Below are 72,089 nucleotides of genomic sequence, written 5' to 3' on the forward strand. Positions count from 1 at the left end.
GGATGGGTGGCACTGGGTAATTTCTCCCCTAACACACGGGATAGCTGGGCTGCCAGGGAACAGGGAACAGCTGGCAGCTCTGCTCGCGGTGGGGTTGACCGCTAAGTCGCCTTCTTCTTCCGCCTGGCCTGCTGACTGGGTGATGGGCCCGGTTGAGCAGCCTGGGTCGACGGGGAATAGAAGGGCTTCCTCGGCCAAGCGGGCTTGGTGTCCGGGGGGCCGTTGGCGCTCGCACCCGGTTGAGCCCTGGGGCGCTTCGGGATGCGGAAAGCAGGGGGAGCGCTCCTAGCGGCCACCTGAGCAAAAGTCTGCCGGGGGGGCGGGTGCGCTGCGGCAGGTGCTTTCCTCGGAAGGCACAGCTGCAGAGCCTCATCCTCCTTTTTCTTTGCCTCGCAGCGCTTTTGCATTGAGGCGAGAGCGGAGCCGAAAACACCCTCGGGGACAATAGGCATGTCCAGGATGTCCTCCTTCTCTCTGTCGGACAGATTGGTCAGATTGAGCCATCTCGTCCTCTCCTGTAACACCAACATCGACATGCACTTCCCCGCCGCCTGTACAGCGCATCGCTGTACGCGCAGGCAGATATCCGCAATTGTGGTGATCTCATCCCACGCGGAACATTCAGGCACATCGGCTATGTCGTCAAAAAGCTCCGCTTGGTAAGCTGACAACATGGAGGTGATGTTGAGAGCCCTCACTGTCAAAGCCGCTGCCTTATAAGCTCGCTCAGTCATGGCAGACTGGAGGCGATCGGCTTTAGTGGGGAGGGTGGGGGCCCTGGACGAGGTAGCTGACAGCCTCGGATGGAGGTGAGCTGCCACCAGGGGCTCCATGGGAGGCATGCGGGCCATGGCATGTTTCTCCATCCCTTCAACATCCAGGGAAGACGCACCTTGAATGGTGGCTTTGCTGGAGTAAGGGTTTTGTTTCCATGAGGCGGTAACTTCCTCCAGGAGTTCCGGGAACACCGGGAGAAGTTGTCTCGCAGCCCTCTTCGCCTGGGGTAATTTCTTCCCCTCGTAGCGGGACCTTGGGGCCTCCGCCACGACCGCGGGCCATGGAATATTCAGTCTCTCTGCGGCGCGTCTACACACATCGTGCATGTCGCCGCTAGGCTGGGGCGTGATTACCCCGCCCGAGCCCTTTGCAGGGCTTGGAGAGCTGAGAGCCTGTGCCGGTGGAACGAAGCAGGATTCAAAATCCTCGTCGTCACCATCCGACACCAGACAATCCTCGCAGTCGGACTCATCCTCCTCCTCATAGTCCAACATGAGAGGTGGCTCCGTTAGCGGGTCCAGCAAATCCAGCGTGGAGCCCCAGCGCCGAATCTCTGGTTCGGGAGCGTCCTCCTCGGCCACACCGGGTTGGGGTTCCTCGGTGGCGGCCATTGAAAGGATCGGGTCTCCCTCAGCGAGGCTAGCTTGGCGCGCTAGCCGTCGACGGAGGCTCTTCGCTGTGAAGCGGGAGCAGTCGGCGCACGAGCCCGGGTTGCTGATGGCGGCGCGGGCATGTTCCAGCCCGAGACACGCGGAGCAGACCTGGTGAGTGTCCGTGCTCGACATTTTATTTCCACAGGTGCACAGGCGATTGGCATCGCCTAGGTGCGGGGTGGAATGAAGCTTTGCAGCTTGCTCCATTTAGCTTGGTGTGCTAAAGGGTAACGAATTGTCTGGAGTGATAATCCCTGTTAGCTAGCTAGCTCCGGTAGCAGGCAGCGCGGTGACCGCAGGCTCCCGGTGCCGTTTAGCTATTTAAATTTTAAAAACTACCTATGGTGACGGCAGTCGGGTCGACGTTGCTACTACTAGCGTCCGGCGTAGGAGGCGTTAGCTCCGGTCTATGGACAGCAGCTAGTTAGCATCGACGTCGAGTAGAAAAATGCTTGTTCGTGAAGCGAGAAGAGGTGTTTGAATGACGTGTGACGCCGCGTCCACCGTATTTAAGGTGCGGCACCTTGACGCTGACGTCACGACTGCCAGCCTATCAGGGCTGGCGATTTGTTATAGTGCTTCTGTGAATACGCGCGAGGGGCGTATCCCATAGTGAGACATCGAAATGAATGCTAAGAAAGAGAACTGCAGCTGACCCACTCTTCATGTTGAATAATGGTTGTTAACACAATAATGACGTTGATGTCATAAGAACATGGTTAGCTCATCACATGTTAGCATTAGCTCGTCCCAACCCGGCCACATGGCGTGTGGGCGGGACTCATCAACAGAGTTAGCTTACATGCTAATAATCTGCTGTCTTATGAGCTCTTTAAATATATCTTTGGTAAGTTCATGTTCATGAAACCATCAATCTGTTTATAATAGATTCACGTAATAAGTGAATAACTACACACGATCATCAGATAATTGATTTGAATAGTTCACATAATTAATCCTTAACGTTACAGAGGAGGGGGCGGGGCTAAACCTGTTGAACGTTCAGACTCAAACACGTTAATGTTTCATTCAGTTTTAAAAACTCATCTGTAAATAAACATGGACGACATGACAGCTTCCTAATGTGAAGCCAAAGTGTCTCCATCGCCCCCTGGTGTCCGGCTGCAGTACAGGTCATTCACCTCCTGCATGGACCAAACTAAAAAGTAGACGTTGGAGAAATGTTTGTTTGTTTGTATGTTATTAACTGTAGTTATACATTTCTCTGCCTGTAGTTTTCTCAGTATCGTGATATTTGTTTGTACGTTTAAAACCACAAAAAACTAAAATAATTTTGTGTAGAGGAAACTTTGAATCTTGAGTCTAAATTCAAACCTCTTATTGTTGAAAACAAACTAAACTGGTTTTTACTCAGTGTGTGTTTGATAAAGTTTGTATGAAGTTGTGTTGAAGCTGAGGGGAAGGAGGGTGTGTTTGATTTGTTCATTGTGTTTCCTCCGTTTGATTTAAAGTAAGTGAACAGATTAATAAACTGATTAAATACCTGAGTCAGTACAATCATATGTTTTTAAGAGGACAAACATCCAGACTTATCATAATGGGAATAATTAATAATTGATTCAAATGCATATCTGTCACATACGTGTTAATGAGTGTTTTCATGTTCACATACAAACATGTTGATGAAGCTGATGATTGACACGTGTGTTAATGAGCTCCACTGAGGATGAAGAGTCTGATAAAAGCAGCAGAGACGCAGCAGGTGGACACATGAAGGACACATGTGTCCTCCAGGTTGTGTCTCATGTTGTGTAACGTGTTGTGTCTAATGTGTGTAACGTTGTGTCTCATGTGTGTAACGTTGTGTCTCATGTGTGTAACGTGTGTGTAACGTTGTGTCTCATGTGTGTAACGTGTGTGTAATGTTTTGTCTCATGTTGTGTCTCGTGTGTGTAACGTTGTGTCTCATGTGTGTAATGTTTTGTCTCATGTTGTGTCTCATGTGTGTAACATGTTCACTCTGATGTTTTCACTCTTTTTTCCGAGCCGGTCAAATATCAAAGGAATCTTTGTCTTACAAAGGTCAGTCTCTCTCTCTCTCTCTCTCTCTCTCTCTCTCTCTCTCTCTCTCTCTCTCTCTCTCTCTCTCTCTCTCTCTCTCTCTCTCTCTCTCTCTCTCTCAGAATTGGGACATTTCCTCAAACCGTGTAAACATTGAGGTACGGCGTAGGTTCATCCTTCGCCAAAGGAGACAATGTTGTCATAATTCCACTTTGCATTGTCCTATCACCACCAAACATCTGTCTCATGATCAGAGTCCAGCCCTGAACAGCTCTTTGTGTCAATATTTTCTCAGTCATTATTTAATTCTTTCAGGCAAAACGCATGCAACGCTTCAAAATGCATGTGCTCGGGCCCGCCCAGTGCTGCTTTGCAGCCCTAGAAATGTTAGTGTTTTATATTTTATTTTGATAACCAAATTGATGGAACGGTATGGAGATCACTCTTGAACATTGTGAGAGTAGGCAACACCAGGTATTTGTGGATTTTTGTCTGAAACTAGAAGCTGTTTTTTTTAAACTCATCTCACCGTAAGCGTCTTCGTCAGGTTCTCCATTTCTCGCAGAGTAATATTTCAGAAATTAATTTGAATTGGCAAAAGCTCAATGCAAAGCTGCAGCAGCTGAAAATAAAGTTGTTTGCATGAGCGGGAAACACAGCCGACAAAGTTCTGTGACCTCAGTGATGTCATCATGGTTCTCACATGTTTAATGACTGGATTTCCATGAGCTGGGAGAAGTCTGTTCACACATGGAAATTTTGTCCACATAACTTCCCCTTTCCATCTATGTGACTTTGTCTCTGCTCTACACCACTTGTGTACTGCTGCCTTGTCACCTTCATGGTCAGTACAATCATATGTTTTTAAGAGGACAAACATCCAGACTTATCATAATGGGAATAATTAATAATTGATTCAAATGCATATCTGTCACATACGTGTTAATGAGTGTTTTCATGTTCACATACAAACATGTTGATGAAGCTGATGATTGACACGTGTGTTAATGAGCTCCACTGAGGATGAAGAGTCTGATAAAAGCAGCAGAGACGCAGCAGGTGGACACATGAAGGACACGTGTCCTCCAGGTTGTGTCTCATGTTGTGTCTCATGTTGTGTCTCATGTGTGTAACGTTGTGTCTCATGTGTGTAACGTTGTGTCTCATGTGTGTAACGTGTGTGTAACTTGTGTGTAACGTTGTGTCTCATGTGTGTAACGTGTGTGTAACTTGTGTGTAACGTTGTGTCTCATGTGTGTAACGTGTTGTGTCTCATGTGTGTAACGTGTTGTGTCTCATGTTGTGTCTCATGTGTGTAACGTGTGTGTAACGTGTGTGTAACGTTGTGTCTCATGTGTGTAACGTGTGTGTAACGTGTGTGTAACGTTGTGTCTCATGTGTGTAACGTGTGTGTAACGTTGTGTCTCATGTGTGTAACGTGTTGGGTCTCATGTTGTGTCTCATGTGTGTAACGTGTTGGGTCTCATGTGTGTAACGTTGTGTCTCATGTTGTGTCTCATGTTGTGTCTCATGTGTGTAACGTTGTGTCTCATGTGTGTAACGTGTGTGTAACGTTGTGTCTCATGTGTGTAACGTGTTGGGTCTCATGTTGTGTCTCATGTGTGTAACGTTGTGTCTCATGTGTGTAACGTGTTGGGTCTCATGTTGTGTCTCATGTGTGTAACATGTGTGTAACGTTGTGTCTCATGTGTGTAACGTGTTCACTCTGATGTTTGCACTCTTTTTGTCACTTGTGTGTGTTGTGATGTTTCCCTGTTGAACACTCTGACGTCACTCTGCTCTCTGTACTCCACTATGACGTGGAACAGCTCGCTGGCCGCGGTGACGTCACTGACGCTGGATCTTCTTCTTCGTGTTCTTCGCGCTGTACGTGTTCGTGCTGGTCAGTGACGTGCTCGTGATCTACGTCATGGCGTCGCAGCGCAGCCTGCGCCGGCCCATGTTCGTGCTCGTACCCGCTGCAGGTGTACGGCCTGCTGTGCTCCGCGGCCACCGTGCTCGCTCCCGTGCTCTTCGTGCTCGTGACCTACGGCCGGATCCTCGTCATCTGCGCGTTCAAAACCTGCTCGTGGCCGCCTGCAGGCCGGGGTGGAGCTGCTGCAGCCTGATCAGCTGATCCTGATCCTGATCCAGGTCCACCAGGATCAGCTGATCCTGATCCAGGTCCACCAGGATCAGCTGATCCTGATCCTGATCCAGGTCCACTAGGATCAGCTGATCCTGATCCTGATCCACATCTGGATCAACACCCACGCCAACATCTGTGAAGAAATCACAACAGTTTCATTTAAAGATTTTAAACTTGTTTATTTTGTGTCTTTCTGCCTCAGCAAAGATCAAGTGAATCATTCACATATAAAAATCGATACACATGTGTATCATGACCAGACAAACAAAAGAGTATTTAGGTGCAATTGGAAAAACACAACAGGAAGCCTGCTGTTTTGCATTTAGTGGCCATTTTGGCCATATTCCACATTTTTTCTTTGATGTACTTGTACCAGGGCTTTCATCGGATCAACTTCAGATTGAGACGAGTGTCATCACAACAAGATGGAGATAAAAACTGACTGACGGATTTTTTTTTCGTCACACGGTGTGACCGTGGCGTGGCGTCAAAGTTTGATTACACGCCATGAATTGTTTGCATCTTTGCCTTTTTGCATAAAGAACACTGACTATTGTCTGTAGCAGAGGAGGAGCTGGAGGTACATTTCCCTAAAGCTGCACTAGAGCTGGATCAGTTAGGTGTTGGTGGAGGACACTGGGACAGACAGTCCACCGAGCAGCATCAGGATGGACGGGATCCTCTTTGGTGTCTTGTGTCTCTCAGGTCAGTGAATTTAACTGTTTGTATGATGTCTGACAGGAAATCTGAATATAGAGATTAATTTGAGTCCTCATACATAACAACAATAACTGGTTTCCTCCTCAGGGTGCCTCACCTTCTCCACCTGCCTCCTCCACCAGTACCACTTTGTGTCTGAAGCAAAGACTTGGACTGAAGCTCAGAGCTACTGCAGAGAGAAGTACACCGACCTGGCCACTGTGGGAAACGCTGAAGAAATGAAGAAACTGAAAGACACAGGTTCTGCTGCTGGTCACAGGTCTCAGGTTTGGATCGGCCTGTACAGTCATGTGGACTGGAAGTGGTCAGATGGGTTCAACCAGAGTGGAGCTGAATATAGGAACTGGAACAATCACCAACCAAACTATAATAGAGCCAATCAGTTCTGTGTGGTAATGAATCCAGGAGGACAATGGCATGATGATTCCTGCCACAAACCGCTTCCATTTGTCTGCTACAATGGTAATGTTGTGCTTTATATTGATCTTTACGATACAACATCATGTTTAAGATATGATTTAGAAATCCATTGTGTGATCTCAACAATCCCTCTTTTGTTCTCAGACTCAGCTGCAGGAGGATTCGAGTTTGTGAATACAACAAAGAATTGGTCTGAGGCTCAGAAGCACTGCAGAGAACACTTCACAGATCTGGCCACTGTGACGAACGAAGCTGACATCCACCAGATAAAGAGCTTGACACCCGATGGCGTATGGGCATGGATCGGTTTGTACAGAGATCCTCAGAATTACTGGTCCGACGGGAGTAACTTCTCTTTCAGCTCCTGGTTCCCGGGTTTCAACCTACTTGGCTCGATGGAAGTCGTATGTGGTGTTGCAGATTTGAGTAATGGAGGAACATGGAGATTCATTTCCTGTGAAGCAAGAAGAGCATTTGTCTGCTACAGCGTCACAAGTGAGAATCTTTTTTGTATTTTTATTGCTGCTTATTTGCTTATTTGTGAGTTTTCTGACAGGCCTGCTCAGACTGTCTTGTAGGCAACGTGCAGCCCAGAGACAGGGTTCCCGCGGGGTCTTAAAAAGTCTTAAAAGGTCTTAAATTTGATTCGGCCAGGTCTTAAAAATGTATGGATTCTCAAACTGTGTCCGGGAGGTGGAAATGTGAAGCGGAACTTATGTTTTGACGTCGGCATCTCTTTAACGGTGGAACCGTAAACAAATCGTTCTTTCGCCGTAGCCAGGGGTCGCATGAGGTCTGTGGTCGCAACCCGCGGCTCTGCAGCGGCTACCTGTTCAGTGTTGTGCGGGCGAATGCGTGTGTGTGTGCGTGTTCCCCCAGACAGCACACACACACACACACACACACACACACACACACACACACACACACACACACACACACACACACACACACACACACACACACACACAGGCCCCAGGGCTCCGCCCCCACTCATTCGCTCAGAGAGACACACAGTGAGACTCTTGGGAAAAGGAGTTAAAATGTGTGAACAACATAAAGTGAATGACCTCTGACAGCGTGATGGGAGTGATGCTGCTGCTGTACAGCGAGAAAATAAAGTGTCTCCGTTAAGAGGAAAGAAACGTCTCCTCCTCCTTCTCCACGGAGTGGTCCGGAGCCACGATACTCCTTTTTTGCATTCACATCTACTCTAGCTTCTGAAGGCTGTTCATGCAGATGAAAACCTGACGTGACTCAGATGAGGTCATAAATAATAATTGTTTAACGTTTTGTAGTGTTCGATGGGATGTTTAATGCATGTCTAAAGCTTGTTTGACTTGTGTATTGTTATTGTTCTTATGTTGAACGGGTATAAATTTACTTTGTAAGTAATTCTGTGACTTATTTCTTCTTTCATAGTAATTTTCCTTCATACTTTTTGCCAGTATGGTCGTGAAATAGGTCTTAAATTCTATTCAAAGTGGTCTTAAAAAGGTCTTAAAAAGTCTGACATTTATCTTGTTAAAACCTGTAGGAACCTGCAGAGAGCAGAGGTTCCTCACTCTGTGTTTTAAATCAAAGATCTGAGTAGTTCTATCTCCACAGGAATAACTGTAGGTTTCACAAAACCACAGACCACATTAAACGTGTTCTGTTTCTCTTCTCCTTCTTTGTCTAAGCAGCAGTGAAGACGTTGGTGAGGGTGAAGATACAGGGCTCCTCTGTGGATCTGAATGACCAGAAAGAACAGATTCTGAAACAGGCAAGTCTCCAAAATCCACCCTGAAACAATAACTCCTTCATAGACCCAGGACAAATGTATTACAGAGTGTGACATCATCAAATAACCATGAAGGAGTGAATGTCAATAAGACTCCAGTCACAGATGTTCTACAATGCAAAGCAGCCAGAAGAAAGAAGAGTTATAATCCTGTTGACAGATTATTCTTCCAGGAAATGCTCATGTAGATCTGCAGTTTTGTATTTGAGACCAGGAAAGATGAATCCTGATTTTGGCATGATTGCTATGTGACGATCACAAAATACAAACATTCCAGCAGACAAATATCTTGGTAGCTGAGCAGTTACAGCTCCTGCCACGAAAGAGCAGTGTCCATGTAAATATTATCTTTCTGATAAAGACCAAAAATACCTCAAAAGAAAATGTTACTTTGGGACCTGATGCTGTCCGGAGCTGCAGGATTCAGACAAACAACAATTATTATACTACATCTTCTCCTTTTAATTATTATTATCATTATTATTATTATTTTGATATGATGAATTATTAGTGCTGTTATTAATAACATCATTCCATTAATAATGATCTCTCTTGTTTGTCGCTCTCTATTCTCTCGCCCCCTGTCTTCCTCTTCCATCCCCTCTTTTCCAGCCTCCTCTCCTCCCACTATCTCTCTCTCTTCTCTTCCCTCTTTTACCCCCCCCCCTCTCCTTCTTGCCCACCTTGAGTCTGGCTCTAGAGGTTTCTTCCAGTTTATGAGTTTTTTCTCCACAGTCTCCAAAGTGCTGCTCATTGTGGGAACGGTTGGGTTTCTCTATACATTTGAAAGTCTTGACTTTCTATGTAAAGTTCCTAGAGATGATGTCTATTATGATTTACACGCTATATAAATAGAATTGAATTGACTAAAAACACATAACTCTTTGTATTAGAGAGCAAAGGAATCTGTTAAAGTATTTCAAATAGCTGCCATTTCTGTTTTTCAGCTCCAGGACAGATTGAAGGAGAACGGACTGAGTGGCGTCACCTTGAGGTGGAAAAAACAGGCTGATGGGAAAGTTTTCCACGAGGAGGAGAAACGTTCCGACAAGAAAACAAAAACTGAGCTTTAAAAATGTGACTTTCACTTTTATTGCATGCGCTAAAGTTTCATGTCTGCACGTGTACACGCCTCTATCACTGTACGCAGTTAAACCATAACTATGAATGATGTAGAAAAACTAGCCTTTGTTTGATTATATGCTTAAACTGTGCGTCTGTGTGTAAAGAGCATCAGGAACTGTATGCAGCCCGGCAAGAATGTCTAACTAACACCAGACACAGGGAGAGTCTCCATCGAAAGGAGCATGTAATGAGTTGCTAGGCAGGTTTATAACATTACAGCTGAGTATGTCTTATACTAAGGGAATCACAAAGACCCACAGCACAGGGCAAGCTTTTACAAAACAGATTCCTGGTTGCAACTGTACACTTTTACCAGACAGCACCATATATCCAGCATAAAGAAATGTAATGCATGCGCCCTTACTGATTTTTTTTTTTAACCTTTATTAAGTGTGTGGAAATGTAATCATTAATGTGTGTGTGTGTGTTTCCTGGAAGAGTCCTCCTTCCTCTACCTTGAGTGAAAGAGAGAGAACACATCCTGGCATTAGAAAAACAGTTATTGTGTCAATAGTGATTCTTATAACATTAATGCATTCATGAATATTTGGATGATTCTGTCTATTGTTTCTTTACAGTGAAAGAAACTAGAAATGTCTTGTGATGTACTTGTGTGTTATTACTTCATTAATCTGCTCTGTGATGGTTCTTCAACACAAACTGACACTTTGGATCATTTGGACTCTGTCTGGTTTTGACTCCTTCACTCATTCTCCTTGTGAATGAGATTTCAGCTCTTAGCTCTCACCACACAACTTGTGTGTGTGAGTATTTGTCTTCACAACTGATGCAGCTGGATGTTTCCTAATGTAATGATGCTGGGAGGGATATTATATTATCGTTAGAAAAATAACCGTCTTTCGGTTTTTGTGGTCAGAATAAAATGCAAAATTACAAAAAATTGACTGCTTTTGGTTTCATGCAATCCTTCTTTTATAGAAAATAGTTTGTTAAGATAAAGTAGATATACAAAAACTTGTAAATTAATGAATGCATCAATAAATCTATGTATTTGCAACATAAATGAATGACTTATGTTCTTTTTGACATAAAATATCTTGAGCAGCACACATAAGTAGCTTGATTAAATATATGTATTGAAATAGTGACCAGCAGAGGTCGCTATGTGTTACCAAATTCCTCATTTCTCCAAACATGACCAGCTAATTATAACTTTTAATGGGCCTTTTCCTTCCTGGTGAACTGTGACATTAGGTCTATAGTGGACTAATCCATTTTCCACAGCAGTATTGATCATCATATTTGCAACGGGCAGGCTTTTAAGTCCATTTAATGAATCATTAATATTAAAATGATCATGTATGTGTTTCCTGGAGGAGCCCTCCTTCCTCTTCCTGCCCTTATTCGGTGATGTTTTCTTCCAACTGATTCAGCGGACGGACACAGCAGATAGACACAGATGATGATTTCATGTCTTTTTCTCATGTTATGTTTTGTGAAACGCCTCTTTCTACAAGTTCTGGCTTTTGTGAACTTGGGGCCAGTTCCACTTTGAGCACCCGTGCTTGTTGTGTAACTTCTGCAGAGCTTACTATTAAAATGTCTCAAAGGCAACTCCAGTCTGAGAATTTCCTTATTTCAAATCACAAGAGGAATTTCCATCACATAGATTTACTTAGTTTTACTGTCGCCATAGTGCGTGTCAATTTTCACAACAACCGGGAGCCGTCACCTTTGACCCCGGAGACACCGAGAACTTCCGGTTCCACTCCACACAGCGACACCTGCAGGTGGGATGAACTCACTGCAGCTAGTGATGCGTCCTTTCGTGTGGAAGCTTAGCAGCACAGATATGAACACTAGATGTCTCGGCCGCGTTGCCGGCCAACGGAGACGAACGTCACCACATGGCGGCCATCTTGTTGCGGGAGGTTCTCTCACCCATAACATTGTGTTGGTAGTGGTAAATAACCATAACTTGCTCAATTTTCAACCGATTTTGAAACGGTCTGGTTTGTTATAAACGTCAGAGATGTAGATATGACACTGTGTACTTATGAATAATTATGTTATTTTCTAAAAAAAAATAATAATTTATGCAGTGTCATAACTACATCTCTGACGTTTATAACAAACCAGACCGTTTCAAAATCGGTTGAAAATTGAGCAAGTTATGGTTATTTACAACTACCAACACAATGTTATGGGTGAGAGAGCCTCCCGCAACAAGATGGCCGCCATGTGGTGACGTCCGGCTCCGTCGAGCGAGATATCTAGTCTTTATATATATCTATGCTTCGCAGCGTGTGTCGAGGCTTGTGTTGATGACGTAGGTGGTGACGATCAAAGCCTTGAGAGCCGGCTGCCATGGACCCCCCCCCCCCCTCACATTGTGTGGACTTGGGACTTTATATTGTTATATTGCGTTTGTTTGCAAAAAAAGAAACTGCCTGTCATATGTTTTATTGGTCTTATGTAATATTCTAATTTTCTGAGATACTGAATTTGGGGTTTTCATCAGCTGTAAGCCATATTCATCAACATGTAAAGACATAAACGCTTTAAACATTTAATTATTTGTGTGAGTTTCCCTTTTTGAATTGAATTATCGAAATAAACGAACTTTTCCATGATATTCTAATTTATTGAGATGCACCTGTATATAGAGCGCTGCCTTTCATTTATTGTCCACTTGATGGCGCAGTGGAGCAAATTAAGCACCATGAAGCTTCAGCCCACGAGTGAACCAATTTGGTGGAAAGCTTCAATGCTTCATGAAGCTCATCTAACTATATAAAAATCAACACAAAATAACATAATAACATATTCACTGTAACTGTAAGGTTAAAGTGAATAGACATTCAATATATCTTGATTTAAACGTTTGTATTTAAAATAAGCTAAATACTTTTAAAGAATATTGTAGCAGGTAGTAAGGAGCATTTTAAGCATAAATAAGATAATACAGAAATGTAAATAAAGACGATTTTAAAGAAATAAATATATCAAATGTAACAGGGTTTTTCTTTTTTACCTGAAAGTTTTATTTGATTTCAGTTACAGTTGAAATGTGTGATTGAATTAAACCAGAGTGAAAAAGTCGTGTTGAAGAACCAACAGTTTTTATTTTGTAGACATTTGTTTGGTGTGGTTTAGAATTTACTTAGAGTCAATAGAATCAAACACAAACATGGTATGATTAATATCAGACACTAATGTGCAGCTGCAGAGGCTCCTCTGCTCGGGCCCCATGCCGTCTGGGTCCGGCCCTGGGTTCTGTCCCACGTCCTCAGGGACATTCTGCTGAGGACGGACACGCTGGGGCTGAAAGTCCAAGCTGCTCCACCTCAGTCTGATTCAACCTTTGACCTTTGAGTGGATGCTCGAGACTTCCTGTGTGATGACATCACCCGTCTCATGGTTCAAACATCGACACTGACTCTTGTAAGGAACTTTTAAATGTGGAAGAAAAGTTCAAACTTTTATAAATGAAGTTTGGTGCTGTTTGTGTTTACAGCAGAGATGATGAGGGAGGCGGAGTCTGACCTGAGACACCTGACGAGGTGCGTTTGACTGAGTCTGATCCTCTGATGTCATCAGCCGGCGTCTGCAGGGGCGGAGCTAAAAACACAGAGGTCAAGTCCGACGTGTTTTCCTTCTCTCAGCGTCAGAGACGAGAACAACAACACATCTCACAGCGTCTGATTTTTCTGTTGCTGATGAAACTGATGAAATCCGTGAGTTTTTTAATAAAGAACAATTAACAACGAAGGTTCCAAAACGAGTGTGAAGCGGCTGGGATGAGGATCAGCACCGCTAAATCTGAGGCCATGACTCTTAGCAGGAAACCGATGGATTGCTTACTCCGGGTAGGAAATGAGTCCTTAGCCCAAGTGAAGGAGTTCAAGTACCTCGGGGTCTTGTTCGCGAGTGAGGGTACTATGGAGCGTGAGATTGGCCGGAGAATCGGAGCAGCGGGGGCGGTATTGCGTTCGCTTTACCGCACCGTTGTAACGAAAAGAGAGCTGAGCCGCAAGGCAAAGCTCTCGATCTACCGGTCGATCTTCGTTCCTATCCTCACCTATGGTCATGAGGACTGGGTGATGACCGAAAGGACGAGATCGCGGGTACAAGCGGCCGAGATGAGTTTTCTCAGAAGGGTGGCTGGCGTCTCCCTTAGAGATAGGGTGAGAAGCTCAGTCATCCGTGAGGGACTCGGATTAGAGCCGCTGCTCCTTTACTTAGAAAGGAGTCAGCTGAGGTGGTTCGGGCATACACAGAGATATATAGATGTATATATATATATTCTACCTACCTCATGTATATAAAGTATCCTCTGACATCTTTCCATATTTATTGAAGCATCTTTGCACTCTGCATAAACCACTCCATTCTCATTGTTGTGTTTTTTATGTTCATATATGTATACTTTTGTATATATTTATATTCAGCTTATAAATATGGCTCCTGCCATATTTCAAGGTCACGTGACGTTCAGCTGCTTTTATTTTGAAAGAAGAGGTGCTGTTCCTATTCTTTCAAAATAAAAGCAAAAATAAATCAAGCTGATCTCAGCTCTGACCTGTAGCTGGTTCCCCTTGTGGTTCCCCTCGTGGTTCCCCTCGTGGTTCCCCCCGTGGTTCCCCTCGTGGTTCCCCCCGTGGTTCCCCTCGTGGTTCACACGGTTTCATGTTGAATCCACACACTCACGTGTTGTGTTAACATGTGCGGGGAACAACATGAGAATCATCTGCAGAAGAATCACGTCTCTGTCGAGTCGATCTAACTTTGAAGAACCTGAAGAGACGATCGGTTTCACTTTCCTCTGTTTGATTAACTTCACTTTAATCTCAAACCAAACATTCAGACATTTTAATGACGCGAGTGTTGACGATGATTAAAGAAATTCTCCATGATCCATCAGCAGGTTGTTTAAATGTCTTCTTTCTTTGCCCACTGGGGGGCGCTGTATTATCAGCAGAGCTTAACATGACTTGAAGGTTTTACAATAAAAGTGCGACATAAATAAATCAATCATATCGTTGATGATTTTTAAGGTTGTGGAGAAAGAGTCGACTCTGAAGAAAACGAGTTCAGAGGTGATGACGAGTCCAGCTGCTGGTTTTCAGGGTCAAAGGTCAAACTGAACGAAGCTCCTCAGGGTCGGACGTGTTCCCAGCAGAGCAGAAGGATTCACTCAGTACGTCTTCAGTTTGAAGACCTTGCTGAGCCTGGTGGTGGCGCTGGAGTAGATGAGGAAGGAGCCTTCGTCAGTGCTGAAGTGTTCCCAGTCTCTGCAGCCGAACGTCGGCAGACTGTGGACTGGAACGAATCCCTCGTACCCCTGCCACCTGAGAACTCCAAATACACAGAGATGAGAACCTGAAAGACACAACATCCACACAGACGTCAACTACGACAGGAACTACCGACCTGTAGACCACGCTGTTCACAGAGTGCGAGCTGCCGTCGTAAGAGTTGGCCACCACCAGGAACTTATCATCTCCGATGGTGAAGAACTCCCAGTCGACCGCACTAAACACAACAACAACAACATCTGAGCTGGTTGGTCACTAGAGGCTGTAGTGAGCTGGTTGGTCACTAGAGGCTGTAGTGAGCTGGTTGGTCACTAGAGGGTGTAGTGAGCAGGTTGGTCACTAGAGGGTTTAGTGAGCGGGTTGGTCACTAGAGGGAGCAGTGAGCTGGTTGGTCACTAGAGGGTGTAGTGAGCAGGTTGGTCACTAGAGGGTTTAGTGAGCTGGTTGGTCACTAGAGGGAGCAGTGAGCTGGTTGGTCACTAGAGGCTGTAGTGAGCAGGTTGGTCACTAGAGGCAGTAGTGAGCAGGTTGGTCACTAGAGGGTGCAGTGAGCAGGTTGGTCACTAGAGGGTGTAGTTAGCTGGTTGGTCACTAGAGGGTGCAGTGAGCAGGTTGGTCACTAGAGGCTGCAGTGAGCAGGTTGGTCACTAGAGGGTGTAGTGAGCAGGTTGGTCACTAGAGGGTTTAGTGAGCAGGTTGGTCACTAGAGGGTGCAGTTAGCAGGTTGGTCACTAGAGGGTGTAGTGAGCTGGTTGGTCACTAGAGGGTGCAGTGAGCTGGTTGGTCACTAGAGGCTGTAGTGAGCTGGTTGGTCACTAGAGGGTGTAGTGAGTAGGTTGGTCACTAGAGGGTTTAGTGAGCTGGTTGGTCACTAGAGGGTGTAGTTAGCTGGTTGGTCACTAGAGGGTGTAGTGAGCTGGTTGGTCACTAGAGGGTGTAGTGAGCTGGTTGGTCACTAGAGGCTGTAGTGAGCAGGTTGGTCACTAGAGGCTGTAGTGAGCAGGTTGGTCACTAGAGGGTGTAGTGAGCTGGTTGGTCACTAGAGGGTGCAGTTAGCAGGTTGGTCACTAGAGGGTTTAGTGAGCAGGTTGGTCACTAGAGGCTGTAGTGAGCAGGTTGGTCACTAGAGGCTGTAGTGAGCAGGTTGGTCACTAGAGGGTGTAGTGAGCTGGTTGGTCACTAGAGGGTGCAGTGAGCAGGTTGGTCACTAGAGGCTGCAGTGAGCAGGTTGGTCACTAGAGGGTGTAGTGAGCAGGTTGGTCACTAGAGGGTGTAGTGAGCAGGTTGGTCACTAGAGGGTGCAGTGAGCTGGTTGGTCACTAGAGGCTGTAGTGAGCAGGTTGGTCACTAGAGGCTGTAGTGAGCAGGTTGGTCACTAGAGGGTGCAGTGAGCTGGTTGGTCACTAGAGGGTGTAGTGAGCAGGTTGGTCACTAGAGGCTGTAGGGAGCAGGTTGGTCACTAGAGGCTGTAGTGAGCTGGTTGGTCACTAGAGGGTGTAGTGAGCAGATGGGTCACTAGAGGGTGTAGTCAGCTGGTTGGTCACTAGAGGGTGTAGTGAGCTGGTTGGTCACTAGAGGCTGTAGTGAGCTGGTTGGTCACTAGAGGGTGTAGTGAGCAGGTTGGTCACTAGAGGGTTTAGTGAGCGGGTTGGTCACTAGAGGGAGCAGTGAGCTGGTTGGTCACTAGAGGCTGTAGTGAGCTGGTTGGTCACTAGAGGGTGTAGTGAGCAGGTTGGTCACTAGAGGGTTTAGTGAGCTGGTTGGTCACTAGAGGGAGCAGTGAGCTGGTTGGTCACTAGAGGCTGTAGTGAGCTGGTTGGTCACTAGAGGGTGTAGTGAGCAGGTTGGTCACTAGAGGGTTTAGTGAGCAGGTTGGTCACTAGAGGGTGCAGTTAGCAGGTTGGTCACTAGAGGGTGTAGTGAGCTGGTTGGTCACTAGAGGGTGCAGTGAGCTGGTTGGTCACTAGAGGCTGTAGTGAGCTGGTTGGTCACTAGAGGGTGTAGTGAGCAGGTTGGTCACTAGAGGGTTTAGTGAGCTGGTTGGTCACTAGAGGGTGCAGTTAGCAGGTTGGTCACTAGAGGGTGTAGTGAGCTGGTTGGTCACTAGAGGGTGCAGTGAGCTGGTTGGTCACTAGAGGGTGCAGTGAGCTGGTTGGTCACTAGAGGGTGCAGTTAGCAGGTTGGTCACTAGAGGGTTTAGTGAGCAGGTTGGTCACTAGAGGCTGTAGTGAGCAGGTTGGTCACTAGAGGGTGCAGTGAGCTGGTTGGTCACTAGAGGGTGCAGTTAGCAGGTTGGTCACTAGAGGGTTTAGTGAGCAGGTTGGTCACTAGAGGGTGCAGTTAGCAGGTTGGTCACTAGAGGGTGCAGTTAGCAGGTTGGTCACTAGAGGGTTTAGTGAGCAGGTTGGTCACTAGAGGCTGTAGTGAGCAGGTTGGTCACTAGAGGGTGTAGTGAGCTGGTTGGTCACTAGAGGCAGTAGTGAGCAGGTTGGTCACTAGAGGGTGCAGTTAGCAGGTTGGTCACTAGAGGGTGTAGTGAGCTGGTTGGTCACTAGAGGGTGCAGTTAGCAGGTTGGTCACTAGAGGGTTTAGTGAGCAGGTTGGTCACTAGAGGCTGTAGTGAGCAGGTTGGTCACTAGAGGGTGTAGTGAGCTGGTTGGTCACTAGAGGCAGTAGTGAGCAGGTTGGTCACTAGAGGGTGCAGTGAGCAGGTTGGTCACTAGAGGGTGCAGTCAGCAGGTTGGTCACTAGAGGCTGCAGTGAGCAGGTTGGTCACTAGAGGGTGTAGTGAGCAGGTTGGTCACTAGAGGGTGTAGTGAGCAGGTTGGTCACTAGAGGGTGTAGTTAGCAGGTTGGTCACTAGAGGGTGTAGTTAGCAGGTTGGTCACTAGAGGGTGCAGTGAGCTGGTTGGTCACTAGAGGGTGTAGTGAGCAGGTTGGTCACTAGAGGGTGTAGTTAGCAGGTTGGTCACTAGAGGCTGTAGTGAGCAGGTTGGTCACTAGAGGGTGCAGTGAGCTGGTTGGTCACTAGAGGGTGTAGTGAGCAGGTTGGTCACTAGAGGGTGTAGTGAGCAGGTTGGTCACTAGAGGCTGTAGTGAGCAGGTTGGTCACTAGAGGCTGTAGTGAGCTGGTTGGTCACTAGAGGGTGTAGTGAGCAGGTTGGTCACTAGAGGGTGTAGTGAGCAGGTTGGTCACTAGAGGCTGTAGTGAGCAGGTTGGTCACTAGAGGCAGTAGTGAGCAGGTTGGTCACTAGAGGGTGCAGTGAGCAGGTTGGTCACTAGAGGGTGTAGTCAGCTGGTTGGTCACTAGAGGGTGCAGTGAGCAGGTTGGTCACTAGAGGGTTTAGTGAGCAAGTTGGTCACTAGAGGGTGTAGTTACCTGGTTGGTCACTAGAGGGTGCAGTGAGCAGGTTGGTCACTAGAGGGTGCAGTGAGCTGGTTGGTCACTAGAGGGTGTAGTGAGCAGGTTGGTCACTAGAGGGTGTAGTGAGCTGGTTGGTCACTAGAGGGTGCAGTGAGCAGGTTGGTCATTAGAGGGTGCAGTGAGCAGGTTGGTTACTAGAGGGTGTAGTGAGCAGGTTGGTCACTAGAGGGTGTAGTGAGCAGGTTGGTCACTAGAGGGAGCAGTGAGCAGGTTGGTCACTAGAGGGTGCAGTGAGCAGGTTGGTCACTAGAGGGTGCAGTGAGCAGGTTGGTCACTAGAGGGTGCAGTGAGCAGGTTGGTCACTAGAGGCTGTAGTGAGCAGGTTGGTCACTAGAGGGTGTAGTGAGCAGGTTGGTCACTAGAGGGAGCAGTGAGCAGGTTGGTCACTAGAGGGAGCAGTGAGCAGGTTGGTCACTAGAGGGTGCAGTGAGCAGGTTGTATACTAGAGGCAGTAGTGAGCAGGTTGGTCACTAGAGGGTGTAGTGAGCAGGTTGGTCACTAGAGGGTGCAGTGAGCAGGTTGGTCACTAGAGGGTGTAGTGAGCAGGTTGGTCACTAGAGGGTGCAGTGAGCAGGTTGGTCACTAGAGGCTGTAGTGAGCAGGTAGGTCACTAGAGGGTGTAGTGAGCAGGTTGGTCACTAGAGGGAGCAGTGAGCAGGTTGGTCACTAGAGGGTGCAGTGAGCAGGTTGGTCACTAGAGGGTGCAGTGAGCAGGTTGGTCACTAGAGGGTGCAGTGAGCAGGTTGGTCACTAGAGGCTGTAGTGAGCAGGTTGGTCACTAGAGGGTGTAGTGAGCAGGTTGGTCACTAGAGGGAGCAGTGAGCAGGTTGGTCACTAGAGGGAGCAGTGAGCAGGTTGGTCACTAGAGGGTGCAGTGAGCAGGTTGGTCACTAGAGGGTGCAGTGAGCAGGTTGGTCACTAGAGGGTGTAGTGAGCAGGTTGGTCACTAGAGGGAGCAGTGAGCAGGTCACCTGTGTGTGAGGATGTCCTGGAAGCGGATGAAGGTCTGCGTCAGTGCACTGAGTTCGTACACGGTGGAGTTGATGCTGTACGGACTCGGGCCGCGGTCAGAAATCTTCTGACTGTTGGCGACAGCGAGGAAGAACCGGCCTTCGATCTGAAACGTCTCCCAATCAGTGGCTCCCACCGTCTGCAGGGGGAGGGGGGGGTATGAATCAGCTGATCAATAAGATAATCATCAGATGAATCAATAATGAAAACCCTGAAGCTGCAGCTTCATTCATAATAAAACAAGAAGCATAAAAACACAGGTACACAGTACAGTACGTGAATATTCGTTAGTACAAGCTGAAAATGTTTGAAGATGAAGATTAGCGTTCTGCTGTGCGTGAACATCAACGTGAGACTGACGTCAGAGCGTCGGCTCCCCCTGTGGACGATACGACTTCGGTTCTTTACAACGTCATCTAATGATCAATGAAGATATTCTAAATAGATCAATAAACTCTAAAGTATTTTTCATGATTCAAAAATCTAAAACCTCGTAAGAGAAAGCTGTTGTTGTTCCAAGTGTAATGTTTCCTGCAGCCTGTGGGGGGCGCCAGTGAGGAGGGAGCTCCTCGTGCCTCCTGTTCGTCTCTGAAGTTAAAACCTCAGAAGCTTCTTCTGTCAGATGATCTGACGAGTCCCAACAGCTGTCTGCAGCTGGAAACCCCCCCACTCACATACACACACACATACACACACACACATACACACATACACACACAAACTCACACACTCACATACACACACATACACACACACACACATACACACTCACACACATACACACATACACACACAAACTCACACACTCACATACACACACACATACACACACACACACATACACACTCACACACATACACACACACATACACACACACACACACACATACACACACACACATGCACACATACACACACAAACTCACACACTCACACATACACACACACACATACACACATACACACACAAACTCACACACTCACATACACACACACATACACACACACACATACACACATACACACACAAACTCACACACTCACATACACACACACATACACACACACACACATACACACTCACACACATACACACACACAAACTCACACACTCACATACACACACACATACACACACACACACATACACACTCACACACATACACACACACATACACACACAAACTCACACACTCACATACACACACACACATACACACACACACACATACCCACTCACACACATACACACATACACACACAAACTCACACACTCACATACACACACACATACACACACACACACATACACACTCACACACATACACACACACATACACACACACACACACACACACATACACATACACACACACACATGCACACATACACACACAAACTCACACACTCACACACATACACACACACATACATACACACACAAACTCACACATACACACATACACACACACACACATACACACTCACACACATACACACACACATACACACACACACACACACATACACACACACACATGCACACATACACACACAAACTCACACACTCACACACATACACACACACATACACACACACATACATACACACACAAACTCACACACTCAAACACATACACACACACACACACACACACACACACTCACTCACTCACTCACTCTCACATTAATTACACTCCTTTGGTTTCCTGCGTTTTAATTGAAGGGTTTTTTGTTTCCTTTTTAATCAGAGCTTCATAAACTGAAAAGATAAAAAACATGAATGTGATTTTATGACTCTTCTTTCAAGTGAACGTCTCATTAATGTTTCACGACTTTACTGCAGGACGTCCCGACTGATTTATTACACGAGGAGCTGCTGACGTGTGTTCACTGTAAACTGATGTGGCTGAAACCTGAAACTAGTGTCTTTGTTTTGATGTGTTGTTTATTCCGTTCAACCAGCTGAAGTCACATGATCTGAACGTCCCCCACGAGGCCCCAGGACCAGATGTTGAGGGACACAGACCCGACGACGGACACTGACCGGGATGTCCTGGAACGTCTGGAAGCGTCCGTCCAACCACACGTACACCGTGGAGCTGATGCTCGTGCTCTGACCGTCGAAGGTGTTGGCGACCACCAGGAAGTGGTACGGTCCAACGGTGAAGAACTCCCAGTCGTACGCTCCGGACGTGGACAGGCTCTGGTTGACCTCAAACAGCTGCCGAGAGAGAGGGACAGACGAGAGACGTCAGCAAAGAGGACGGACAATGACAGGGAAGGACAAGAAAGAGATGGAAGGAAGACGAGGAGACACGATGGAGAGAACAGAACAGAGGACACGATGGAGAGGACAGAACAGAGGACTCGATGGAGAGGACAGAACAGAGGACGCGATGGAGAAGACAGAACAGAGGATGTGATGGAGAGGACAGAACAGAGGACACGATGGAGAGGACAGAACAGAGGACAGGATGGAGAGGACAGAACAGAGGACGTGATGGAGAGGACAGAACAGAGGACACGATGGAGAGGACAGAACAGAGGACACGATGGAGAGGACAGAACAGAGGACGCGATGGAGAGGACAGAACAGAGGACACGATGGAGAGGACAGAACAAAGGACGTGATGGAGAGGACAGAACAGAGGACGCGATGGAGAGGACAGAACAGAGGACGTGATGGAGAGGACAGAACAGAGGACACGATGGAGAGGACAGAACAGAGGACACGATGGAGAGGACAGAACAGAGGACTCGATGGAGAGGACAGAACAGGATGTCCTCTGGTGTGTGAGGACGTGGTTACCTCTGTGTCTGGGTTCCACCTGTAGATCACACTCTGGATGTTGTGGTTCGAGTCTCGGGCTGAGGACACACACAGTTTTGTTCAGGACTCGAAACATTAGATTCTGTTTAAATCATGAAATTCCTTCTTCCTGTTTACCTCGTCTGTGATTGGCCACGACCAGGTAGCTGTGGTTGTGGATTTGGAACGCCTCCCAGTCCAGAGCGCCGTGAGTCTCCAGAGTCTGATAACGGAGGAAACGCCGCCGCCGATGGTTCCAGCGATAGATGATGGACAGCTCAGGCTCCACCTCCCTGGAGTTTGCCACCACCAAAAAAATCTGAAGGACGAAAAAATAGGAAGTTTAAAGAGTCTTCACATCGCCTGCTGCTGCTTCATTAACCAATCAGAGGCCTGAACACAGCGACAGGAAGACGTGAGAGAAACAGTTTAATCAGCTGTTTTCAGACGTGAACTGAAGTCTTCACCTGTGAGAAGAAACACGAGTCACACTTCATGTTCTCACCTGCACAAACACAACCAACACAACGGGTCTAAACACTGTCTGTTCTTCAGGAAACCACCCCCCTCTCCACCAGAGGTCAACCAGAGGTCAAGTGTTCACAGGTCAACCAGAGGTCAAGAGTTCACAGGTCAGCCAGAGGTCAAGTGTTCACAGGTCAACCAGAGGTCACGTGTTCACAGGTCAACCAGAGGTCAAGTGTTCACAGGTCAACCAGAGGTCAAGTGTTCACAGGTCAACCAGAGGTCACGAGTTCACAGGTCAGCCAGAGGTCAAGTGTTCACAGGTCAACCAGAGGTCACAAGTTCACAGGTCAACCAGAGGTCAAGTGTTCACAGGTCAAGCAGAGGTCACGTGTTCACAGGTCAACCATAGGTCAAGTGTTCACAGGTCAAGCAGAGGTCACGTGTTCACAGGTCAACCAGAGGTCAAGTGTTCACAGGTCAACCAGAGGTCACGTGTTCACAGGTCAACCAGAGGTCACGAGTTCACAGGTCAGCCAGAGGTCAAGTGTTCACAGGTCAACCAGAGGTCACGAGTTCACAGGTCAGCCAGAGGTCAAGTGTTCACAGGTCAACCAGAGGTCAAGTGTTCACAGGTCAACCAGAGGTCAAGTGTTCACAGGTCAACCAGAGGTCACGTGTTCACAGGTCAACCAGAGGTCACGAGTTCACAGGTCAGCCAGAGGTCAAGTGTTCACAGGTCAACCAGAGGTCAAGTGTTCACAGGTCAACCAGAGGTCACGTGTTCACAGGTCAACCAGAGGTCAAGTGTTCACAGGTCAAGCAGAGGTCAAGTGTTCACAGGTCAAGCAGAGGTCACGTGTTCACAGGTCAAGCAGAGGTCACGTGTTCACAGGTCAACCAGAGGTCCAGACCCAATTCTCTGGACTTTGTCTCTTTAAGAGGCTTTTGTTGTTGAGGGTCAATCATCGTATCTTTGTCGTTAGGTTACTTGTTAATGATCTGAGATCATTCAGTAATAATCAGTTTGAACAGCCAGTGTTTGAATCAGTTGCTCACCTTGTCGTCCACAGTGAAGTGTTTCCAGGCCCGAGCCTCCTGGGTGCTCATGTTCTGGTAGAGCTGGAAAGAACCGTTTCTCCATTTGTACAAGCCGGACCCGGACCGAGAGTCCCTGTGGGAGGAGGCGTGAGGGTAACCATGGAAATGCAGAAGACACTACAGGTCCTGAGGTGTGTTTCAGTACCTGTTGGCTGCAGCCATGAACAGGCCTTCAGATGGGATGGAGAAGAGCTCCACGTCGAAGGTTTCTGAGCTGGTGTAGAGATCCTGATAATCCTCCACGTAATCCAGACGCTCCGGATCTGCAGACCACACGAGACATGAACAGTTTATGGTCAATGTCAATGTTAAAAAGCCATGAAGTCTGTGGTAAAGGGAGCTCCGCCCCATTAGACAATCAACTGATTGGCCACGCCCCCTAACAAAGTCAGCCGACATGTCCTCTACGCACTGGAAGCAGCTGACCAATCACAACATAGTGATTCAGCTGACCAATCAGATCAGACTTTATCAGGAGGAGGGTCTTAAAGAGACAGGAGCTAAAACCAAGTATTAGAGACAGAGGCTGAAAAGAGGAGCAGCAGCGATGGACAGAATGTGATGAGCAGAATGTGTCTCTGTGATGGACTCACTCTGCAGCAGTGTCCTCCAGGTGAGTCCGTCACAAATGAACAGACCTTTTCTCTGAGCGCTGAACCACAGCTGACCTTGTTCTGCTCTCGAACACACGGGACGACTTCCCAGAGTCACTGTGGCCTCGACCCCTGGAAAACAAAACTGCAGGTGTTTATGAAGCTCTGTGTAGATGTTTTCAGAGCTGAAAAGAGCTGAAGAACGTTCTGGAGGTTCTCAAACGTTCTGAACCTCCAATAACAGACGTGAGGATATTGAGAGATGAGTCATCATAACAACACAGTATTTCTCTTTGAAGTGTTGTGAAGTAGATGAAAACAAAAATTGTGGATAAAGTGTAAGTTCTTGAAAAGTTACTGCAGTACTCAGTTACTTTGCAGTGATACTTCAGAGCCTGATGGAAAGTCCCACAGCTGCCTGTCAGTGTGTGAGAGTGTGTTACAGATGTGACAGCTGTGCTTTAATGAAGTCAAGGGAATGATGCTCCTTCAACAACACATCTTCATTACGAGCAGACAGATGAGTCGACAATTACACATCAGTCAGCATCAGTGTGATAACACACAGACTGAACTTACCTGAGGGCAAAACTACAACCAGAGATACACAGCTGTACTTTAACATCACAACAACAGACAACACTCAGCCTAACACAACCAACTCAACACAACACAAATAAACACAACACAACTCAACACAACAAAGCTAAACACAACACATCTGCCTTGACCAGCTGTTGAGCAGAGAAAAATAGGAACGAGAGGAAAGAGAGAGAGAGAGAGAGAGAGAGAGAGAGACAGACACAGAGAAAGAGAGAGAGAGAGAGAGAGAGAGAGAGAGAGAGAGAGAGAGAGAGAGAGACAGACACAGAGAAAGAGAGAGAGAGAGAGAGAGAGAGAGGACACTTAAAAATAAAACAAAATCTTTATGCTAAGCTAAACAAACACACTTGAATCTCAGTCAACCTCACACTGTTGTCATAGAAACACGCGTCAAACACCAGACTGTCAAACAAACTGCTACACACAAACACACACACACACACACAAACACACACACACAAACACACACACACACACACACACACACACACACACACACAAACACACACACACACACACACACACACACAGAAACATAAAACCCACAGCTGTAAAGGCCTGTCAATCACCAACAGAGGAAAGAAGCAGATTTTCCATCCATTTTGCAGCTTGTGTTACTGAATCACTGAAACCATCACAACTTGATGTTTACAGTCCACACACACACAGACACACACAGACACACAGAGACACACAGAGACACACACAGACACACAGAGACACACAGAGACACACAGAGACACACACAGACACACAGAGACACACAGAGACACACACAGACACACAGAGACACACAGACACACACAGACACACACAGACACACACAGACACACAGAGACACACACAGACACACAGAGACACACACAGACACACAGAGACACACAGAGACACACAGAGACACACACAGACACACAGAGACACACAGAGACACACAGAGACACACAGAGACACACACAGACACACACAGACACACCCACACACTAACCAGGACCCTGAAGAAAAACAGCTAGAAAGAAACATCATGTGAAGAATCAAAGGAACATTATTAACAGTATTATATGTAAAGTGATGATATAACGGTTCACCCCCCCCCCCCTCCTCACCGTAGGGGTCAGCTGGTCCCTGAGGGTCCGGCTCGAGGGGGCTGGACTTGAGGATCTGAGGGACAGACAGCTCGGCCAGACTGGGGTCAGAGGTCGGACACAGTCTGGCCGTGGCATCGGATCCAGGAAGTAGGACCAGCTGACGCAGAAGACCCTGAACACAGACGGGCCAGTGAGAAGCAGCAGAGCAGGAACCCTGAAGTCCTGATCCTGATCCTGATCCTGATCCTGATCCTGATCCTGATCCTGATCCTGATCAGATACTCACAGTGAAACCTCCCCTCCCCCGTCTCCTGCTGCCGACAAAGAACCGGGACCCTCTGGTGCTCAGAGCACCGGGAAACGACTGGGCCTGTTTACTGGGAGACAGGAAACTACTTCACGCACCAGTCTGAGTCTTAACATTGGTGAATATCTAGACCAGTTCAGACCAGTTCAGACCAGTTCAGACCAGAGCAGACCAGAGCAGACCAGAGCAGACCAGAGCCGACCAGAGCAGACTGAACCAGGCTGAACTGAAGCAAACCAGTTTAAACTAAACTGAACCCCACTGAGCTCAGCTCCTAGAGGAACCCAGTCTGAAGTCAGCCATGCAGAGTTCAACAGAACCAGGAGAACTCATCCGGTGACATGAAATGAACCAGACAGGACCAGGGTTTTCAAAGTGGACTCGCCTGAACCAGATTGAATTAGTCCTGAACCAGGATGAAGTATAAACTGGCATAAACTGAGTAAACTGAGTCTCAAATTAAGTGAACCAGGCTCAACTGAACCCAACTCATCCATGGTGAGTTAAACTGAACTGGTCTGAACTGGTCTGAACTGGTCTGAACTGGTCTGAACTGGTCTGAGGTCTGGTGTGACTCACATCTCCAGAGGAAGTCCACAGTCCACAGTCAGTGTGGCGTACGGCCCGGTGACGGCCAGCACCACGGTGTGCCAGCGGTTATCGTCCAACCCCACATTTCTAAAGCTCAGCCGGCCCCGCCCACCAGCACCAGAGGATGTGGTCATGAAGTGGAGGCGGTTCTCAGAGACACGTAACCCCAGCAACAGCGAATCAGAGCTCTCGTCCACCGCAGAGAAGAGGTACTGGTTCCTCTGGAAACAGGGAGAACAAGTGAGACCAGGAGGAGTCGGCCCAGATCTGCTTTCATCCAATTCTACTGGTTCACCTTCTGCCTCAGTCTTGGGATCTTGATGGTGGCGACCAATGAGAATTCAGCAGGGAAGAGGTCACAGTTGGTGAAGATTTGTGAGGCTGGAAAACTCAGCGTGGCACCAGCCAATCGGAGACCTCTGGCCCCTTTGGACTGGACCATCTGCACCTGATCGGTCAAAGCCTCTGTTTATCTACCACCATGTGGTCTGTAGTCAATCATCTGTTTGTACATTCATACCTTCATTTTTCATCCATCGCTCCTCATTCCCTCCCACCTGTGTCCTACCTGTGTGGGCGGGGCTTGTCCTGGGCGTGGCAGGGCTGTGGCCAGCAGGTCGAGAGGCAGCAGGTCTGAGGACGAATCACATTGTCTCATTTCACTGTTTGAATCAGATGAGGGAAAGTCAGAAGTTAATCTGAACACGAGTGAGATAGATCCCAGCAGAACAGGCTGTGATATTAAAATCTATATTATCTCACGTGTTTCTATCTGAGGCTTCATCTAAAACCACAGGTTGAGATTCAGCTCTGCTTCCTGGTGATGCAGGAACATGATGTTGAGTAGAAGGTTGTGTTTGGGAAGGTAAAAGTAAGAAGTTGGTGATTTCCCTGTGACGGCAGCTTGAGTCTGTCTCTGTTCAGTTTGAGTTATGTACAGAAACGAGACGTGAAGAGTTTACATGTTTCTTCACTGAGGGCAACAGGTCAACGACATGTTAGATGGAATTCCCCTTGAAGCTCCTCTGAGGCTCTGTGTGTGTGTTCAGTGCAACAGCAGGATCAATGGAAGATGAATGGAGGATGAATGGAGGATGAATGGAGGATGAATGGAGGATGAATGGAGGATGAATGGAGGGAGGGGACGACATGGACAGAAAACAAATCTCACATTTCAAAGACACAAAAAACCCGGAAGCCCAAAGCAGCAGAGAAACGTTTCAGTAGAAGAAGAAGCAGAGAATCGGTCTCTGTCACTTTCTATTCACCGTTCAAACATCCACTCAAACCTGAGGAAAGTTCATAATGTAAAACTGTGTAAGAATTAGAGTGACTCAGCAGCTTCTGAAGCAGTTTGCTTGGTGTCCCAGCAGGGGGCGCTCACCAGCAGCTCCACCTGGGCCCTCATGACATTCAACAATACCATGAATCAGGCGTCATATGAAACTCATTTGAACCAGATGTTTGTAAAAGTGACAGATGTGTAGTTTCTGTACAGATGCTGTGAACAATTAGCATAAATGCTAACTGCTGCTAAAACCAAAAAGCTCCTTTTAATTTCCATTTCTCATCCGTCATGTGAATCCGAGGTTTTGGTGAAAGGATCCAAACCAACAGCTTCCATCAGCTCAACCATCTGTACAGCTGGTAGCCGTTAGCTAGCTTGTGATGCTAGCGGTTTTAACACATGAATCCGGTTAGCCAGGTCCAGTGCTTTGGTCCAGCTAGCTTACAGAGGAGCTGTGAGGACGGAGCGTACCTGTGCAGGGTCTCCAGCTGTGGCTTTGGCCTCCGGTGGCGACCAGCAGCCAGGTGAGCAGCAGGGGGCAGCACGCCAACATCACGCCTGCGGACCCTCAACAGCGTGGGTTCGATTCCTCCTCAGCGGCCTGCGTCTTGACCTGCCGCCATTTTCCTGATGGACTGAGGAATGGGTCCGAGAGACAGATGTTTCTTCTTCTCTGAAGTAACGATTGAAACGTCTGAAAAAGAAGAGGAACATTGGGTCGTGACTCAGGGGGTAGAGCGGGCCGTCCTATAACCCGAGTTGGGGTGGTTCGATCCCCATGCTGCAGGCTGAATGTGTCCGTCTGTGTCATTCTGCTGCTGCCCATAGATTCACTGTATATGATACATTTCAGTTAGAAGAATTTATATAGAACGAGTAGAAGCGATTTATGCTAAGCTAACGAACTCTGTATTTACTTGTTTAGTCAAAAGTAATTGACTCACAGTTTTTTACTTTGAGGTGTGTTTCTGTTCTTTAAATCTTCAACCTTCGAATCATATTCACAATATTGAGATGTTCTAATGGAACGATGTGTTATCATGAACGCTGACGTGGAACGAAGCGAAGCTGCTGCAAACCGCTGACACGTTGTTTTCCCAACGCTCCACGTCACTTTGTTTATTGACAGATTTGAGAAAGTAGATGAAGATCTATTTCTTCTGTTGCGTGTAAGAAACAATTCTTACGAGTATATTTTTAAGGAGACACAGTAGTAAAAGTAGTATCAACCAGCGGAGGATCTCCTGTGTTCTCCTCTGGACTTTACACCAGACGTATGAATCTCTGGAGCCTCTCACATTTGTGTTCTCACATAAACTCTCTCCTGAGAAACTCCAGAGAAACTTCAGTTCAGATGTTTCAGCTTCTACAAACTCATTAACATAACATTACATTACATGTTGTTTCCTGTATTTAAACATGTCATGAGACATAAAACTCCAAGACGATTTCTTGTAGGAAAACTGACAGTAGAGCTGCTATGACACATTATTTTTATTATTATTATTATTATTATGGTGTTTCAATTTGCTCAATTTAATCAATGAATCATTGACTCAAAGAGTCAAAGTCAATAAAAACAGGAAAAGTTCAGTTTGTCTTCAGTTTAAAATCATTCATCACCTCTAAGAAGCTGGAAACTGAATTTCTGGTCTTTTTCTTTTTAAAGTCAAACGGTGATTCGAATAGTTTCAGATTCATTTTCTGTCACTTCACTAATTGACGAATGGACCAATAGTGCGGCTCTACATGAAGACGAGACGTGGTGAAGTCCAAACCTTTGACCTCTCAATGAAAACTGTAAAATCAAACCTGAGGTCGGGGTGAATCCAGTCTGGGTCCAGGTCTGGTCCTGGATCAGGTCTGAACAAAGACCTGCAGCTCCTCAAGACATTGTCCTCCTCTTGATCTGAAACACCTCAGAGACGTCTTCTCCAAATCGTCCTACTTGTTGTCGTTGTGCGTCTTCTTGGACTCTTCAGATCAATCCATGAAAACCATGAAATCAAAAATGTTTAGAAAGTTCCGTTTGTTGATGATTCTTTAAATTCCTGTAGAGAAGTCGTCCCTTAACTTTACTTTCACACGTCTCTCGTTCTTTTCATTTTCTTCCAAGAAGATCACAGAAAATGAAAAGCCCTTTGAACTTTTCAATGTAAAAACAAAGTAAAGAATTTGCACACAGGTTTTCTCGTCTTTATCTTGAAGCTAATGTTGGTAATTAAAAAAATTATCTTTCAAACCATTAAGACGCCAAAATCAGTTAGAGTCCAACTGTCTAATTTGTTCTAGAAGATTAAAGGTTGATTCTCCATCTTCCTCCAGACGCCACCTGTCCTCTGGTTCTCCTGCTTCACACTCACACTTCCTTAGATGATTCAGGATGTGTCCTTCTCTTCCTCCTGTTTCTGTCTCAGCTCCACACGTTCAGTCGTTTCCTCTGTGACGAGAGAGAGAGAGAGAGAGAGAGAGAGAGAGAGAGAGAGAGAGAGAGAGAGAGAGAGAGAGAGGGAGAGAGAGAGGGAGAGAGAGGGAGAGGGAGAGGGAGAGGGAGAGGGAGAGGGAGAGGGAGAGGGAGAGGGAGAGGGAGAGGGAGAGGTACCTGCAGGTGAGACTGGCTCGCCCAACTTTAGACTGGGAGGAGCTGAAGAGAGAGAGACAGAGAGAGAGAGACAAAGAGACAGAGACAGACAGACAGAGAGACAGAGAGACTGACAGAGAGACAGACAGAGAGACAAAGAGACAGACAGACAGACAGACAGAGAGACAGAGAGACAGACAGAGAGACAGAGAGTGAGACAGACAGAGAGACAGACAGAGAGACAGAGAGACAGACAGAGAGACAGACAGCGTGAGCTGCCTCTCAGAAATATCGATTCACCCGCAGAAGAAAAACTACATGAAACTTTTCAGCAGTAAAGTATTTTCAGTGTGAATCCTGATTCTCAGGTGTTTTGCTGTGAAGATAACGATGAAGTTTGATTGAAATATGACGACTTTAAACCTCTGACAGAGAACGTGATGTTCGGACGTCCACTGATCCACAGGAACTCGTGTCCTCCAAGTGGACGACAGGAGAATCAACCACGACCACAGTGTCCACCTTGGTTTGAAATGACAGAGATGGTGGAGATGTGGCGATAAGATGAAGTCATTGTCAGATTAAAAGACGTCATGAAGTGAACCCAGATCACCTCAATCGCCCCCTGGTGGCTGGCTGCAGTACAGGTCATAAACCCTCCTCCATGTCAGCAGACGGGACATGGGCCAAAGATGGTTTCTGTCATTTCAGGTCGTTGGCTCATGATTGACAGCTGAGGCTGACTGATGATTGGTTGAGAGCATGTATGGGCGGGACCTCGAGACCACAGCTCCACTCCACGATCACTACTGTACAGACTCTGACTGCAAATGATGTCATAACCACAAGATGGCAGTGTTTCTTTTAGAGATATTTTAGCTTCATTTGTGGAGACGTGTCGTCGTCTCTTTTTAAAATCTTAATACAAACATCATTTTCTACCATGTGACGATGCTTCATTGTCTCAGACTCCAAACAAATCAGATTCAAGTTACATTTGTGTCGGAACATTTGTATTTTCATTCATGAAAAAATGAACGTAAATATAATTAACATTAGTTTTAATCTGACGAGATCAGAATGAACAATAAAACCGTACCAATCCGACGAGGTGAAGCTGAACTCGTGTGTGAACGATGTGATGGACGAGCTGAGATGTTAACGTCGGTGCAGATGTTGTTTAAACACCAGGTTCACTGAAGCTTTGATAAACTGACGTCTGATCTGAGACATGAAACAAGAGAAGAAGAAGGATGATCAGAGGAGAGATAAAGAGAAGAAGAGCTGACTGATCTCAGGTCTGTGTTTCAGGTGCTGCTCATCACAACAGAGGAATTCCCCAGGTGAGGCCAAGCTCCGCCTCCTACCTGTCTGGCCCGCCCACGCCATGACATCACAGACTGTAACCCTGAGTCCACCCTACAGCAAAGGAAGCAGTTACTATACTCAGTAAGAGTATCAGAGTACTTTTACTTTGGTTTGGTACTGAAATATGAAAAGTACAAATTCATTTTTTAAAGTCACTGATGCATTTTTCTGTTCACAACATGAGATGTTCTCAGCATGAGGAACCAGAGGAACCAGAGGAACCTGAGGAACCAGAGGAACCAGAGGAACCAGAGGAACCAGAGGAACCTGAGGAACCTGAGGAACCTGAGGAACCTGAGGAACCTGAGGAACCAGAGGAACCTGAGGAACCTGAGGGTCACATCACATTTCCTGGTGGACAGGATCGATGAGAAGGATTTGTTCTGGTGGTGAAGAGCGGACGGTGGCCTTCAGCTGACAGAGCGTGTGAGTGCAGAGTGAGTCTGGAGTTTGTCTGCTCCGGGCTCCTGTAGAAACCGTGAAGAGACGCTCTGTTGACTGAGTCATTAAACTGGATCAACTGATCTGAACAGACTCAAGTGAACTAATCCAGGTTTAAACCTGAGTCTGCATCCGACAGAGACACGAACCCAGAGACCTTCCTTCTGAAGGACTCTAACAGAGACAAAATATTACTTTAAAAATCCTTTGGAAGTAACAGTATGATTATCATTTAATCAACGTGTTTGTGATTAATAATCTATTTGTTTTCTATTTCATCCACTAATTAAAATGCAATACTAAGCACAATTAAAGCAGGAACAGTAGATCCCACAGATCAGGGATGATCACAGTGGACCACAGTAGATCCCAATCGCCCCCAGAGGATCTGAGCAGATCCCATTAAACCCTGAAAGACCAAAGAGAATCCCAGTGGATCAGATGCCACATGAGAGCAGCTTCAGGCTGGGACACGACAACTCTCTGATGAGGAGATAAACTTCAGCTGCTCAAAGTTCCACTGAGACGGAAACTTGATGCTGAAGTTTCTTCAGAGGATCAGCGATAAGAAGAGAAACATCCAAACACAGATAAGATCCCACAAGTGGTTCTGAAGGAAGTGAAGCAGACACACACTTCCTGCTCGTACCAGCAGGTGTGTGTGTGTGTGTTGTACCTCATAAACACACAGTTGTGGCTCAGTCAGGGTTCAGCAGCTGGAGCTCCAGACTGGTGCTTGTAGTGTATTTTATATTGAATCTTTTCAATATAAAACCCCTGGAGGTGTGAACCTGTTTGGCAGGAGCAGCGGATCCTGGAGGATTGTGAACTGGACTCGGAACAAGCTGACAAGCTTAGTTCGTACAAAACAAATGTGAAGTCATTTTGTTCTGAAGGTTTTTTGCTTTTAAAAATGTTTGACATTTTAACCACGTGTCTGTTTTAAAGTGAAACTGTAGCATCAACGTCTACGTACCAATAACAATCACAAGACTAAGTTCTGGTTGATTCTGTTTCCATGTGACGAATCAGGCTGAGATTTGACAAGATTCAGTATCGATGCCTTCGACCCTTGTTTTGTTTTTGTTTCTAAAAGTCTATGACGTGATTAAACTAACGACCTCATTGTGTCACAGCTGATCAGTGAACTAGGCCCTGATTGGTCCTGACTCCTGTTTGTTTCTATCTATCGAACAATTCATATTTTAATCCAGATTGAATCCAGACTGGATTAGGAACTTTTCCTGGCTCCGTCCTGTTTATCTTCGTATGATCTGTGTTGACAAAGAGACGAGTGGGACTACGCCCTCCTGTGTAATACAGCAGCTAATGTCATTTAACCACAGAGAGCAGCTAATAACAGCGTTAGCAGCTGATGTTTGTCTGTCTCTCGTCTTTGTTCAGGTTCAGACATGAACTCACTGATTCTCCTCATCTCGGCCACACGGCTGCAGATACTACAATACCCATGATCCTCCTGCGGGGAACTAACCACTTAACATTTTGACTTTTCTTCAGGGAAATAAGAAACTTTTTAATGTTTCTGAGCGAGACAGTTACTATAGCAACACATCACATACATATAGCTTTCTTATCTGTAAATAATGTTGATCCGTGAATGTATGAAGATTATGAATGTATAATTATGGTGTATAAAGACATATCTTATCTCTATTTCTATACTGCAGCCAGCCACCAGGGGCGATCTACATTGTTTGGCTTCACTCTCAGGTTCTGTCGTACATTTCCAGTGAAACTAACTTATAGAAATAACCAGCTCACACTCGTCAGTTTCTCTTCCCTCGTTTATTCGATTAAACTTTAGAATCAACAATTTAAAACAAACAAAGCTTCCCTGTCCCTCGTCCCGTCTGTCGTCGCTTTAACAAAAACCAGACAAAGAACAAGAAGACGTTTTTAAAAGAAGAAATGTAAAAGCAGACTTGTCCTCAGGGAGCTCTCGGGTCAGTGGGAAGAGATAAAGTGCGTAGAGTCACTGGGATGGTTTCACCGCAGCAGCAGAAACTCATCATGATAAAACTTTCACCTGAAGGCGACGCGTGTTCAGATCCTGTTGAAGCTCAAACGCTCCATCGGACACTTTCTGTATCTGTATCTTAATCTTTCTGTTACTGATTCAACTTTAATCTCTTGTTTTGAGGGAAGATCTTTTTTTCCCTTTACCAGCATTTGACTTAATAAATTAGATGATTTAATGAACGTAAATGGTAGATTATTGAAAGTCTGATCCAGATGTTCTGAAACCCTCCGTCCACACGCTTCCACTTGGTCAGCTGAAGATGACATCACACTCAGGCTCCGCCCACACTACGCCACACGACCAGAGTACGTGAATGGTCACGTGTTCAACAGGAAGTAGGTTGTCTCCTCTGCGGAAGGTTGCTTGGTTACAGAAAATATGACGAACAAGGAACAGAGCAGCGATTTCTTTCCGACCGATGACAAACTCGTCTCTGCAGCACACGTGTTGCTGGAGGATTCCTGTAGAGGGCGCCACAGAGCTCAGAATCGCTGGATCCAACTGATTCTGTTTCTCTAGATTCACGACACTTTGCTTCATCTACAGGCGAGGAGGAGCTAGAGGTCACATGACATTGGTTCAGATATTAATTAGATGATTACTGTTTAATTTAAAATCGTCCATGTCGTCCATGTCGTCCAGGTGTGAAGTGATCCATACAGGAGGTGGTGACATCATCATGGGGAGGGTCACATGACGCGTGTTTGGTAGTTTTGCATAATTGTCACATTTAGATGGAAACGCTCTGATTGGCTCCACTCGTCCATCGATCCTTTGATCAGCAGCACTCAGTGTGCGAGTGGGTTTCCATGGTGATGAGGGCTGGTTACCAGAAGCAGGGGGGGGGCGGGGGGGGGGTACTAAAACGAACAGAGTGCTCGGCTCAGTTTGATGACATCATCATCTCAGGGTGACGTCATCATTGTTGCAGGGTGATGACATCATCTTTAAAGGCCCAGTGACTTGCGTACGATGTTCTGGGCGAGTTTGTAAAACTGCTCTCTGTCCTCGCGCCACATTTTAGAGGCGTCAACATTCGCTCCACTCTCATCGTTGGGTTCTGAAGAGGAGGAAGAGGAGGAGGAGGAAGAGGAGGAGGAGGAGTTTTAGCATCATCGGTTGTATTGTGAAAACACTTTTAAATGCTTTGGTTTTCTATCACAAACGTGATGAGCTGCGATGATCTCGTACCTGCCAACATACTGACCACCGACAGCAGGATCTTCTCCACGCTCTGCACCGGACTCCACCGCTCGGCGCTGCTCTCATATCCCATCGGATCGTCTCCTGGGGCGTGAAGGATGGAGATGCACACCCGCCCATCGGGGTAGACTGAAACAAACAAACTCAAAATTACTGAAAGCTGAGGCTTTTATTTTGAAAAATTCAAACTTAAAAGTTAAGATTTTCCTCTCTCTCCACTGTCGGTGGTATTAGTTCATTGTTGATTGTAAATAATAACAGCTCCTGTGTCTCCTGGATCGCCCCCTGGTGGCTGGCTACAGCCTCCAGGTTAGCAGATGGGACTTGTTTGCTTTTCTTCTTCATGCTTCAGGATCAAATGATAAAGTTAGAACAGGAATTTCAGTTCATGTCCACGCTGCTGCTGCTGATGACAGGTCAGCAGCGAGCCTCCCGTCCTCTAATCAGCTCGGAGCGTGTTCAGGCACTTTGTGACATCATGCCTCAGACTGCTGTCCAATAATCACAGCGCTAATGACAGCACGCTAACGACATGCTGGCGGCGTGTTGCGACAGGTGGAACGATGGTCGAGACGAACAGCGTCTCATCAGGTTTCTGTTGCTACAGTGAATAGACGTCACATGACTCTGGTCTACATGGTCACATAAAAACATTTCATTGTTTGTTGGGATCAGTGTGAACGTTCCTGTTGACGCACAGAACCGCTGTGACGTCACTCAGACGATTTAACAACTGATCAAAGAAACAATCAGAGCAATCGATGGAGACAAGAAGGGGCCGGCTGCCAGCTGGCGAGAGAACTTACTGTTGGGGTGAAACATGTCGCAGGTGAACCTCATCTTCGGAGGACTGAGAGGATAATCAGAGGGAAAACTGAGCAAGGCAGGAAACACGCCGCCTTCAAAACACGTGTCCTGAGGACCCCTGCAACAGAGACACAGAGCCAGCTCCTGTTAGAGAACACCACAGCAGGACTCTGAGAGCCTCGGTAGCTGCAGGTGTGAAACCACTGGAACGTTAAGATGTGAAGTCACATGATCAGTGTCTTCAGGCAAAAAGTGAGGAATTGATCTGACGTTTATCTGCAGGTTATTTCTAGAAAAACATCCTGTATCACTGCAGAGCTCATATCATGTTGCTGATGTCACAGTGTGTGTGTGTGTGTGTGTGTGTGTGTGTGTGTGTGTGTGTGTGTGTGTTGAGCCGCTGGTTAAATTGAAGGGCACACTGAAGCCGTTAACAACAAGAGCAGGTTCAGTTACACATAATGATGATGATTCAATGACATCACCCTCTGCAAGAGGAACGCACACACAAAGACTGAGAAGCACTGCTGTCAGCAACAACTACACACACAAACACACAATCATACAATCATTCCTACAAACTACACACTTCAAAGATTCTACTGTTTTATTCATTTTTATCTTAACCTGGACTGAACTGGATTCAGTTTTTTTTATTTTTAAGATAACATATAACATAAAAATAGAAATAAAAGTCCGAACCGTTGAGTGTGAGAATTGTTACAACCCTAACATCAATGTATGAATTAATAATCAGGTTGACTTATGAACCTGTGGTTGGTGAACACTGACACCTGCTGGTCACTGCTGAAGTGTGGACAAGTGAGTGTGAGTGTGAGTGTGAGTGTGAGTTTGTGTGTGTGTGTGTGTTTGTGTGTGTGTGTGGACACCTGAGCATCACCAGACTGATCTCAAATGTGTGACCCTTCACTAAACTGTGTGTGTGCGAGTGTGAGTGAGTGAGTGTGTGTGTGTGTGAGAGAAAGAGTGTGTGCGAGTGTGTGTGAGTGTATGAGTGTGTGTGCGAGTGTGTTCTCACATGATGAGGGCCTCCCACTCAAAGAAGTTCTCCTCATTGGCTGGACCTGCAGGAACAAGATCATCATTCACTGATTCTACTTCCTGTTCACGATGACATCACATGTTTTACTTTCACCCTCAATCCGATGTTTATTAATATTATTGATTATTTCCCTGAGACAGTCACCAGGTGTTACCATAGCAACGGTGTGACCTCAGTTCTCACCTGCAACGATCCCCTCAGGTGGATTCAGAGTCAGCTCTGAAACACAAACACACACAGGTTAGACTGAACAGCCAGGCCTGACCTTTGACCCTCTGAACCCTGAACTCGGTTTAAAAGCCACTGAGACCTCTATGACTGAGACCAGGTCTACATGAGGTGAACCCTAACCCACAGGTCGGACTGAACCGTCAGGCCTGACCTTTGACCCTGTGAACCCTGAACTCGGTTTAAAAGCCACTGAGACCTCTATGACTGAGACCAGGTCTACATGAGGTGAACCCTAACCCACAGGTCGGACTGCTGCTGCCTCACTTGTCTCCTTCAGCAGAGGAAACATAGATCCATCCTTTAGGAAACGAGGAGAAAATGACAAAATATTCCCATCGGACGAAGGCCTTTGCTCTGATGCTTACATTGAACAATGTCTGTTCTATTATATGGGCGAAGTATATATATATATATATATATATATGATATACATGATATAAATATGCATCCCATACTGCTGTTTCTAAACAGACAGACACATAAGCACGCAAAAAGAGAGAGAGAGAGACAGAGAGAGAGACCTTGTGGGCCAAGGAGAAGTGGTTAGGAAAGGAGATGATTAAGTGGTTAGGAAAGGAGATGATTAAGTGGTAAGGAGAGGACTAGTTGGTTAGGAAAGGAGATGATTAAGTGGTTAGGAAAGGAGATGATTAAGTGGTAAGGGGAGGACTAGTTGGTTAGAAAAGGAGATGATTAAGTGGTTAGGAAAGGAGATGACTAGTTGGTTAGGAAAGGAGATGACTAGTTGGTTAGGAAAGGAGATGACTCGTTGGTTAGTCTAGTCTACGTGTTAGCACCTAACTGAGTTAAATCTACACTTCAGTGGAACTTGGTTAAATATTGATTCCTCACTAACCTGAACAAACCACGTGTTTCCGACAGAGCCGTAAAGCACTTCGTCTTGTCTACGTCACGAGTTTCAGTAAGAATGTGAATGTAGCTGCAGTCACGTGATATTTGTGACGTGAAGTTGGGACAGGATCTGCGTCACTTTAACTCCATATCGATAATTACTAAACATCAGGCTCGAGTGTCGCGGAACGACACGTTAAATTGTGTCTTTATATGGAGTTTGGTGCAGTTAGCTTAGCAGTTAGCCTATTAGCTTAGCAGCTAGCCTGTTAGCTTGGCAGCTAGCCTGTTAGCTTGGCAGTTCGCCTGCTAGCTGACGCACGGTTCGGGTTCGGCTCACTCACGTTTATACTCCGCCATGAGTCTCTTCAGCGCGGTTCCGGCCATCGCGTTCCACCGGAGACTCAAAGAAACACAAATAAAAACACCGAGCTGCTCTGCGTCGCTTCCGCTCTGACGACTGCGCATGCGCACAGGCTCTTCTTCACGGGTCTGTACCGGCAGCTGCCTGTCGCAGTGCTGCCCCCTGCTGGACGGAGGTCAAGCTCCACGGGTCCTCATTGAGCAATAATAAATGGTAAAGTTTCAATTATAAAGGTTTAATGGTAAAGGTTAAATAATAAAATTCAATAATATTTTTTCAATTAATAAAGTTTCAAAAAATAAAGTTTCAAAAACCTTCACTCAGCAGCAAGAAATAATCCGATTAATAACCATATTCCTTGCCCTGTCTCCTTGCACTGTGTACCTGTACAACCGCTCCTTATACACTTACTTCACATCATATGTGATATGTGTGCATATAAACCATATTGATATTATATATCATTTTATACAATAATATTGTCTTTTGCACACTCTGTATACATATTCTTAGACTCATAGTATATTATATTACCTATTGTATAGTCAAATACTTATATTCATATTCATACTTCTACTATATATCATATCATACTCTCTGTATATTCTTGTTTACATAAGTCTATATACACATATTTATTTATGTGTACATGTTATAATTACTATTATTATATCACCCTTACTATTATTATTATATATACTGTTGCTGCCATTATTACCATATACTGCTTTTATATTGGTATAATTACTATCATATATAAATATATATTATGTTATATTATATACTATATATACTGTACTATTCTTATATACTGTCTAACAATACCATTACCATCATATCATCAGTACTTTTACCATCATCTTGCCACTGCACCTTATCTACCTATTTTATTGTATTTTTATCTTGTGCTTCTGTTTTTTTATTCTTTCTACCTTTTATTTTTAATTTTATTCTATTGTATTGTATTGTATTTTATTGTATTCAATTATACCGGCTGCTATGACAACTTAATTTCCCTTCGGGGATGAATAAAGTAATCTATCTATCTATCTATCTATATTATTAGTTTTATCCATCAGGGATGATTTTATCTTCCAGACCTACAACGACCTCACGTTATATAATTAAATGAAAGAAAGGCTGGTGCTCGTGGGAGGAGTCACAAGTCAAGACATAAGAGGAAAACTTATCCCAAAATAATGGTATGAAGATTGGCCCTAATTATGCAAATCAGTTTTTAGGAGTATGGGAGGAACAACACATTTTTAAAGAACCAATTTAAAGAAAAACTTAAAGATACGTTGATGATTTAATTTTGTATAAACAGCTCATATAAAATCTTAAATTGCGTATGGAACATGAAGTCTTGTTGCACCCACGGATCTCAAAGGACGAGCGAGGTTATCTGCACACCTCCATCTTTAGAAAAGCCACTGACCGAGACCCCCCCCCCCCCCCCCCATGTTTGCTCCCTGCTCACCCGAGGTGACTGTAATCACTGCTTGTCTCAGTGTTCGCCCGGATGAAGACGTTGGTCTCTTTTTATTTTAATGCTTCAAGCCCACTGAAATAAATCCTATTACATTTCCAAACCGTGTTGAGTCCCTGGATGATCAGGACATTATTTATGGACCTAAGTTTTCCTGTGATCAGCTGTGAACTCATGATGATCAATCACTGAGAGACACGGAGTGCTTCACTGTTATCTGTGAGACAAGGTCTGTTCTGTTTGCATATAAAACTGATAAAGAACATTTCATTATTCTGAGTGAAAACACAAATCTCATCAACCTCAGGTGCTTCAATTTATTTTCTGTCTTAATTATCTACATAATATATCATCACTTCATTAACAATGACATATGATTCAAATTCATTCATAACATAATTCAACATATTATTGTTCTAATAGAAGTTAGATGTATTAAAAAAAGATTGATCTCTTTTTATAATTTCAAACATTTAGATTAATTTAACAAATGTAATGATTTAAAGAAATTAAAAACAATAATACTGACATGTGACATTTATATGTGTATGATTCATTTGATCTTTGCTGAGGCAGAAAGACACAAAATAAACAAGTTTAAAATCTTTAAATGAAACTGTTGTGATTTCTTCACAGATGTTGGCGTGGGTGTTGGTGGATCAGCTGATCCTGATGGATCTGGATCAGGATCAGCTGATCCAGATGTGGATCAGGATCAGCTGACCCTCAGCAGTCTCTTCAGCTCGGTGAGGATCTGCTCCACCTTCAGTCCGTAGACCAGCGGGTTGCACACGGTGGGGACGATGAAGACGAGCAGGGAGCTGAGCACGGAGGCTGCGGGCGCGCCCCCGGCCTGCAGGCGGCGCTGCAGCAGCTCCACCCCGGCGGTCACGGAGTAGTTGACGAGCACGAGCAGGTGCGGGACGCACGTGCGCAGCGCTTTGCTGCTGTTCGTGCGCGAGTCGCGCGCACAGATGACGAGGATCCGGCCGTAGGTCACGAGCACGAAGAGCACGGGAGCGAGCATGGTGGCCGCGGAGCACAGCAGGCCGTACACCTGCAGCGGGAGCGCGCCCGGCGCGGCCCCGCCGCCGCAGCTCAGAGTGACGAGACTGTACACGTCACAGTAGAGTCTGCGCAGCCGCGTGCGGCAGAGCGGCAGGCTTGCCGCCTGCAGCGCGGCCCCCCCCACCAGCGCGGCCGGCAGCAGGAAGCACAGCAGCAGCAGCGCCGCTAGCGCGGCAGGCGACATGAGCGCGGCGGCGCGCAGCGGGCGGCAGATGGACACGTAGCGGTCCAGCGACATGGCGGCCAGCAGCATGAAGCTGGACGAGCCAAGTGACGACACCACGTAGGCCTGCGTCACGCACACCGGCCGCGGCACCGTGACGTGTCGCAGACCCGACGCCAGGTCCGCCAGCAGCCGCGGGTACACCGCCGCGCCGCCGCACAGCGAGTTCAGCAGCACCGCGGCCACGAGCACGAACATGGGCCGGTGCAGGCTGCGCTGCGACGCGATGACGTAGATCACGAGCACGTCACTGACCAGCACGAACACGTACAGCGCGAAGAACACGAAGAAGAAGATCCAGCGGTGCTCGGACAGCTGCGCGACCCCGTCCAGCGTCAGTGACGTCACAGCGGCCAGCGAGCTGTTCCACGTCATAGTGGAGTACAGAGAGAAGAGTGACGTCAGAGTGTTCAACAGGGAAACATCACAACAAACACAAGTGACAAAAAGAGTGAAAACATCAGAGTGAACAGTTACACACACGTTACACAACATGAGACACAACATGAGACACAACCTGGAGGACATGTGTCCTTCATGTGTCCACCTGCTGCGTCTCTGCTGCTTTTATCCGACTCTTCATCCTCAGTGGAGCTCATTAACACACGTGTCAATCATCAGCTTCATCAACATGTTTGTATGTGAACATGAAAACACTCATTAACACGAATGTGACAGATATGCATTTGAATCAATTATTAATTATTCCCATTATGATAAGTCTGGATGTTTGTCCTCTTAAAAACATATGATTGTACTGACTCAGGTATTTAATCAGTTTATTAATCTGTTCACTTACTTTAAATCAAACGGAGGAAACACAATGAACAAATCAAACACACCCTCCTTCCCCTCAGCTTCAACACAACTTCATACAAACTTTATCAAACACACACTGAGTAAAAACCAGTTTAGTTTGTTTTCAACAATAAGAGAAGGTTTGAATTTAGACTCAAGATTCAAAGTTTCCTCTACACAAACTTATTTTAGTTTTTTGTGGTTTTAAACGTACAAACAAATATCATGATACTGAGAAAACTACAGGCAGAGCAATGTATAACTACAGTTAATAACATACAAACAAACAAACATTTCTCCAACGTCTACTTTTTAGTTTGGTCCATGCAGGAGGTGAATGACCTGTACTGCAGCCGGACACCAGGGGGCGATGGAGACACTTTGGCTTCACATTAGGAAGCTGTCATGTCGTCCATGTTTATTTACAGATGAGTTTTTAAAACTGAATGAAACATTAACGTGTTTGAGTCTGAACGTTCAACAGGTTTAGCCCCGCCCCCTCCTCTGTAACGTTAAGGATTAATAATGTGAACTATTCAAATCAATTATCTGATGATCGTGTGTAGTTATTCACTTATTACGTGAATCTATTATAAACAGATTGATGGTTTCATGAACATGAACTTACCAAAGATATATTTAAAGAGCTCATAAGACAGCAGATTATTAGCATGTAAGCTAACTCTGTTGATGAGTCCCGCCCACACGCCATGTGGCCGGGTTGGGACGAGCTAATGCTAACATGTGATGAGCTAACCATGTTCTTATGACATCAACGTCATTATTGTGTTAACAACCATTATTCAACATGAAGAGTGGGTCAGCTGCAGTTTGTTGTGTTGTTCATTTGAGTCTGTTGAACGAGACCTTTGTGTGTTTATGTCTTTTTGTTTCCTATCTCTATCAGAGGGTTCTGTTCAGAACCTTTCAGCCACGGTGTCCTCGTCCTCCTGCACTGAACCCCGAGGGGTCAGAGGTCACAGAGACCACCACAGGTACGAGGGGTCAGAGGTCACAGAGACCACCACAGGTACGAGGGGTCAGAGGTCACAGAGATCACCAGGTGGGATAAACAACAGTGAGATGATGTCACCATGTTTGTCCTGAGACGGTTCGGACTAACGAGCTGCTCGTCTTAATGAGGCTGCTTAACGAGCTGCTCTCAGGTGACCTCATTAATGAACTGACCAGGTGTTTACAAACACCAGCCACTCACAACACACACACACACACACACACCTCACACCATATGTCAGCTGGTCATTGTCTTATTTCAATGAAAATATTTCCGTGTTTACTTTACACACATATATGTTTATATGTATATATATAAACATTATACATTATACATTACACATTACACATTATACATTACACATTATACATTATACATTATACATTATACATGCGCTGGTGTCCAGACGTCTCTGCGGTCGTCATGTGTTTGTTGAGGTTTGATGACATCACACACAAGGTTTGTTTGGTGATAAAAATTTATTTGGTATCTGTGAGTAACTACAGTCGTAGTGTTCTCATACATGTCGTCTGCTGTTCATCAAACTGATATATATATATATATATATCTATAAAAGAATCTACATACATCTAACACAAGATCAGTCGCTGTGAGTCACTGTTGTTTAGTGGGGGGGGGGGTAATAACTGTGACAAATTAAGTGCTGAATCTTCAACAAGACAAATGATAATATTATAATTATAAATCTGTGCATTAAATAAGTCTAAAAATAAAAAATCTTCCATCGAACACACAAACAGGCCCAGGTATGTTAAACAGATGATCACACACAAACACACACTAACACACACGTGTGACGTTTCAACACGCTTCTTTGGTTTTTGGTTGAAAACTGAATCAGCCTGAAAAGATTTTAAATAAATGGATTAAAGCACAAACAGCTGGAATGTGACAAAAACATGTTCAAAGATACGACTTGGACATTAGTGTGGACATGACACGTTCACACGCACACGTTTGCATCACGTCTGGTTTCTACACAACACACAACTACCATCAGATCTTATGACTGAAGTGTTTTTCAGTGATGTTACTATGAATGAGAACATGTGTAACTGTGATGAATCCAGAGCTCTGCAGTTCAAGCCTGAAGAGATCGTGAGCTCTGTGTCTTTAAAAGAAAACAACTGGACCCCCAACGATTCAACCGTCCAGTGCTGATGAGTGTAACTGGTGCTAAATCCCCGTAGCATGTAGCTACAGCAGCCGTTAAGGCCGGCGCATGCTTCTGCGTTTTCACGGGAACGAAGACGCAGGAGCCCTTCCGGGCCCCTCACGTTCCTTCCTACGTCCTTACGTGCGTCGGCCAATTTTTCTAACTAGACGGCAAAGCCCCGCAAGCGTCACCCGGCCGCGAGGGCTGTGATTGGTCAGCTGACTACATCATTTCCGGAGTCGCATTTCCGGTTCATGCCCGGAAACCACGGAAGATTTAGAAGAACGAATATGGACCACATAGAAGCGCACTTGGCAGAAGAGATCCGACACTATGTCCACTAGTAGAACCCGTCACTAACCGGCGGATTTTTCCGCCAGAAAAAGGCTCTGCGGAGCCGCCGTGGCGATGTAAATAAATCGCTCTTCTTCGTGCAACACACGAAGAAGAGCCGACTTCGACAAAAAACATTACTGCGCCTAGTGTTCTGGCGGGGAATTGCATGGCAACACGCGCAACGGTTGGAGAACCATGAATGAGAACGAGTCCTGCGTTACAGCTGCGTGCCTTCGGGCCCCTGACGACGCAGAAGCATGCGCCGGCCTTTAGCGTGTAGCTACTACAGCTAACGGAGCTAACGGCGGAGCTAACTTCCAGCCCAGTGCTGATGAGTGTAACTGGTGCTAAATCCCCGTAGCAGCTGCTTTAGCTACAGCACTAGCTTACAGATCCTATAACTACCTACAGGGCTGGAGAATTAGCGCATCTAAACAATGACATAAAAGATTATCCACAGGAGTCTGTCTGTGGGGTCAGAAGTGAGTCGTTAGATGTGTAGTCAGCCTCAGACTTCTCCAGACAGAGGCAGAGTCATTGACTGAGAACTGGTGTTGGAGTTTGTTTATTATCAAAGTCGGAGCACATCAATAATTAGCATAAACTGGTGATTTCTTTATTCTAAAACCAGAGCAGAAAGTTCAACTAATTGACAATTGTGTAATTAATTCACTCACTCACACAATACATTGAAGGCATGCCCTGTTTGGAACATTATTTAGACCTTATATGGGGATTAATTTTGTTTTTTATATATATAATATAATATATATTTTAATACTTAATTTCTGAGTTGTATAATGTGTTCTGTTTATTTATTTTGTCTGTTTTGTTATGGTTTGTTTATTTATTGTTCATCTGTATTATGTACCCTCAATCAAGGCATTGCTGCAAAAGAGCCGTGTGCTCAGTCAATTCTCCCTGAATAAATAATGATGATGATGATAATATGTCTGTGCATGACTCAAATTTTATTTTTATTTTTAGGACTGTACAAGAAACTGGTCAAGATTTCCCAGGACAAAGAATGTGTGAAACTGAAGAAGTGGCTTCGCAGCATAAAAAACCACATCTACTGGACAGCAGCTATGTCAACATCAGGGCCAGAGAGAGTGGCAAAGTGGAGCTCCATCCTCAACCATGTCCAAGACATCCACTCCCATGAAGACCCTGTTTCCCCCAGTGTTTGCATCCGCAACACACTTCTAGGGACAAGAGCAAATGGTTGACAGCAGGTATGTTCACCAAATTTGCATTGCAAATGTAAGGCTTGTATATATATATATATATATATATATATATATATAAAAAAAACATTCCAAATAACAAACGCCATAATGACTTTGAATCTATAGTTATGTTTCCCCCCCCTTTTTTTCAGGGACACCAGCCTTCTGCAGATCAGAGAAGGTGTTGACCAACAAGAGGGTTCTGAAAGATGTGGGGAAGCTGAGCCCTCACTACCAGACCTCGTCGTTGGAGTCTTTCCACAGCGTCATTCTGCGTTTTGCACCCAAAAACGTTGTCTTTCCTTTTCTTGGAATGTTATGCAGGTAACAGTACGATTATTTTTTCAAAGAAATGTATACCTATTATTTATTATACAAACTATTATACACGCATACACACATGCTCTTATTAATATTATTTTCTCCCCAAAGTCTCTACCTGGCAGCCCTGCATTACAATGAAAGTGCTGGGTGTCGCCAAGAAACATAATAAAGAATAAAAGGTGACACACAAATATAACGTGTTCCTTTGTTTACAGTATGGCTACTGATGGCACAAAGTGTATTTTTATAATCAATGTTTTTATTATACTTGGTATTTTTGTATTTATTACCTCTGTCCCAGCCAGTACATTTAATAACTATGTTTGAAAAGCTCTGTGGCATTCTGTCTAGCAATCTTTCTGACAATAAAAGTGACTCCAGCCATCATGGCCATGGACGACAGGCGCCCGATGGCTCGCACGGCGTGACCCGTTTTCTACCACAGAAGAAGAGACGGTCAAACCAACACCACCTCAGAGGGTTTTCCTGTAACAACACAGATGTTCGGTGTCTACCTGCCACTTCCTCCTCAGGATGTACTTCTTCATCCGCTCCTTCGACAGCTGCTTGGCCTTCATGGTGTTGGTGTCCTGCTTCAGCCACGGGTGATCGAAACACTGAGCGCAGGTCAGCCGAGCTCTGATGGACAAAAACAGTTCAACATGTTTGAAGTGAGTGGGCGGAGCCTTACGTTCCCAGTCTCTCCTCCACGTCGTACAACTCCCTTCACCTTCACGTCTGCTCGGATGCTAACGTCTCTGTAGTCCGGCTCCTTCTCCAAGTCTGAGCACACAGAGGTCTTGATACTTTTAATCTTGATAATTGTCCCAAATATAAGGCCGACAAGGCAGAATTAACAAGGTAAATATAAAATAAAACAAAAGAGCGAAAAAACAAACACTTGGAAATCAGAAAATAAATAGGCACATTGGCCCAAACAAATAATTACATTAACAATATACTTCTAAGAAAACGCTTCTCGGGAGAGCTCTTAGACTTACGTCCTTCCATCAGCACCTCCCCTTACAAAATGCACAGACCAGCTTAAATGGGACCTAACCCCGCCCCCACAATTGGAACAAACCAACAGAGTATCATACACAGGGGTGTCACAGGTAAGGCAATCCCTGAAGCTTTAACAGATTATACAACAAATTCCCTGTAATATGGAATTAATGTGAGATTTTAAACTAAATAAACAGAACATTTATAACACAAGACATTGTATGGCGTGGTGATTTTAACAGAAAACCGACGGGTACAAAGGTATTTAAACTGTAGCGGTGTAATGGTTGAAGGAAGCTCCGTGCACTATGCAGGGAAAAGTTTGGATGAACAATGGACGGGTTAACAAACGTAAACACGGTATTCCCCCACACCCCCCATCCCACGCCTGCATCGTCCCCCCAGTGTGACAGGCGGGTCTGGGACCAGCGCCCTCTGGCTGCAGGACCGGATGGCTGCTTGTCAGGCTGGCTTACCTCCATCCCCCCCCTCCCCCCTCCCCGTTGCAAGTCATGTTTAAAATGTTTGTGCTTATGTGCTGAGGTTTTTCTTGCTGTTCCCACACTGTTCTCCTCTAGGAGCAGAGTCTGGGGGTTGTGTGTTTTTCTCTCCTCCCTCCCCTCATGTTCTGCTGTAATCTTTCAACCTTTCTTTACATTTCGTTGCCTCTGTACTTGTACTCTGTGTAATGACAATAAATTGAATCCAAAATCCAAATACGGACCCGGACAACAGACATGCAACACATTCAGTTAACCTTTGTAATGATTACACGTGTAAGCGGGCAGTGTATTACTGCCGTGACGGTCGCCGTCGTACAGTGTTCCAGATGAACACTGTTCCAGGACGTCAAACACACCCTGTGTGTAGTCTCAGTGTGTATTTTACGACAGGTGGTGGAGTACAGAGACCGATGTCGGCGTCTTGATCTTCAGATGCAGAATCAACACACACAACTGATCAACACTGAGGTCACACACACTAACGCGCCGTGTTCCCGTGTGAACGGAGCGGCGGGTTTGAACGTTTCCTACGTCATCATCAGTGCCGGTGACGTCAGCGTTCGCACTGCAGCTTCAGGTCAACACTTTGCTCACGGTAGTTTCCGGTGTTAGCTCAGATTAAAGACTACGTTAAATGCTGTCAGAGGTGCATCCTGGCTAAGACACCTGAGCCCTCCGCCAGAGCTCCTCTCGCAAGTATCAGGACCTCAGCTCCTATGGAGTTAGTGTGTTTAGATTTCTGGAGCAGAAGACAGCAAACAGTGTTCAGTTGATGTTCTCGTTTTGACAGATCACTTCACAAAGTTGGATCACGCATTTCCATGTGCAAATCAGACAGCAAAGCAGGTTGCTAAACAATTGTGGGATAATGTCTTTTGTGTCTATGGGTTTCCAGAGCGCATCCACACAGATCAGGGGGCCAATTTTGAAAGTGAGCTTATAGCAGAACTACTCAGGTTGTCAGGAGTCTCCAAGTCGCACACTACAGCATACCACCCAATGGGGAATGGAGGAACTGAGAGATTCAATAGGTCCCTGGGTAATATGCTTCGTTCGTTGCCATTGAGAGAGAAGACTAAGTGGCCACAACAATTACAGACTCTAACTTTGTCATATAACGCAACAGTGCATGAGACGCCTGGATACGCTCCCTTCCATCTCATGTTAGGCCGTGTTCCGAGACTCCCTGTTGATGTCATGTTCAGGCAGGTGTTACAGGACCCTGTGGTTGTTGACTATAGCAGCTCTGTGAATACACTGCTGTCCCATCTCCAAGAGGCAGTAACTATTGCGCAAAAACATTGCATCACAGAGCAGGAAAAACAGGCCAGGGGTTATAATCAAAAAGTCAAAGGAAACTCCATCAGTAAGAGATCACAGTCTCTTCTTACCCTGTTTTAGAGGGGTTCTTTTTGTTTATTTTTTTTCCAGTATATCTTATTGGTTTGAGATACTGTAATTAATGTTTTTCCCCCGAAGTATTCATATACCATGTTTGTGTTTGATTCAATTGACTCTAAGTAAATTCTAAACCACACCAAACAAATGTCTACAAAATAAAAACCGTTGGTTCTTCAACACGACTTTTTCACTCTGGTTTAATTCAATCACACATTTCAACTGTAACTGAAATCAAATAAAACTTTTATGTAAAAAAAAAAACCCCTGTTACATTTGATATATTTATTTCTTTAAAATCGTCTTTATTTACATTTCTGTATTATCTTATTTATGCTTAAAATGCTCCTTACTACCTGGTATCAATATTCTGTAAATGTATTTAGCTTATTTTAAATATCAAGTTATATATATTTAATGTCTTCACTTTAACATTACAGTTACAGTGAATATGTTGTGTTTAATTCATTGATATTGACTGTTAAAGGTAGGATGTATATGAGCGGCTGAGCTCGGTGGAAAAAACTCTCAGGAGGACTTGGAGATGAAGGTGTAAGAGGGAATTTTTATTGTCCCAAATATAAGTCCGACAAGGCAGAATTAACAAGGTAAATATAAAATAAAACAAAAGAGCGAAAAAACAAACACTTGGAAATAAGAAAATAAATAGGCACATTGGCCCAAACAAATAATTACATTAACAAAATACTTCTAAGAAAACGCTTCTCGGGAGAGCTCTTAGACTTACGTCCTTCCATCAGCACCTCCCCTTACAGAATGCACAGACCGGCTTAAATGGGACCTAACCCCGCCCCTTACAATTGGAACAAACCAACATAGTATCATACACAGGGGTGTCACAGGTAAGGCAATCCCCGAAGCTTTAACAGACTATACAACAAATTCCCTATGGCTGGAAAAAATACCCGGCAACATATTTACCAAACAATTGCTTCAAGAAGGCATAGCCAACTAATAATAGAACAGCATAAACAATATTAGAACACCGCGGGTTCACTTCCGGTTACCCTGGAAGTCGAGCGTCTATTTACTTCCGCATCACGGACTGCTCGCCTTTCACAAACAAACCAAGACGCGACACTGAACGGTAAGACAAACGCTGTGTAATATGGAATTAATGTGAGATTTTAAACTAAATAAACAGAACATTTATAACACAAGACATTGTATGGCGTGGTGATTTTAACAGAAAACCGACGGGTACAAAGGTATTTAAACTGTAGCGGTGTAATGGTTGAAGGAAGCTCCGTGCACTATGCACTGAAAAGTTTGGATGAACAATGGACGGGTTAACAAACGTAAACACAGTATACGGACCCGGACAACAGACATGCAACACACACAGTTAACATTTGTAATGATTACACGTGTAAACGGGCAGTGTGCACCGTCACGTTGACTTATTTTGCGTTTATATTCAGTTAGATGAGTTAACGTTGCAGTGAGTTCATCCCAACGACAGGTGTCGCTGTGGGGATTTGAACCGGAAGTTCTCGGTGTCTTCTCTCGGCCCCTCGAGGCTCTTAGCTGAGTGTCCCGCGGGGTCCGAAGCCTTTACTTTGAAAAAATTAGAGTGTTCAAAGCAGGCCCGGTCGCCAAAGCTAACGGCTCCCGTTTGAGAGAGAGGAAAGGAGAAGGAGGATGGAGATGGAGATGGAGTTAGAGAAGAAGAGAACAAAGGAGCTGACTGAGGAATTGAGGGAGGTAGAGTTTGAAAAGTTCATGTTAGAGAACAGTAACAGGGTGTTAAAGGCACAGAAGGTGGAGCTGCAGGAGAAGCTGTGGTGGGCGGAGAAGGACATGACGGGGCTGAGAGAGGAGGTGCAGAGGGAGCGGAGGAGGAGGAGGGAGGAGGTGCAGAGGGAGAGGAGGAGGAGGAAACGTTGATTAAAAACTTGGTTGTGAGAGGAAACGTTCCAGACGTTCCGTAGTGAAATGAGGAGTATAACTCGTTTTGTCTTTCTAAAGGAGAGGTGGCGTGTCTGAGAGAGGAGCTGGAGGAAGTGATAACCAAGAGAGAAAGGTGCGAGGAGGAGAGTGAGGCGCTGAAAGAGAAGATGGAACGACTGACAGAGGAGGTGGAGGAGCTGAGGAGAACAAGGACGGAAGAGAAGGAAGAGGGAAAGAAGGAGAGAGAGGCCTGGCAAAGAGAAAGGGAAGGTCTGAATGAGGAGTTGGGGACGAGGGATGGAGAGGTGGAGGCCCTGAGGAGGCGCAAAGAGGGATTGACTGAGGAAAAGGAGGAGAGACAGAGGGAGGTGGAGAGACTGACGAGGGAGGTGATGGACAGGGATATGCAAATCAGCCAGATGATGGAGAGAATACAGCGAGCAGAGAGAGAGAGGGAGAACCTGGAGGAGGAGGTGAAGAAGACAGAACTGAGTTTGAGAGAGGAGGAGGTGAAGAGGGAGGAGAGGAGGAGAGAGATCGAGGACCTGTGTGACCGGCTGGAGAGATTAGAAAGAGAGAAGGACGAGAGAGAGGGGGAGGTGGAGAGATGCAGGATGAGAGTGAAAGAAGTGGAGGAGGAGATCAACACACTGAGAAAACGAGAGGAGGGAGAGAGAGAGGAGGTTGAGAGACTGAGGGGCAGAGTGGAGGAGGTGAAGAGGGACAGAGAGGAGGAGAGCAAAAAGAATGAGAGATTGAAAGAGGAGAAGGAGGAAGCTGTAGGAGGACTGTCGGAGACGCTGAAGGAGAAGGTGGGGGAGATGGAGCTTCTGAGGGTGAGGCTGAATGTGGCAAAGGAGGAGTGTGAGGAGGTGAAGGAGGAGGTGCAGCGGAAGGAGTGCAGCCTGGAACGACAGATGAACGCCGTGAGAGAGAGGGAGGAGGAAGTAGAGGAGCTGAAGGAGCGACTGAGGCTGTTGGAGGAGCGGGAGGAGGAGGGATCGAGGGAGCGAGAGGAGGTGAAGGAGAAACTGAAGCTGATGCAGGAGAGAGAGGAGCGGCTGGAGATCCTGCTGAGAGAAACACGAGATATTCTGGAGGAGGAGAGAAAGGAGGGAGGAGAAAAAGACGAAAGGATCTCCCTCTTGGTCAAAGAGCTGAAGGAGGCTCAGTCCGAGTCCGATGGAGTGAGGAGGAGAGAGAGAGAGGGCAAGGAGGTAAACAACAGGCTAGAAGAGGAGGTGAAGGAGTGGATGGAGAAGGTAGAGCTGAGTACCAGGGAGTCATCAAAGATCAGTTGTCTTCTGAAAGAACGAGAGGAGGAGGTGCAACAGCTGATAGAGGAGAGGGAGGAGGAGAAGGAGAAAGTGAAGGAGGAGGTGAAGCTGATGCTCTTGGTCAAAGAACTGAGAGACTCTCTTCAGCGGATGGAGATTCACGCTCTGAAGGTAAAGAGAGAAACTCCTCCTCCTGTTTGTTCTACTCATCCAGTTTCTTATCATTCTGTTCCTTGCGCTGTGTGTCCCTCCTGTCGTCCTGTAGGGGGCGCTGGAGAGAGAGCAGCTGGACCGACAGAGAGCAGAGGAAGAGGCTGCAGACTAGAGACTCTGCAGAAGGTGAAGGTCGACTGAGGCTGTTGGAGGAGCGGGAGCAGGACGGATAGTTTTTTTTATTCATAGTTTTAAGTTAAAAAGGGTTTTGTATTTATTGATATTTAGAATCTACTTTAAACAGTTAATATATTTGGCAAAAAAAACAACTTTCTTAAATGTAGTCAAGCATCGTTTTGTGCACTTTTTTGAAAAAAGTATCTGTTCAGTTACATTTGATATATTTATTTCTTTAAAATCGACTTTATTTACATTTCTGTATTATCTTATTTATGCTTAAAATGCTCCTTACTACCTGGTATCAATATCCTTTAAATGTATTTAGCTTATTTTAAATACAAACGTTTAAATCAAGTTATATATATTTAATGTCTATTCACTTTAACATTAGTTACAGTGAATATGTTGTGTTTAATTCATTGATATTGAGTTATTTTGCGTATATATTCAGTTAGATGAGTTACAGTTGCAGTGAGTTCATCCCACCTGCAGGTGTCGCTGTGTTGAGTTGAACCGGAAGTTCTCGGTGTCTCCGCGCTCAAAGCTAACGGCTCCCGGTTGAGAGAGAGGAAAGGAGGAGGAGGATGGAGATGGAGTTAGAGAGGAAGAGAAAAAACGAGCTTATTGAGGAATTGAGGGAGGTGGAATATGAAAAGTTCATTTTGGAGAACAGTTACAGGGTGGGTGTGGCACAGGAGGAGGAGCTGCGGAGGGCGGAGACGGATATGACGGTGCTGAGAGAGGATGTGTGGAATGAGCGGAGGAGGAGGAAGAACCTGCAGGGGGAGCTGTTAGGACTAACCCAGCAGACCGTGGAGGTGGAAGTTCTCGGTGTCTCCGCGCTCAAAGCTAACGGCTCCCGGTTGATGTGACCGTCGTTAGTCGTAAGAGTTGGCCACCACCAGGAACTTCTGCTCCCAGTCGACCGCACTAAACAGTGTTTTCAACAGTGCTGGGTTTCCTGTGAAATATCCTTTCACAGCACACAGATGAAGCTGGGGTACAAAGAAAAGATACCCCCCGCCCCCCCAATAATCTAGAATAAATTGCAAGCAAACGCACAATAAAGTCCCAAGACAAGTACATGTGAGGGGGAATCCATTGCGTTTCGCGGCCCGTTTATTTTGAATCACACAGTCACGTGGTTCTGCCGGCTCGCGAGGCTTCGAACGTCATCACATACGTCATCAACACAAGCCTCGATACGCGCTTCACACAAATCAACCCGATTACTCGACACTCTTCGAAGCTTCGACACGGGAGGACACATCATTACAGGTATGTCACGGTTGTGACCGTCGCTCGGTCTCCGTGTTTCCGTGGGAACGGAGCGAAGCGGCTGGTTCGAACGTTCCCTACGTCATCATCAGTGCCGGTGACGTCAGCGTTCGCACTGCAGCTTCAGGTCAACACTTCGCTCACGGTAGTTTCCGGTGTTAGCATGCTAACCGGCTAACCGGTCTGTGATGATGGAGCTTCTCACACCGGGGCACAGGTCAGAGGTCACCGTCACTCTACGTCACCAGCCGCGTTATCAAACCACGTAGTGATAATAAACTAAACTGAAATAAAACTGACTTGTCATAAATATCAATATCAAGTGAGTTTATATAAAAGATCTTAAAGTCAGTGTTTCCATGGTGACGGGTCTCAAGATCAGACTGAGCTGTGATTGGTCAGTGAGTCCAGATCTATAAACGAATCAATAGAAATAATCAACATGTGAGTTGTTTTCATCACATTTAAAACATCCAGAGGGAAACAGGCTGTGGATTCTGATCCTGGATCAGATGCAGATCCTCAGGAGGTCACCTGATGATCTACTGAGGATACTGAATCCTTCAGGTTCCAGAGCTGATCTGTGACCAGCAGCAGGAGGTCACCTGATGATCTACTGAGGAGACTGTGAACCCTTCAGGTTCCAAAGCTGATCTGTGACCAGCAGCAGGAGGTCACCTGATGTTCTACTGAGGAGACTGTGAACCCTTCAGGTTCCAGGTCTGATCTGTGACCAGCAGCAGGAGGTCACCTGATGATGCACTGAAGGGACGCCGCCATGGAGCTGCAGGAGAGGGCGGAGCTCCAATGGGAGGTGTGTTGTCTGCAGGAGAAGCTCGCGGAGAGGGAGGAGCTCTGAACGACAGGGTGAGGAGGAGGAGGAGGTCATGTGATCATCAGAGCTTACATCTCTCTCTCTCTCTCCAGCTGTGCCGGTCAGTGTCCCCCTCGCTCGCCCTCTCGGAGAGAGAGGGAGGCCAGACAGGCCCTGCTCATCCACCGGCTGCAGAACAAGGTGAGATATGAGATATGATTTCATAAATCTGTTACCATTCTGCATTAACGTGTCTGAAAACAACTGTGTTGTGTATGTTGTTGACAGTGAACACAAACAGTACTCGAGTCAAAGTATTGTTACGTTATAATCATAATACTCATAAAGTACTTGAGTAAGAGTAAAAAACTATTAGAATAGTGAGTAACTTCATTAGAACGATTGGGTTCAACAAGAAAATGAGAGGTAATAATAATGCAAAGTGCTCATTGATTGTGATAAGTGAAATATTAAAAACGAGGCAACTATCCAAACACATGTGTTACTGCCCACAGCCGGCTGGTGATTGTCTTCTTACATTAACCAACAATGTTTCCAACAATATTTAAACTATTCATTTCAACTTCATTCAAGGACGTTTCATTCAGTCGCCTTTTAATTGTGTTATTTTAATTGTGTTGTATCGTCTTCAATCTGCAGCTTTGTCCGTCTCTGTCATAACAAACATGTGACAAAGAAAACGCACACGTTAGCCAATCGGCTGTTTGTAATGTCAATAGATCACCGTTATTATTTATGACCTCATCTGAGTCACGTCAGGTTTTCATCTGCATGAACAGCCTTCAGAAGCTAGAGTAGATGTGTATGCAGGATTATAAATACGAGTATATAATATGAGTCACTTTTCCATGATCATACCTCAGTCATGGGTCCCATGATGCTTCTGATCCGTCTCCCTGAACTCCGCCTTTCTTGGCAAACACCTGGATTGGGTCTGAGTGAGCATCCAGCTCAGAGAAGAACTTTGACTCTAAATGGATCGTTGTGATTCTCTTGAATTCCACACACACCTACACATTGAGAAAAAGACAAACATTTTTTGATTTCAGTGGTACATGTTGGATTTAGCAGGTCAGACTGAAAACACGTGTTTATCAATATTAGTTTTCTCCATACAAATTCCACTGTCACAGCCAGTGAATCCTTACCAGTTTATGAATTACATCAGAGTCTGCAAATAGGTGTCTCTATATATCTCACACTGTAAAAAGTCAAAGGGGATGTTCCTTCACAGTCATTTACCTCATGCACATGGAAGAGAGCCGGCCACCTGGGTTTGAAATCAGCTTTCATTGGTGCCTCCCCAACTACTTCCAATGGACTTGCAGTCTCAGAGAACTACAAATGGACAAAGGTTTCAGCTGCTCTGGCTAACAAAAAGAACACTTGGCAGATATACTTCTATAAAGGAACTTTATGATGGCCTCCTTTACCTGCATTCACACGCAGGTTGGACAGCAGACACAGGGGCAGTCAGGACGCTCTTGTGCTCAGACAGCAGGCACAGCACACTTTGGCATTCACACATTTCTGTAGTAGATTTAGAGAGATTGATCAGTTAACATGAAGTTATCATTCAATAACTGGAAAAACACTTCCACACACACACACACACACACACACACACACACACACACACACAGGCGAGAGCTCGATGCAGAGGTAGAAACAGGTGAGTGTAAGGAGGAGAGAGGGAGATATGGAAACACACTAAGGGAGGAAGAGAGAGATAGAAAGGCTAATGCAAAGCACAACGAAATACTTAAAACATACTATATAGACATTTTATTTGACCAGGCAATGACCTGTTCATGTGTGGTTATTATAATTCCATCAGCAGGTTGAATAGCAGAGCAGGAGCTGGCAACAAGGATCCATCTGATTCACCGTTAAACTGGGGGGGGGGTGTTCAGTGGACACGTGTCTGCATGAGTGAGTCACGTGCTCCGCCATGCTCCACTCGTATTCACTTCACTCGACGCATGCGCAGTGCAACAGTTTAACTTTGTTACACAGTTATCTACAAAAGAAAAGTAACATATTACTAAACTAGTTTTATACACTAAATTAACCATTAACAACTTTAACACTAACAGACACAACAACACAACTTACCCAGAGCTGGACAATCTGCTTCTGAGGTAAAACAGGGTGCGCCACTCCTAATCCCCGGAAGTTCCGGTTGTGGGCCTTCAAAATAAGACAAACACGGCAAAATAAAAGAAATATATATAAAAGCTGAGACTGCAGTTCCACGTTGGACAGGATTTTACTAACAACATATTTACACCGTTACACTCATATAAAAGTATTTGAGTAACTATTTCTAAAGCTATATAAGCTAGCAACACAAAACACCGTGTAAACTCGCCATGTGCGACGGACGACTTGCTAAGTTTGATAAAAACCCGCTAACACCGAGTGAAGTGTCCACTGAGGCCCCCTGGAGGCTCGGGGGGGAACAGCAGCTATTTAGGTTTAAAGCTTCGAACTCGTTTCCAGTAGAATCTGGATTCTGTGTGTGTGTGTGTGTGTGTGTGTGTGTGTGTGTGTGTGTGTGTGTGTGTGTGTGTGTGTGTGTGTGTGTGTGTGTGTGTGTGTGTGTGTGTGTGTGTGTGTGTGTGTGTGTGTGTGTGTGTGTGTGTGTGTGTGTGTGGTGTGTGTGTGTGTGTGTAGTGTGTGTGGTGTGTGTGTGTGTGTGTGTGTGTGTGTGTGTGTGTGTGTGTGTGTGTGTGTGTGTGTGTGTGTGTGTGTGTAGTGTGTGTGTGTCTTCATCAGGCTCAGTTGCTGTCTGTGTGGAGCTCTGTGGTTTCTCTGAGACGAGTCTGTCACTCTGTCAAGACTTATTTCGCTTGTTTCTAATTGTTTCCCATTGTATTTTATTTATTTTTTCTCCATTGCCTTATCTGAAAGAACATTCTCAGTTATTATTTTGTTTGGCATTTAATGTTTAATCAGGAGAAAATGACACACAATGTGGGGAGGGGAGAATATATTCCTACTGGTGATTCTGGACTTCCTTCTGGGAGGGGAAGACTTTGAAATGAGCTGTGTAACACTCCAGCTAGACTTCCAGGCGATGTGGGCTCACCAGCCTTTAGCTCCACCAGATTATCCAAGAGTCTAGTTCCAACCAATAGACCCGCTGAGATGCTTTCAACAAGTCCAGATATTAGTGATCCAGCTCTGAATCATCTCATCACACACATGGCCCAGCAGGTGGGGCAGACTCTCTCAGCTCAGTTAAAGGGGGGGGGGGGGGGTGAAGGCAGATGAGGGCGCACAGGTTCAGAACTCAGGTGCAGGCCAGACACTCACTGACTCTCTTAACCTCACTGGAGTGAAGCTAGTCATGCAGTCCCATGTGAGAGAGCCTCCTGTTTTCAGAGGAGATGGTTCAGACAATCACTCTGTAAATGAGTGGGAGGAGCTTATGGACACATATTTGAGGAAGAGGGGTGTCGGCTTGATGTGCAGTATGAAGAGATTCAATCCAAGCTAATGGGTAAAGCTAAAGACGTAGTGAAGATAACCTTACGTAGCAACCCATCACTGAAACCCCAGGAGAACCCAAAAGCGATAATGAACATTCTGAAACAACATTTTGGTGATGCAACATGTTCAAGTATGCCTCTTGCTGACTTCTATAGCACAGTGCCTGTATCAGGAGAGAACCCAGTGGAATATTGGATTCGCCTTAACAAGGCTGTCGACGCAGCTGAGGAGGGCTTGAGGAGACAAGGGCGACACGTCGAGGATCCTAGTCGAGAGGGGACCATGATGCTCGTAAAGTTTTGTCCAGATCCCTCTCTTGCTGCAGTGTTAAAGTTCAAAGCACCAGACAAGTGGACCGCTAGTGAGATACAGGAGCATGTTGATCGTTATCAAATTGAACTTAAGGAAAAGTTGTTTACCGAGCCAAGTTTCCTTATATCAGCTAGAAATGTGACAGCTCACGCTCAAACAACTGCTGTGGATGTGTCAGCTTCAGCCAGCTGTGCAGTGTCGCCTCCTGTCCAGTTGGAAGTTAGTGCCACACCTAACTCTCAGATTGATGACAATTGCATTAAGACTCTCATTGGCCTCCTCGACCGTACACTTGCTCAAAACAATCAGAGACACAACTGAAGCTCAGAGCTCCTTTGATGATTCTGAAGAGCAGTCTGATTCAGTGGATCTTGTCAATTCTTTGGGGGAGGAGGGTTCAGAGGGTAGGACAGGTGCTCGGGTGCTGAGTGGAACAGGAGAAGCCATCAGTCGCAAACCCTGGGTTAGTGAAGAGGCAACAGAAAAATCAGACGCTGTGAGATGTGTTGTTGTTCTCGTCTCTGACGCTGAGAGAAGGAAAACACGTCGGACTTGACCTCTGTGTTTTTAGCTCCGCCCCTGCAGACGCCGGCTGATGACATCAGAGGATCAGACTCAGTCAAACGCACCTCGTCAGGTGTCTCAGGTCAGACTCCGCCTCCCTCATCATCTCTGCTGTAAACACAAACAGCACCAAACTTCATTTATAAAAGTTTGAACTTTTCTTTTACATTTAAAAGTTCCTTACAAGAGTCAGTGTCGATGTTTGAACCACGAGACGGGTGATGTCATCACACAGGAAGTCTCGAGCATCAACTCAAAGGTCAAAGGTTGAATCAGACTGAGGTGGAGCAGCTTGGACTTTCAGCCCCAGCGTGTCCGTCCTCAGCAGAATGTCCCTGAGGACGTGGGACAGAACCCAGGGCCGGACCCAGACGGCATGGGGCCCGAGCAGAGGAGCCTCTGCAGCTGCACATTAGTGTCTGATATTAATCATACCATGTTTGTGTTTGATTCTATTGACTCTAAGTAAATTCTAAACCACACCAAACAAATGTCTACAAAATAAAAACCGTTGGTTCTTCAACACGACTTTTTCACTCTGGTTTAATTCAATCACACATTTCAACTGTAACTGAAATCAAATAAAACTTTCAGGTAAAAAAGAAAAACCCTGTTACATTTGATATATTTATTTCTTTAAAATCGTCTTTATTTACATTTCTGTATTATCTTATTTATGCTTAAAATGCTCCTTACTACCTGCTACAATATTCTTTAAAAGTATTTAGCTTATTTTAAATACCAAATTGGTTCACTCGTGGGCTGAAGCTTCATGGTGCTTAATTTGCTCCACTGCGCCATCAAGTGGACAATAAATGGCAGGCAGCGCTCTATATACAGGTGCATCTCAATAAATTAGAATATCATGGAAAAGTTCGTTTATTTCGATAATTCAATTCAAAAAGGGAAACTCATATAGTATATAAATTAATTACACAAATAATTAAATGTTTAAAGCGTTTATGTCTTTACATGTTGATGAATATGGCTTACAGCTGATGAAAACCCCAAATTCAGTATCTCAGAAAATTAGAATATTACATAAGACCAATAAAACATAGGACAGGCAGTTTCTTTTTTTCTGCAAACAAACGCAATATAACAATATAAAGTCCCAAGTCCACACAATGTGAGGGGGGGGGGGGGGGGGGGGGGGGTCCATGGCAGCCGGCTCGCACGGCTTTGATCGTCACCACCTACGTCATCAACACAAGCCTCGACACACGCTGCGAAGCTTCCACACGAAAGGACGCATCACCAGCTGCAGTGAGTTCATCCCACCTGCAGGTGTCGCTGTGTGGAGTGGAACCGGAAGTTCTCGTGTCTCCGGGGTCAAAGGTGACGGCTCCCGGTTGTTGTGAAAATTGACACGCACTATGGCGACAGTAAAACTAAGTAAATCTATGTGATGGAAATTCCTCTTGTGATTTGAAATAAGGAAATTCTCAGACTGGAGTTGCCTTTGAGACATTTTAATAGTAAGCTCTGCAGAAGTTACACAACAAGCACGGGTGCTCAAAGTGGAACTGGCCCCAAGTTCACAAAAGCCAGAAGTTGTAGAAAGAGGCGTTTCACAAAACATAACATGAGAAAAAGACATGAAATCATCATCTGTGTCTATCTGCTGTGTCCGTCCGCTGAATCAGTTGGAAGAAAACATCACCGAATAAGGGCAGGAAGAGGAAGGAGGGCTCCTCCAGGAAACACATACATGATCATTTTAATATTAATGATTCATTAAATGGACTTAAAAGCCTGCCCGTTGCAAATATGATGATCAATACTGCTGTGGAAAATTGATTTGTCCACTATAGACCTAATGTCACAGTTCACCAGGAAGGAAAAGGCCCATTAAAAGTTATAATTAGCTGGTCATGTTTGGAGAAATGAGGAATTTGGTAACACATAGCGACCTCTGCTGGTCACTATTTCAATACATATATTTAATCAAGCTACTTATGTGTGCTGCTCAAGATATTTTATGTCAAAAAGAACATAAGTCATTCATTTATGTTGCAAATACATAGATTTATTGATGCATTCATTAATTTACAAGTTTTTGTATATCTATTTTATCTTAACAAACTATTTTCTATAAAAGAAGGATTGCATGAAACCAAAAGCAGTCATTTTTTTGTAATTTTGCATTTTATTCTGACCACAAAAACCGAAAGACGGTTATTTTTCTAACGATAATATAATATCCCTCCCAGCATCATTACATTAGGAAACATCCAGCTGCATCAGTTGTGAAGACAAATACTCACACACACAAGTTGTGTGGTGAGAGCTAAGAGCTGAAATCTCATTCACAAGGAGAATGAGTGAAGGAGTCGAAACCAGACAGAGTCCAAATGATCCAAAGTGTCAGTTTGTGTTGAAGAACCATCACAGAGCAGATTAATGAAGTAATAACACACAAGTACATCACAAGACATTTCTAGTTTCTTTCACTGTAAAGAAACAATAGACAGAATCATCCAAATATTCATGAATGCATTAATGTTATAAGAATCACTATTGACACAATAACTGTTTTTCTAATGCCAGGATGTGTTCTCTCTCTTTCACTCAAGGTAGAGGAAGGAGGACTCTTCCAGGAAACACACACACACACATTAATGATCACATTTCCACACACTTAATATAGGTTAAAAAACAATCATTCCAGTAAGGGCGCATGCATTACATTTCTTTATGCTGGATATATGGTGCTGTCTGGTAAAAGTGTACAGTTGCAACCAGGAATCTGTTTTGTAAAAGCTTGCCCTGTGCTGTGGGTCTTTGTGATTCCCTTAGTATAAGACATACTCAGCTGTAATGTTATAAACCTGCCTAGCAACTCATTACATGTTCCTTCCGATGGAGACTCTCCCTGTGTCTGGTGTTAGTTAGACATTCTTGCCGGGCTGCATACAGTTCCTGATGCTCTTTACACACAGACGCACAGTTTAAGCATATAATCAAACAAAGGCTAGTTTTTCTACATCACTCATAGTTATGGTTTAACTGCGTACAGTGATAGAGGCGTGTACACGTGCAGACATGAAACTTTAGCGCATGCAATAAAAGTGAAAGTCACATTTTTAAAGCTCAGTTTTTGTTTTCTTGTCGGAACGTTTCTCCTCCTTGTGGAAAACTTTCCCATCAGCCTGTTTTTTCCACCTCAAGGTGACGCCACTCAGTCCGTTCTCCTTCAATCTGTCCTGGAGCTGAAAAACAGAAATGGCAGCTATTTGAAATACTTTTAACAGATTCCTTTGCTCTCTAATACAAAGAGTTATGTGTTTTTAGTCAATTCAATTCTATTTATATAGCGTGTAAATCATAATAGACATCATCTCTAGGAACTTTACATAGAAAGTCAAGACTTTCAAATGTATAGAGAAACCCAACCGTTCCCACAATGAGCAGCACTTTGGAGACTGTGGAGAAAAAACTCATAAACTGGAAGAAACCTCTAGAGCCAGACTCAAGGTGGGCAAGAAGGAGAGGGGGGGTGTAAAAGAGGAAGAGAAGAGAGAGAGATAGTGGGAGGAGAGGAGGCTGGAAAAGAGGGGATGGAAGAGGAAGACAGGGGGCGAGAGAATAGAGAGCGACAAACAAGAGAGATCATTATTAATGGAATGATGTTATTAATAACAGCACTAATAATTCATCATATAAAATAATAATAATGATAATAATAATTAAAAGGAGAAGATGTAGTATAATAATTGTTGTTTGTCTGAATCCTGCAGCTCCGGACAGCATCAGGTCCCAAAGTAACATTTTCTTTTGAGGTATTTTTGGTCTTTATCAGAAAGATAATATTTACATGGACACTGCTCTTTCGTGGCAGGAGCTGTAACTGCTCAGCTACCAAGATATTTGTCTGCTGGAATGTTTGTATTTTGTGATCGTCACATAGCAATCATGCCAAAATCAGGATTCATCTTTCCTGGTCTCAAATACAAAACTGCAGATCTACATGAGCATTTCCTGGAAGAATAATCTGTCAACAGGATTATAACTCTTCTTTCTTCTGGCTGCTTTGCATTGTAGAACATCTGTGACTGGAGTCTTATTGACATTCACTCCTTCATGGTTATTTGATGATGTCAAACTCTGTAATACATTTGTCCAGGGTCTATGAAGGAGTTATTGTTTCAGGGTGGATTTTGGAGACTTGCCTGTTTCAGAATCTGTTCTTTCTGGTCATTCAGATCCACAGAGGAGCCCTGTATCTTCACCCTCACCAACGTCTTCACTGCTGCTTAGACAAAGAAGGAGAAGAGAAACAGAACACGTTTAATGTGGTCTGTGGTTTTGTGAAACCTACAGTTATTCCTGTGGAGATAGAACTACTCAGATCTTTGATTTAAAACACAGAGTGAGGAACCTCTGCTCTCTGCAGGTTCCTACAGGTTTTAACAAGATAAATGTCAGACTTTTTAAGACCTTTTTAAGACCACTTTGAATAGAATTTAAGACCTATTTCACGACCATACTGGCAAAAAGTATGAAGGAAAATTACTATGAAAGAAGAAATAAGTCACAGAATTACTTACAAAGTAAATTTATACCCGTTCAACATAAGAACAATAACAATACACAAGTCAAACATGCATTAAACATGCATTAAACATCCCATCGAACACTACAAAACGTTAGCCAATCGGCTGTTTGTAATGTCAATAGATCACAATTATTATTGTTATTATTATTATTTATGACCTCATCTGAGTCACGTCAGGTTTTCATCTGCATGAACAGCCTTCAGAAGCTAGAGTAGATGTGAATGCAAAAAAGGAGTATCGTGGCTCCGGACCACTCCGTGGAGAAGGAGGAGGAGACGTTTCTTTCCTCTTAACGGAGACACTTTATTTTCTCGCTGTACAGCAGCAGCATCACTCCCATCACGCTGTCAGAGGTCATTCACTTTATGTTGTTCACACATTTTAACTCCTTTTCCCAAGAGTCTCACTGTGTGTCTCTCTGAGCGAATGAGTGGGGGCGGAGCCCCGGGGCCTGTGTGTGTGCGTGTGTGTGTGTGTGTGTGTGTGTGTGTGTGTGTGTGTGTGTGTGTGTGTGTGTGTGTGCTGTCTGGGGGAACACGCACACACACACGCATTCGCCCGCACAACACTGAACAGGTAGCCGCTGCAGAGCCGCGGGTTGCGACCACAGACCTCATGCGACCCCTGGCTACGGCGAAAGAACGATTTGTTTACGGTTCCACCGTTAAAGAGATGCCGACGTCAAAACATAAGTTCCGCTTCACATTTCCACCTCCCAGACACAGTTTGAGAATCCATACATTTTTAAGACCTGGCCGAATCAAATTTAAGACCTTTTAAGACTTTTTAAGACCCCGCGGGAACCCTGTCTCTGGGCTGCACGTTGCCTACAAGACAGTCTGAGCAGGCCTGTCAGAAAACTCACAAATAAGCAAATAAGCAGCAATAAAAATACAAAAAAGATTCTCACTTGTGACGCTGTAGCAGACAAATGCTCTTCTTGCTTCACAGGAAATGAATCTCCATTTTCCTTCCTGATTCAAATCTGCAACACCACATACGACTTCCATCGAGCCAAGTCGGTTGTCACCCGGGAACCAGGAGCTGAAAGAGAAGTTACTCCCGTCGGACCAGTAAATCTGAGGATCTCTGTACAAACCGATCCATGCATATACAACATCGGGTATCAGGTTCTTTATCTCTTCGTTGTCAGTGTCGTTCCTCACAGTGGCCAGATCTGTGAAGTGTTCTCTGCAGTGCTTCTGAGCCTCAGACCAAGTCTTTGCTGTATTCACTCGCACAAACTCGAATCCTCCTGCAGCTGAGTCTAAGAACAAAAGAGGGATTGTTGAGATCACACAATGGATTTCTAAATCATATCTTAAACATGATGTTGTATCGTAAAGATCAATATAAAGCACAACATTACCATTGTAGCAGACAAATGGAAGCTGTTTGTGGCAGGAATCATCATGCCATTGTCCTCCTGGATTCATTACCACACAGAGCTCATTGGGTCTATAATAGTTTGGTTCACCAGGTTTCCAGTTCCTATATTCAGCTCCACTCTGGTTGAACCCATCTGACCACTTCCAGTCCACATGACTGTACAGGCCGATCCAAACCTGAGACCTGTGACCAGCAGCAGAACCTGTGTCTTTCAGTTTCTTCATTTCTTCAGTGCTTCCCACAGTGGCCAGGTCGGTGTACTTCTCTCTGCAGTAGCTCTGAGCTTCAGTCCAAGTCTTTGCTTCAGACACAAAGTGGTACTGGTGGAGGAGGCAGGTGGAGAAGGTGAGGCACCCTGAGGAGGAAACCAGTTATTGTTGTTATATATGAGGACTAATCTCTATATTCAGATTTCCTGTCAGACATCATACAAACAGTTAAATTCACTGACCTGAGAGACACAAGACACCAAAGAGGATCCGGTCCATCCTGATGCTGCTCGGTGGACTGTCTGTCCCAGTGTCCTCCACCAACACCTAACTGATCCAGCTCTAGTGCAGCTTTAGGGAAATGTAACTCCATTTCCTCCTCTGCTACAGACAAGAGTGTTCTGTTGAACTCTTGTCTGTAGAGGAGGAGGAAATGTAACTCCATTTCCTCCTCCTCTACTGTAAATAGTCAGTGTTCTTTATGCAAAAAGGCAAAGATGCAAACAATTCATGGCGTGTAATCAAACTTTGACGCCACGCCACGGTCACACCGTGTGACGAAAAAAAAATCCGTCAGTCAGTTTTTATCTCCATCTTGTTGTGATGACACTCGTCTCAATCTGAAGTTGATCCGATGAAAGCCCTGGTACAAGTACATCAAAGAAAAAATGTGGAATATGGCCAAAATGGCCACTAAATGCAAAACAGCAGGCTTCCTGTTGTGTTTTTCCAATTGCACCTAAATACTCTTTTGTTTGTCTGGTCATGATACACATGTGTATCGATTTTTGTGAAGACTGGTCAATGTGAACACGTTCCAGGGGTCTCGGGGGGGGGGGCACCGTTGAGCCATTCTGCGACGCCCATTGAAAATTCCTTCAGAATACGTAAATTTTTACATCTAACTTTCTGCAAATGTTGGTAAGAAGTTGAGCATGTTAACGCCTCAAAAAGCCAATTCATTTGCCTGAATAATAATAATAATCCTTACAATTTCAATAGGGCCTCACCTGACACCTTTGATGTCAGTGCTCGGGCCCTAAACAACATATTATTGTTTTAATAGAAGTTAGATGTATTAAAAAAAGATTGATCTGTTTTTATAATTTCAAACATTTAGATTAATTTAATAAATGTAATGATTCAAAGAAATTTAAAACAATAATACTGACATGTGACATTTATATGTGAATGATTCATTTGATCTTTGCTGAGGCAGAAAGACACAAAATAAACAAGTTTAAAATCTTTAAATGAAACTGTTTTGATTTCTTCACAGATGTTGGCGTGGGTGTTGGTGGATCAGCTGATCCTGGTGGACCTGGATCAGGATCAGGATCAGCTGATCCTGGTGGACCTGGATCAGGATCAGAATCAGCTGATCAGGCTGCAGCAGCTCCACTCCGGCCCGCGGCCACGAGCAGGTTTTGAACGCGCAGATGACGAGGATCCGGCCGTAGGTCACGAGCACGAAGAGCACGGGAGCGAGCACGGTGGCCGCGGAGCACAGCAGGCCGTACACCTGCAGCGGGTACGAGCACGAACATGGGCCGGCGCAGGCTGCGCTGCGACGCCATGACGTAGATCACGAGCACGTCACTGACCAGCACGAACACGTACAGCGCGAAGAACACGAAGAAGAAGATCCAGCGTCAGTGACGTCACCGCGGCCAGCGAGCTGTTCCACGTCATAGTGGAGCACAGAGAGCAGAGTGACGTCAGAGTGTTCAACAGGGAAACATCACAACACACACAAGTGACAAAAAGAGTGCAAACATCAGAGTGAACACGTTACACACATGAGACACACACGTTACACACACGTTACACACATGAGACACAACATGAGACCCAACACGTTACACACATGAGACACAACGTTACACACATGTTACACACATGAGACACAACATGAGACACAACACGTTACACACATGAGACACAACGTTACACACATGTTACACACATGAGACACAACATGAGACACAACACGTTACACACATGAGACACAACGTTACACACACGTAACACACATGTTAAACACATGAGACACAACATGAGACCCAACACGTTACACACATGAGACACAACGTTACACACATGTTACACACATGAGACACAACATGAGACACAACACGTTACACACATGAGACACAACATGAGACCCAACACGTTACACACATGAGACACAACACATCACACATGAGACACAACACGTTACACACATGAGACACAACGTTACACACACGTTACACACATGAGACACAACGTTACACACATGAGACCCAACACGTTACACACATGAGACACAACATGAGACCCAACACGTTACACACATGAGACACAACGTTACACACACGTTACACACATGAGACACAACGTTACACACACGTTACACACACGTTACACACATGAGACACAACGTTACACACACGAGACACAACGTTACACACATGAGACACAACGTTACACACACGTTACACACATGAGACACAACGTTACACACATGAGACACAACATGAGACACAACAAGTTACACACATGAGACACAACGTAACACACACGTTACACACACGTTACACACATGAGACACAACGTTACACACACGTTACACACATGAGACACAACATGAGACCCAACACGTTACACACATGAGACACAACATGAGACCCAACACGTTACACACATGAGACACAACGTTACACACACGTTACACACATGAGACACAACGTTACACACACGTTACACACACGTTACACACATGAGACACAACGTTACACACACGTTACACACACGTTACACACATGAGACACAACGTTACACACACGTTACACACACGTTACACACATGAGACACAACATGAGACACAACACGTTACACACATGAGACACAACACGTTACACACATGAGACACAACGTTACACACACGTTACACACATGAGACACAACGTTACACACAAGTTACACACACGTTACACACATGAGACACAACGTTACACACATGAGACACAACGTTACACACATGAGACACAACATGAGACACAACATGAGACACAACCTGGAGGACACGTGTCCTTCATGTGTCCACCTGCTGCGTCTCTGCTGCTTTTATCAGACTCTTCATCCTCAGTGGAGCTCATTAACACACGTGTCAATCATCAGCTTCATCAACATGTTTGTATGTGAACATGAAAACACTCATTAACACGTATGTGACAGATATGCATTTGAATCAATTATTAATTATTCCCATTATGATAAGTCTGGATGTTTGTCCTCTTAAAAACATATGATAAGGTGACAAGGCAGCAGTACACAAGTGGTGTAGAGCAGAGACAAAGTCACATAGATGGAAAGGGGAAGTTATGTGGACAAAATTTCCATGTGTGAACAGACTTCTCCCAGCTCATGGAAATCCAGTCATTAAACATGTGAGAACCATGATGACATCACTGAGGTCACACAACTTTGTCGGCTGTGTTTCCCGCTCATGCAAACAACTTTATTTTCAGCTGCTGCAGCTTTGCATTGAGCTTTTGCCAATTCAAATTAATTTCTGAAATATTACTCTGCGAGAAATGGAGAACCTGACGAAGACGCTTACGGTGAGATGAGTTTAAAAAAAACAGCTTCTAGTTTCAGACAAAAATCCACAAATACCTGGTGTTGCCTACTCTCACAATGTTCAAGAGTGATCTCCATACCGTTCCATCAATTTGGTTATCAAAATAAAATATAAAACACTAACATTTCTAGGGCTGCAAAGCAGCACTGGGCGGGCCCGAGCACATGCATTTTGAAGCGTTGCATGCGTTTTGCCTGAAAGAATTAAATAATGACTGAGAAAATATTGACACAAAGAGCTGTTCAGGGCTGGACTCTGATCATGAGACAGATGTTTGGTGGTGATAGGACAATGCAAAGTGGAATTATGACAACATTGTCTCCTTTGGCGAAGGATGAACCTACGCCGTACCTCAATGTTTACACGTTTTGAGGAAATGTCCCAATTCTGAGAGAGAGAGAGAGAGAGAGAGAGAGAGAGAGAGAGAGAGAGAGAGAGAGAGAGACTGACCTTTGTAAGACAAAGATTCCTTTGATATTTGACCGGCTCGGAAATAATAGTGAAAACATCAGAGTGAACACGTTACACACATGAGACACAACATGAGACAAAACATTACACACACGTAACACACATGAGACACAACGTTACACACACGTTACACACACGTTACACACATGAGACACAACGTTACACACACGTTACACACACGTTACACACATGAGACACAACGTTACACACATGAGACACAACACGTTACACACATGAGACACAACACGTTACACACATGAGACACAACACGTTACACACATGAGACACAACATGAGACACAACACGAGACACAACATGAGACACAACCTGGAGGACACGTGTCCTTCATGTGTCCACCTGCTGCGTCTCTGCTGCTTTTATCCGACTCTTCATCCTCAGTGGAGCTCATTAACACACGTGTCAATCATCAGCTTCATCAACATGTTTGTATGTGAACATGAAAACACTCATTAACACGTATGTGACAGATATGCATTTGAATCAATTATTAATTATTCCCATTATGATAAGTCTGGATGTTTGTCCTCTTAAAAACATATGATTGTACTGACTCAGGTATTTAATCAGTTTATTAATCTGTTCACTTTAAGTCAAACGGAGGAAACACCATGAACAAATCAAACACACCCTCCTTCCCCTCAGCTTCAACACAACTTCATACAAACTTTATCAAACACACACTTTTTTATTTTTTTAACAATATTTTTTATTGAAGTTTCAAGTGCATATCAAACTTTATGCAGAATTTACAAACATTTTCAATTATATCCCCTCAAACAGCCACTCATTCACAAAGACAAAGAAAAAATGAATAAATAAAATGGACAATGACAACAGACATCAAACTAATAGAGTAAAAAATAAAATAAATAAATAAATAAAAAAAAAAATAAGAAAAAAGATTAAAAAAAGGCAGGATCAGTTCACAACATTTTGTTCAGTCAGTGTTATCCGTTTCATTGGTCAAAAATGACATAAATGATTCCCAAATACAAGCAAACTCCTCCTGTTTACCTTTAACAATGTATGTCAATCTCTCCAGTCCAAGACAAGTCATCAACTCCTTCTTCCATATTGCCAGTGATGGTGGTTCTACATTTTTCCAATATAGTGCAATCACTCTCCTTGCATGGAGAAGTCCAAAGTCAACCATCTTCGATTGCTTTGTTGTTCTGATGGAGTCCTTGGGGTATATTCCAAGTATACAGATTGTTGACGTCAAAGGAATGTTACACTTAACCATCCGTGATAAACATTTAACTACATTTTCCCAAAATACCAAAATCCTAGAGCATTCCCATAGCCAGTGAATCAAAGTTCCCTTTTCAGTCAGACATTTAACACAAACATCCGGGATGTTAGGGGAGATATGGTGCTTTTGCAAAAACGATGTCGGACACAGTAGTTTTCTCTGGCCCTCTCCCTAACACAACAGGTGATGACACGTTTAGTCGCATGTTGTCTTTTAACCGCTGGCTGTCGAGGTGGTGTCCTGTAAATGGTTCCGGGCTTTATAGATAATTGGCAAACTTTTTGGAGGAAACCTGGTCTTGTTAGGAGAGACGGCGTTCATCCCACTTGGGATGGAGCAGCTCTCTTATCTAAGAATATTACTAAGTCTATCACATGACAACCCAGAGTTGGGACCAGGAAGCAGAGCTGCAGTGCTAAACACTTCTCTGCGCTCCCTCTGGATCAGTCACCCAACCGCATAGAGACTGCCTCTGTCTACCGTCCGATTCAATTATTTAAATTAAACAATAACACAGCGAGAACTCCACACAATAATCTTATACAAATAAACACAACCTCTGGAACAACACAGGAAACTAAGACTTTCGAATGTGGTCTTTTAAACATTAGATCACTGTCCTCAAAGGCTATTTTAGTTAATGAACTAGTCTCAGACTACAATATAGATGTATTGTCCCTTACTGAGACGTGGCTGCATCCTGATGAATATGTCAGTCTAAATGAATCTACTCCCCCCCCCAGTCATATAAATTCCCACATTCCCAGGGAACTCGGGCGAGGAGGTGGAGTCGCTGCTATTTTTAACTCCAGTCTATCAATTAATCCTAAACC

General features: G+C 45.0%; 3 protein-coding genes and 1 long non-coding RNA gene across 4 annotated transcripts; all 4 read right to left on the reverse strand.

The window, feature by feature from the left end:
• Positions 1–14,807: 14,807 nt before the first annotated feature.
• On the reverse strand, positions 14,808–28,762 carry LOC133022144 (thrombospondin-type laminin G domain and EAR repeat-containing protein-like). The gene is made up of 15 exons (XM_061089170.1): positions 28,681–28,762; positions 27,490–27,554; positions 27,217–27,369; positions 26,910–27,142; positions 26,310–26,400; positions 26,042–26,195; positions 24,336–24,467; positions 23,888–24,005; positions 23,701–23,815; positions 22,315–22,495; positions 22,177–22,229; positions 21,412–21,588; positions 19,325–19,503; positions 15,044–15,145; positions 14,808–14,961 (listed from the first exon to the last, which is right to left on the reverse strand). The coding sequence occupies exons 1-15, from the start codon at positions 28,760–28,762 to the stop codon at positions 14,808–14,810; spliced, it is 1,989 nt and encodes a 662-aa protein (XP_060945153.1).
• Positions 28,763–34,390: 5,628 nt separating this feature from the next.
• Positions 34,391–39,271, reverse strand: ube2g2 (ubiquitin-conjugating enzyme E2G 2 (UBC7 homolog, yeast)). Its single transcript, XM_061088176.1, has 6 exons — positions 39,141–39,271; positions 37,897–37,932; positions 37,690–37,735; positions 36,650–36,768; positions 35,832–35,972; positions 34,391–35,700 (listed from the first exon to the last, which is right to left on the reverse strand). The coding sequence occupies exons 1-6, from the start codon at positions 39,262–39,264 to the stop codon at positions 35,588–35,590; spliced, it is 579 nt and encodes a 192-aa protein (XP_060944159.1). The 5' UTR covers positions 39,265–39,271; the 3' UTR covers positions 34,391–35,587.
• Positions 39,272–41,156: 1,885 nt separating this feature from the next.
• Positions 41,157–42,315, reverse strand: LOC133021982 (olfactory receptor 6S1-like). The gene has a single exon (XM_061088996.1). It carries the CDS (start codon positions 42,313–42,315, stop codon positions 41,365–41,367), a length of 951 nt encoding a protein of 316 aa, XP_060944979.1. The 3' UTR covers positions 41,157–41,364.
• A 12,982-nt stretch (positions 42,316–55,297) lies between these two features.
• LOC133021940 (uncharacterized) lies at positions 55,298–57,294 on the reverse strand. The gene is made up of 5 exons (XR_009682991.1): positions 57,165–57,294; positions 56,793–56,889; positions 56,602–56,697; positions 56,218–56,369; positions 55,298–55,527 (listed from the first exon to the last, which is right to left on the reverse strand). It is a non-coding gene; the product is annotated as an uncharacterized LOC133021940 (long non-coding RNA).
• Between the last annotated feature and the right edge of the window lie 14,795 nt (positions 57,295–72,089).

The sequence above is a fragment of the Limanda limanda genome, chromosome 16 (genome assembly GCF_963576545.1).
Source record: "Limanda limanda chromosome 16, fLimLim1.1, whole genome shotgun sequence".
Lineage (NCBI taxonomy): Eukaryota > Metazoa > Chordata > Actinopteri > Pleuronectiformes > Pleuronectidae > Limanda > Limanda limanda.

What these genes read in the sequence shown, in the direction of transcription:
- LOC133022144 (XM_061089170.1), bottom strand. Translation starts at nt 28,762, where the DNA reads ATGTTGGCGTGCTGCCCCCTGCTGCTCACCTGGCTGCTGGTCGCCACC. An exon ending in CAGCTGGAGACCCTGCACAG is followed by an intron (nt 27,555 to 28,680) that starts GTACGCTCCGTC and finishes ATTCGTCCTCAG; the next exon opens with ACCTGCTGCCTCTCGACCTG. An exon ending in CAGGACATCCTCACACACAG is followed by an intron (nt 15,146 to 19,324) that starts GTGACCTGCTCA and finishes TGTTGTGTTTAG; the next exon opens with TGCGGTCGACTGGGAGTTCT.
- ube2g2 (XM_061088176.1), bottom strand. Translation starts at nt 39,264, where the DNA reads ATGCGCAGTCGTCAGAGCGGAAGCGACGCAGAGCAGCTCGGTGTTTTT. An exon ending in ACTCATGGCGGAGTATAAAC is followed by an intron (nt 37,933 to 39,140) that starts GTGAGTGAGCCG and finishes TTTGTGTTTCAG; the next exon opens with AGCTGACTCTGAATCCACCT. An exon ending in GAGTGGGAGGCCCTCATCAT is followed by an intron (nt 36,769 to 37,689) that starts GTGAGAACACAC and finishes TCTCTGTTGCAG; the next exon opens with GGGTCCTCAGGACACGTGTT.
- LOC133021982 (XM_061088996.1), bottom strand. Translation starts at nt 42,315, where the DNA reads ATGACGTGGAACAGCTCGCTGGCCGCTGTGACGTCACTGACGCTGGAC.